Here is a 72,089-nt window from a genome sequence, read left to right as displayed (position 1 = left end):
CTTTTCTGAAAATAGGACATATGGAGTACCCGAATTTGCCGGAACGGAAGTTAATCGACATTCCGGCAAACTCAAGGGTCTCTCGGGGTACCTGCAAAATCATTACCCCACCCCCGCCCAGCTGCAACCCCACAACACCCCACAATATCATCACGACACGATGGTCGGAGACAAAACCCCCCAATATCATCAAAATACTCCAGTTATGAAGTAAAACTCCTGAAGTGTTCCAGGAGTAGAACCTGAAGTGTAATCAGTGGCTTCACCTATGCCACAGCATACATAGTACATAGAGTTGACATCTCAGCATCGACCACACCACATGCCACAGCATACATAGTACATAGATGATCCAACAGACTACATAGCAGGATAGTTTAAGCGTGAACCGCATCATACAAAATAGAAGAACTTCACTACACAACTGAAACTCAATTAAGCTAGTTAAATGGAGTTCATCTACTCACTAGCAGTACTACTAACTGGCAGTACTTAAACAAGTTAAGCTACTCACTACAGTATTGGCTACTCACTTAAGCTAGAAGCTACAAGTTAAACACATTTTACCAAAGGTATCTTCTTTAGAATGAATGCTTTTACGTAGAGACATAGTTCTGTTAGAATGCATGATTATACTTCATGTAGTGGTAGAGATACCTTTTTAGTTTAATGTATGTACATAAAAGCTGAAACTCTAAAAAGAATGCCATTTTATAAAAAAATATCAGAAAGCCCCAATTCATTGGATGCAGAAGTCTGACAAGTGACAAAGTGAAGTCCACGTAGTCATATTCAATATATCAGCTGGATTGGTAAGTCTGGCTGTTACTATGTTAACAAAAGAAGTTGTAAATATAAACATCTAAACAGAAGGTGCTAATTTTAGGTTGCACTGGGCATGAGCCTGTGTTGGTCTTTCTTATTTATTTCATGAGGCAGCAAGACAATGCCTCGCAATGTGACTGTGAGAGTAATACAGGTTGATGTGACATGCAGAAAAGGAAAATTCACATATCGCATATGAACTATGTTATTGTGTCTAACATTTAAAAAAAATACCAAGCGAAGTAGAAAAGGTGAAAACCCCAACAATATATTCCATGCCATCCAATTTGAAGTTGTCTATATAGCTACAGAGTGAAGCTGCCTTCCACTCTAAAGTTACTAGAAGATACCTTCTGTCCAGCTGTCAATCTAAAGGGCTGCAACTTGGGCTTTGAAATGAAGATAAGTGGCCAGTTATTGCCAATTCTTTCAAAACCCATTGAGTGAAGGAACATGTGAAACTGACCAGAATCACACAGGATGACAACGATATGCCAAGTTGCACTACTGTTCCCAATTTTACCTAGGTTTCACAGTTTTCATTTGAGCTGGCACAAAACTTCAAGAATATTGTGTAAAAATGTGAAAAGAAGTCCATGGTCGGATTGTCCCTTACCATAGGTTATTCTGTCAATCTTTGTTAAGCGGAACTATCTACAGTCCATGTGTTGAAAATGCAGTGACATTCAGATCACTGTTGTGCGAAAATTCAGTTAACACACTGTCAAAAAAATTCAGTTACAAACATACATTTAGTTTGAATTAATCTCTCATATTCCCTTCACATTGCTAACCATATGGCCAAAATATTGTCCCTAGACATCTCCTGGTCCTACCCAAGATAAACCCTAGTTACAAAAATGCAGTGCGAAAATTCAGTTAACACACTGTCAATACATTCAGTTTGAATTATTTCTCATGGCGATCCTCAACGAAATCTTATGACAGAACTACCAACTTTATAAACCCAAGATAAACCCTAGGAAGAATTAGAGAGGGAGAGGTCAAGGAGGGAGGAGCAGAGAGGGAGAGGTGGGAAATGGAGGCGGGGGTGATTTGGATGGGGTACCTGCGGGCGTAGAAGACGGGGGCGTCGTCGGGGACGAAGACGTCGACGCTGTGGATGTTGGTGGTGGTGCGACGAGGTCCGGGAGGCGACGAGGTCCGGGTGGTGGTGGTGCTCCGAGGAGACGAGGAGAGCGGCGCCGAGGAGACGAGGACGACGGGGCGGCGGGGCGGCGGCGTCGGGAGAGGAGAGGGCGGCGTCGCGGCGTCGGGGCGTCGGGGCGGAGACGAGGACGACGGGGCGGCGTCGAGGCGGCGGGGCAGCGGCGTCGGGAGAGGAGAGGGGAAGGGGATCGAGGGCGAGGGCGAGGGAGAGAGAGGGGATAGGTTTGGGCCGGGGATAGGAGAGGGGAAGGGGATCGAGGGCGAGGGCACAATACTAATGGCGCACCACCCCTCGGTGCGCCATAAGTACATCCATACTAATGGCGCACCTCACCCTGGTGCGCCATTAGTATTTTTTTTGATTTCTGCTCGAGCCAACAGGTTATCTTCCACCTGACCTGATCCACACCAAGTTCCCTCTACTAGCTCGACTGGTCAGCAGCCAGTTCTCACACCAGGAGGTCCTGGGTTCGATTCCCAGGCTCCACAATTTTTTTATGCATTTAAAATGCTGTTTGATATTTATTTGTGTTTAAATATGTTCAAACTTGTTTAAATCATAACAGTAATATTTTTTTATAAGACAGTAATAATTTTTTTAAAAATATCATCAAACAGTAATGCCGGTGGAGCGGGGGAGGGTGCGCGGGGTGCGGGGGGCCGGTGGACCGGGGGGTGCTCGGCGGCGAGGGGGACCGGATCTGGCGAGGTGGGATAGCGATCGAGATGGAGGGGGATCGAGATCGAGTGTCCATGAAATTTAAAAATATTCATGATAGTTCAAAAAGTGCCCATGAAATACAATCGAGAAATGAAGGCTACGATTTAAATACAATCGATCTTAGCTAGCTATCTGTTCACAATCTTCTTGCCCTTCTTTTTCGCAAATGGAGTTCTTCTGTGGAACGGACGTCCTTTAGGTAGGGTGGTCCTGCTTCTTCTTGTGGTGTATGCTGCTACTTCATCATCGTCGTCATGTTCGATTCTCGGGTCGCCGTACTTGTCGAAGTCTTGCTCATTGGCTACTCCATCCATTCCGATGATCTTCCTTTTGCCTCTCCTCACGACAACACGACTGGGCTTTGACGGGTCGGTAATGAAGAAGCATTGGTCCACTTGGGAAGCCAGTACCCATGGCTCATTTTTCGCGGTGACGTTTGCGCCTGCGGTCTTGGATTTGGCTTCGGGTATAACCATGGTGGTGAAATACCGGTCTTCTTTTAGGACGCTCTTGGCCCATCTGACACGGAACATCGGGACCTTCTCTCCAGCGTAGCTCAGCTCCCAGATCTCCTCGATCCTTCCGTAGTATCTGTCCTTGTCGTTACCGGTGTAGGATTCCATCGTTACCCCGGAGTTCTGATAACCATCGCTCTTCATGTCCTTGGCCTCGGTGTAGAATGTGTAGCCGTTGATATCGTACGCCTCATAGGTCATCAGGTTGTGCTCGGCGCCCTGTGACAAGGCGAATATGAGTTGTTCTTCCGCGGAAGAATCCTCATGTAAAGGGTACGACAGAAGCTTCTGCTTGAACCAACGCGTGAAACATGAGTTGTGCTCTTTGAGTATATCTCCGTCCGTCCTCTGTTGGCCTCGGTCATTGTACGTCTTCTTAATAAAGGTTTTGTGCTCTACCACCCAAGGATCGACCACGTCTATGTGTTGTAGCGCGACTAGGTTTGCTCTTTCAAAGTCGGCGAGTCGACCCTCGAAGTCGACATGCATTTCGCGGCGACCCTCACGGTGACCCCATCCAGCGAGCCTGCCGAGGTGCCTGTTGACGGGCAGACCAACGGGGTTCTCGATGCCTAGATAATTCGTGCAGTAGGAGATGCACTCTTCGGTCAGAAAGCCCCTGGCTATGCTTCCCTCTGGACGTGACATGTTGCGAACGTATCCTTTGATGACACCATTCATCCTTTCGAACGGCATCATGCTGTGCAGGAACGTCGGCCCGAGTTGGATGATATCGTCCACGATATGGACCAGCAGATGCACCATAACGTCGAAGAATGCGGGCGGGAAGTACATCTCAAGCTCGCATAGTATCACCACGATCTCTTCCTGTAGCCTTCTGAGTTGCCTCACGCCAACAGACTTCCGAGAGATGACGTCGAAAAAGTTGCATAGGCCAAATAGCGTTTCACGGACGTGCGCGTCCATGATCCCACGGATTGCAACTGGAAGTATCTGCGTCATCAGCACGTGACAGTCGTGAGACTTCATCCCGCTGAACTTCAGCTTCGCTAGGTCTAGGTATCTGCTTATCTTCCCCGCGTAACCGTAAGGAAGTTTTACTCCTACGAGGCAGGTGAAAAACTGCTCGATCTCCTCCTGACTTAGAGTGAAGCACGCGGGAGGGTAGTCATTTCCGGTCTTCTTGGCCTTTTTGCCTTTGCGACGACTTTCCGTGTCCTGCTTCGCCTCATCATCATCATCATCATCATCATATATAGCGTGAAGCTCCTGCCTGATGCCCATTGATTTCAAGTCTGCCCTTGCTTTCGGCCCATCTTTGGTCCTCTCTGGCATGTTGAGCAGGGTACCAAGCAGACTCTCGCACACGTTCTTCGTGATATGCATGACATCAAGGCTGTGAGGCACACGGTGGATCTTCCAGTACGGCAAGTCCCAGAAAACAGACCTCGTTTTCCATACCTTCAGCAGCGGCTCTGGCGCCTTTCGCTTCTTTCCCGGCTCTGGCGCCTTTTGCTTCTTTCCCGGCAGTGGGCAGTCTTTCCAATTTTTCAACAGCTCGTCTATTTCCTCGCCGCTCCTCGTACGCGGGCGTCCTCGGGGTTCGGTTTCACCATCGAATAGATCCTTGCGTTTTCTCCACGGGTCATCGTCGCGAAGCCACCTTCGATGTCCCATGAACACGGTTTTCGAAGACCCGGGATCTCTATCTAGCTGGCGATACGTTGTGTCATCCATGCACCTGACGCATCCAGAAAATCCGTGGACCACCTGCCCCGCGACATATCCGTAACCGAGATAGTCGTGCACCGTCGTGAGCAGCGCGGCTCTCATAGGGAAATATTCTTTCTCTGCGGCGTCCCACGTATTGGCTGGCGTTTTCCACAGCGTGTCAAGCTCCTCTTTCAGCAGCCCCAGATACAGATTGATGTCGTTCCCTGGTTGTTTCGGTCCTTCAATTAGCATACTCATGTGAATGTACTTCCTCTTCATGCACAACCAGGGGGAAGGTTGTACATCCACACAAACACAGGCCAGGTGCTATGTGTGCTTCTCTGGCTGCCAAACGGATTGACTCCATCGGTGCTCGCGCCCAGCACGATGTTCCTTGGATCGTTCCCAAATTCTAGGTCTTCGAAGTTCAACGCTTGCCACTGGCTCGCATCCTTAGGGTGACTCAGCATCTTGTCTTTTTTATCTATCTCCGGATCATTTGCGTCATCTTCTCGCTTCTTCTCCTCCCTATCCGCGTGCCAACGCAGGAGCTTTGCTACCTTAGGGTCCGCGAAATACCGCTGCAGACGAGGAGTGATCGGAAAGTACCACACCACTTTTCGAGGAGCTTTCTTCCTCTTCTTGTATCGAGTGACGCCGCACACCGGACATATGGTAGACTCCGCGTGCTCGTCCCGATAAATGATGCAATTGTTCATGCACACATGGTATTTCACGTGCGGTAAATCCAGAGGACACACGATTTTCTTCGCCTCCTCCAAACTGGTCGGGCACTTGTTCCCCTTGGGAAGACGTTCGTGCCAGAATGACATGTTCTCGTCGAAGCATGCGTCGGTCATTTTGTGTTTTACCTTCATCTCCAGAGCCATGAGCGTTACTTTCAGGCGGGTATCCTCGGGCCTGCATCCTTCATACAATGGAGTAACCGCGTCTAACTCAAGTTGATCCATCTTGGCTTTCTCTCGGGCGGCAGCTCTTGCGTTATCCGTCTGCTTGAGAAGCAGCTCTTGAATATGAGGGTCCTGCACCCAGCCCATCGATGGTCCAGCGTCGTCTGCTCCGCCGGCATCATCATCTTCATGATCATGCCCGTCGTCTGCTCCGGCATCTTCCTCATCATCATGTCCTGCATCTTCTACATGATGACTGTGTACAGCATCACCGTCGTGATCATCTCCTGGGGATTCTTCGTCTTCTCGCCCGCCCGAGCCGCGGTGGTTGTCTTGCTGCCCTTCCTCATTTCTTGCCCGGCCCCCATGGACGACTTCGTAGTCATCTTCATCACCTTGCCACCGATAGCCATCCATGAAACCACGCAAGAGCAGGTGGTCCCGCACCTGCCCGGATTCCGGGTCCGCAATAAGGCTCTTCAGCTTGCATCTTCGACACGGACATCTTATCTCCGTCTCGTTCTTTTGAAGCATCTCGGCCTTCGCGGACCTCAAAAACCTATTCACGATGCCTTCGGTCATCATGCGGACCATGGTCGCCTGCGGGGTAGAGCAAAACGATATTTTAGAACCAAGAAAAATTTGGCATGACTTTCCCTAAAAATAGGACCAAAAAGAATGCTTAATGCCAAAATTCTCGCCGAAACGGAAATGAATCAACATTCCGGCAAAATATTGGCAACTATCGCATTTCAAATACCGGTACACCTCCAAACACAAACACATATGCAACACCACAAACATATGCAACACCACGAACATACATAGATCTAGCTAGGCCATAAAAAGTGCATGTGCACATTGTTGTAGGGAGAACAACATAAATATAGCTTCCCCCCTTACTTACCTATCAAAACAAGGTAATTTAACCACTTAAATTGAATGAATCTATGGTGGAAATGAGGTGAAAAAGAGGAGGCACCCGAGACAAGGAGGAGGTGGAGAGAATGAAGTGGGGAGAAAGTGAGTGTGGGTAGGAGAGGCTGTCCAAAATATCTTGTTGCTGCCCACTTACTAATGGCGCACCAACTCTAAATGCGCCATTAGTAATCCAGGTTACTAATGGCGCACCTTCTGGTGGTGCGCCATTAGTAGTTTTGCAAAAAAAACATACTAATGGCGCACACAGTGCGCCATTACTAGTTTAAACTAGTAATGGCGCACGGTGGAAAAGTGCGCCATTAGTAGTTTTGCAAAAAAGGGAATAAAAAATATAATAGAAAAAACAACATTAGTGGCGCACTTTCCGGCAGGTGCGCCATTACTAGTTACAACTAGTAATGGCGCACTGTGTCTGGATGCGCCATTAGTATGTTTGGACAGGCGATTTGATACTAATGGCGCACCCTGGGCCAGGTGCGCCATTAGTAGTTTCAACTCTAATGGCGTATCAGAAGGTGGTGCGCCATTAGTATATACTAATGGCGCACCGCTTGTCTGGTGCGCCATTAGTGTCAATCCCATCTATAGCCCTTTTTCTAGTAGTGACGATTGGGCTGGTGCCACTGCTGTGGGATGATACAACGTCCATGGGGACCTCGCTCTTTGATCTTGGGCTAACCTGTTTTGCCATTAAAGTTCCGATTGGATTCAGAAAAGTTGAAGTTAGCAAAACATCTCAACTGGGAGTTATAACAGCAAACCAGTTAAACAAACAAGGAATTAAAGAGTTTCAATTCAATGCTGAAAAGTAGTTATTAACATCATTGTAACCCGTTGTTGCAGCAACAAAGCAGTTAAACAAACAAGTAGCTATTTAAGTTCAGGCAAACAGGTAATTCTTAACAGTAAGTATCAAACACATAGATAGGCGTAGTCTATAATAGGATTAACAGGCTGTGGCATTATGTAATCAGTAGCAAACTAAATTAAGCCAAGCAACATAATTGAACAATTTTGCAGTAAGTGGTTAACTAAAATTCCAAGAAGCAGGTAACTGAACTTACGCTAGTTCTTTGTACAGGCACACTGCAACTTCTTTTTCGCTTACAAGGTTGTACAAAGGAGTCCATGGCATCAATTGCTTGGATACGCAGTCCCAATACTTCTTTCTTCCCACAATGCATTGGTAAGTCGAATGGTTAATCTAGTAAGATGGTGCGTCCTTGATATGTTATATGAGGACGTGTAGTCAGACTAGTTGTAGCCACACACATCACACTGGCTTTTACTGTATATTTCATGCGATTACTTTTGGCATATCAAGATCTAAACAATCTACAATAGGATGAAAAGACTGGCATCCTTCACATTATTGGCGAACTCAGTTCATAGAAACAAGCAATTCAACCATTCTGTGGGTAAATCAAAAGCGCCACTGGAATATTTTTCACTACCCCTATCATACACGCAAAAAGGGCGACGCCACCATAGGGGCTGGTATGGGCGGCCGCCTTGGGTGGCTCAAAAGTGTGCACCTAGTTTGAGTCGTCCAGGTTGGCCCAGGCTAGTTTTGTTCGTCCCAACGCACGAGCAGGCAATGTAAAAAATGAAGAAAAATGTTTCAATTTGGATAGGCCAATAACATAAGTGCAAGGCAGGCCCTATAGCAGGATCGCGGCCCAAACGAGCGCCTCCCATATCGATAGACAGCAGGAAAAATCCCAATTCATCCGCTCCAGCCTCTAGTCTGGTTCGCTCCTAACCTAGCCGCCGCTGGACAGACCGACACAGCACTCCCTCGCGCCCTCGTTGGAGGGCGGTCACCGGGCTTCAAGTGAACGGAAGGACAAGAAGATGAAGATCCAACCCTGGGTGTAGCCTGCGTGGGAGGCAGCGGCGGCAGCACGGGCATGGCATCGAGCTTGCGCAAACGGACAGTCGCAGCTTGCAAGAGTAGCATGCGCAACGAGCAGGTACATCACATCCCTGATTATATCTAATTCAACTCTTCAATTTATGGCCAATAGTTAAACCTGACGGTGTTGTAAAACTGCTTGTATGTAGGGAATCTATGAGAAAATGAAACCAATTTCTACTTATTTTATAACTCCCCCAATCAATACTGAATCTGATGAATCTATTCAAGTTTCCGGTGCAAACATCTAAGCTCATGTTGTTCTTGAGCCTGAAGTGTCTAATGAACAGACTGGTAATGAAGGATTTGATGCAAACATTTTACATGCTCCTGGTGATGAACATATAGTGTCTAATGAGGCATCTAATGCAAGCATTTTGCAAGCTCCCATTGAAGGATTTAGTGTCTAATGATGATGTGCCATGTTGAGAGAGACATAGAGATTTGCAGGCATTGATGACAAGAAAATTATAGTGCATTTTCATGGCTTGAGGAAACGTCGAGGCCATCTACCAGAAAGTCCCCGTATCATGACAACGTAGCATAAATACTTTTCTAATCTGGTGTTTGAAACTATTGCCATACTTGTGCAGGATAGATATATTGATATGCAGTTTGCGCACTGGTTATAGGTGCAATTACACTTTGATATATTCAGCCAGAGAACGAATAATTCAGGCAGGTACAGACCATGTTTGTAGTCCTTGTACACCATGTTGCATTTTGTGTTTTTTGGTGCTTGCATCATTTAGTGTTTATAATCTGAACTAATTTGGATCTTAGCTGGTTTTCAAAGTGCATGTAGCTTCACATTTCTCAAGTTATGTTGATTTCTGGAGTGCAAGTGCCTTCGTATTTTTTAAGTTAAATGTTCGCCCCTGGTAACTTGAATTCGTGGATCCGCCACTGCACACAAATCATACACGAATGCCAGTACGAATTAAATGAAATGCAGGGACTTACGCTAGCTCGTTGTACAGGCTCACTGCAGCTCTGCTTGCGCTTGGGATGTTCCATGTACAAGTCCATGTTACCACTTGCTTGGATGTGCAGGCCTTGTGCTCCTTGCATCCCCCTCTGCATTTTTGACATGGTGAATGGCTGATCAAATAAGAGGAATTGACCTTGCTGTTGTACCGGAGGACAGATACTTACAAGGTTATATGGGTGTGCAGGATGTGTACCAGATCCCGTAGCGCCATGCTTCGCTGAAAAATGGATTTGCTTGTTTCAGATGATATCTCCAGAAGAAATAAGAGTTAAAGTCAGAGTTGGATAGGCGTGTAAGCTAAGAGTGCAGTGAAAGGATATCCAAACATCGTCGGAACAGTGCACAAGGGAGTGATGTGTGGATACCTAGTTCGGGCCGGCGTTTGGGCATGCTCGCCTAGCTAGAGTGCGGGTCACTTCAGAGCTGTTGAGGGTGATGCGCTAGCGTTGGCTGGCCGCGCACGGATGCAGATCTTGAGTGGCAGCGGAGCGCTACGATGCGGTGGACAAGACCGTTGGTGAAGCCCCAGCGGCCTCGGGGGGCGGAGGCGCGACGATGTGCTCGGTGAAGTAGCCCCGGTGAGCTGGGAGACAGCGTCGGTGAAGTGCACCTGATGCGGTGGAAGTCGGTGTCTGTGAGGCACGTCGGTTGCGGTGGCCGACGTTGTTGGTGGACCACCCGGTGCGGTGGACGAGGGCGTAGATGAGGTAGCTCCGATGCGGTGGTGAAGAGCGACCGTCGTCTTCGTCGTCGTCAGGCACAGAGGTGGGGAAAGAGACGAGACGAGGGGCGATTCGAACTCTGCTTGGGTTGGCAGCGAATTAGGGATTTGAGCAATCTGGGCGCGGAAGGGGATGGTGGAGAAGGGAGATTTTGCAGGGCTAGAATTAGGGCCGCCAGATATTTCAATCCGAAACATGGAAGCGCGAACTTATTTTGTGGTCGTCCTTTTTTTTGGGGGGGAGGGGGAGGGAGGGAGGGGGTTGGGTGGCTGGGTGGCTGGGTGCTAAGCGTCCATCCGACACACGCGACCACCATGACACGACCCTGGTCTGCCTGGTGCGCCTACATTTGAGAATGCAAACGAATCTTCTTTCATTTGCAAACGAATCTGTATGTATTACCATGCCCGTGTTTTCCTTGCAATAATTAGTCATTCGAAACGAGATACTATAAATTAATTAATGAGGAGTTATTTGAAAAAAAAATCGAAACGGTATCCACGCTAACGTGGATTAGAGTGTGTGTCACATAATTAGTTATTTGAATTAGAGTGTGTGTCACATAGCAATCTCCAATTCTAACGTGGATTTCGCATTTCACTATATCCATGCTACTTTTTTAATACAAATTCATATGTATATGATGAACACCATGGTAGTGAGAAAACTTTTGGATGGATTCAAACATACGACCTACAAAATAGCACAACAAATCGAGTCAATGTCAACTTTTCGAAACCTAGTATGGCACGAATTCGAAATAATTACCCATATGCATGGTCCTCAGTTCAAATCTTACAATGTACACCAAATTGAAACATCGATATTAAGTCTCGTACTATCTACATTCAAATGTTGTTTTTAGCCCCCCCCCCCCCCGCACACACGCTACATACTTCCTGTATCGGTCAATCTTCCTCTCCTAACCACCTTAGGAAGCTATCGGTTTCCAACACACATCCATTCTTTCTCTCCATGTTTCGATCTCTAACTCTCTCAACTACACAACCCCCTTTTTCCACTCTATTACGAAATGTATTTACCTCACACACCCGCCATTGCACCCCATGCCGAGCTCTCTCTCTCTCTCTGTCCCTCTCCCTCTCACCCTCTCGCGCTAAATACATGCATTGCATATCTAGCCCCCCAACCTCTCGTGCGCACGCACGCACGTTGTCTATCTAGGTCACTCCCTCGAGACTGTCTCACTCTTTCTTCCGCACGGCGGGCCACACTCGCTCAATCTCGCTCTCTTTATCTGAGTCTCGTTTAACCTCGTTTTCTTTCACACACAAATGATATATCTCCCTATTCGGGCCTCGATCGACACACTCTATACTCTCTCACGCAGATTATCTATCTAGGTCAGTCCATCGAAGCCGCCCCCACTCTTTCGACCTCATGGCGGGCCACGCTCGCACTCTCTCTCTCTCTCTCTCCCTCTCTCTCTCTCTTTGTATGTCTTGATTGACCTCGCTCTTTCTCGGACAAAAATGATATATCACCATGTTTGAGTCCAATTCGACTTATTCACATTGTATACTCTCTCACGCACATTGTCTATCTAGGTCACTCTCTCCAACCCGTCTCACTCTTTCGATCGCACGATGACCCTATGTGATCGATTGACCTTGCTTCCTCCCACGCACAAAATATATCTACACGTCTGTGACTGGATCATCTCTCAAGCTCTATCTTACAGCCCTCACCCTTTCCAAAAGCTCAATCGGACAATATCTCTCCAGAGCATATATATTTGTTCAATGAATGTCGGACCACACTCACTTTGTCTCTCTATCTATATGTCTCTCGATTGACGTTGCTTTCTCACGCCGTATCTTCCACACATTGAAGCTACCTCTCCATCCCTCGCAAAGCCGGAGCTATTTACATTGCGAGGGGCACTCCAACCTTGGATTAATTTGTGTAGGCATTTATTCCGGTCGGTTTAGATTATATTTTCATAGCATTCGGCCCACAACTACGCGAAACACCGTTGCAACCCCTGCAACTCCCCTAGTTGATTTCCCTCTGGCTCGGTCATCGCTCTCTCGCATGTCCTTTCTCGCCTTCAACGTCGCACCATGGTATTATTGCAAAAAACTCTATTGTTCTCTTTAATTATTATAAATAAGCTACAAAACTACACACCGATAGTCCACTTGGAATGGAACAAATTTCGACCCACAAATTAAAGTGCTACAAACTACACACCGAGGGGCCCACATGTCATGAAACAAATTTGGACCCATATACAAATTAAAAATAAAGGACGAGGATCGAACATGCGACCAGGGCCTTCAAGCCGCACGTCAATAGGCAATATACGTAGAACATCAATGTTTGTTGTACCTCCCTTTGTTCACATAATGTTTTTATATTACCATAGCCTATTTAATTGATAACATGTAATATTATTTTTAGTACTATTCTCCTTCACTTACTGGTGGGTTCCATGTGTGCTCTCTCTCTCCTCCCCTTCTGCATTTAGACGCACGAGCAAACACGAAGAACTCGCGGGCGATGTTGCCGTTGACCATATCTGGACGCTGATACGTCTCCGTCGTATCTACTTTTCCAAACACTTTTGCCCTTGTTTTGGACTCTAACTTGCATGATTTGAATGGAACTAACCTGGACTGACGCTGTTTTTAGCAGAATTCCCATGGTGTTATTTGTGTGCAGAAACAAAAGTTCTCGGAATGACCTGAAACTCCACGGAGATTATTTTGGAAATAATAAAAAATACTGGCGAAAGAATTAAGGCCAGAGGGCCCACACCTTTGCCACGAGGGTGGGGGTGCGCCCCCTGCCTCGTGGGCCCCCTGGAGCTCCACCGACCTCAACTCCAACTCTATATATTCGTGTTCGGGGAGAAAAAAATCAAAGAGAAAGATTCATCACGTTTTACGATACAGAGCCGCCGCCAAGCCCTAAACTCTCTTGGGAGGGCTGATCTGGAGTCCGTTCGGGGCTCCGGAGAGGGGAATCCGTCGCCATCGTCATCATCAACCATCCTCCAGCACCAATTTCATGATGCTCACCGACGTGCGTGAGTAATTCCGTCGTAGGCTTGCTGGACGGTGATGGGTTGGATGAGATTTATCATGTAATTGAGTTAGTTTTGTTAGGGTTTGATCCCTAGTATCCACTATGTTCTGAGATTGATGTTGCTATGACTTTGCTATGCTTAATGCTTGTCACTAGGGCCCGAGTGCCATGATTTCAGATCTGAACCTATTATGTTTTCATGAATATATGTGAGTTCTTGATCCTATCTTGCAAGTCTATAGTCACCTACTATGTGTTATGATCCGGCAACCCCGAAGTGATAATAATCGGGACCACTCCCGGTGATGACCATAGTTTGAGGAGTTCATGTATTCACTATGTGTTAATGCTTTGGTCCGGTACTCTATTAAAAGGAGGCGTTAATATCCCTTAGTTTCCGTTAGGACCCCGCTTCCACGGGATGGTAGGACAAAAGATGTCATGCAAGTTCTTTTCCGTAAGCATGTATGACTATATTTGGAATACATGCCTACATTACATTGATGAATTGGGGCTAGTTCTGTGTCACCCTATGTTATGACTGTTACATGATGAACCGCATCCGGCATAATTATCCATCACCGATCCAATGCCTACGAGCTTTTCACACATTGTTCTCCGCTTATTTACTTTTCCGTTGCTACTGTTACAATCACTACAAAACCCAAAAATATTACTTTTGCTACCGTTACCGTTACTTCCATACTACTTTGCTACTAAACACTTTGCTGCAGATACTAAGTTATCCAGGTGTGGTTGAATTGACAACTCAACTGCTAATACTTGAGAATATTATTTGGCTCCCCTTGTGTCGAATCAATAAATCTGGGTTGAATACTCTACCCTCGAAAACTGTTACGATCCCCTATACTTGTGGGTTATCAAGACTATTTTCTGGCGCCATTGCCGGGGAGCATAGCTCTACTCTTTGAGTCACTTGGGATTTATATCTGCTGGTCACTATGAAGAACTTGAAAGACGCAAAAACAAAAATTTATCCCTCAACTACGAGGGGAGGTAAGGAACTGCCATCTAGCTCTGCACTTGATTCACCTTCTGTTTTTAGTAAGCTTGCGACACCTAAACCTGCTTCTGCTATTAATTCTAATATGTCGCATGTTATTGATGATGCCACTTCTGCTATGCATGATACTTATGATGAAACTACTTCTATGCTTGATACCACTGTGCCACTTGGTGAATTTCTTGATGAACAACTTCCTAGGGCTAGAGAGAATGAGATTATTGAAACTAATAATATTGATGAAAGTGATGATGAAGACTCTCCCCCTAAATATGAATTGCCTGTTGTGCCTGAGGGCTATGTTATGGATGAAGAAACTGCTGGAGACTTTCTTGCTTGCAATGATAGAAGTGATCTTAAGAAATTATTAGCTAAGCTTAAACAAAAAACTCTGAATGCTAGAATGAAATATGATCCTGCTTATGCTACTTCACCTATCTTTGTTATTGATAAGGATTTTGAATTCTCCGTTGATCCTGATATAATTACTTTGCTTGAATCCGATCCTTTTTATGGCTATGAATCTGAAACTGTTGTGGCACATCTTACTAAATTAAATGATATAGCCACCATGTTTCCTAATGATGAGAAAACTTGCTACTATTATATCATTAAAATATTTCCGTTCTCATTAAAGGGTGATGCTAAGATATGGTTTAATTCTCTTGATCCTGGTTGTGTGCGTAGTCCACAGGATATGATTTATTACTTCTCTGCTAAATATTTCCCTGCTCATAAGAAACAAGCTGCTTTAAGGGATATATATAATTTTGTGCAAATTGAAGAAGAGAGTCTCCCACAAGCTTGGGGGAGGCTTCTCCAATTACTTAATGCTTTGCCTGATCATCCTCTCAAGAAAAATGAAATACTTGATATCTTTTATAATAGACTAACCGATGCTTCCAGAGACCACCTGGATAGTTGTGCTGGTTCTGTTTTCAGGGAAAGAACACCAGATGAAGCTGAAATTCTATTGAATAATATGTTGACTAATGAAAATAGTTGGACACTTCCTGAACCAAGTCCTGAGCCTATTCTCAAACCAACTCCGAAGAAAAGGGGTGTTCTATTTCTCAGTCCTGAAGATATGCAAGAGGCAAAGAAATCTATGAAAGAAAAAGGTATAAAAGCTGAACATGTTAAGAATTTACCTCCTATTGAAGAAATACATGGTCTTAATTTACCGCCTGTTTAAGAAATACATGATCTCAATCCAATACATATTAAAGAAACTCATGGTCTTGATAACCCGACACAGGTAGTGAAGGTAAATTCTCTCTATAGATTTGATGAAGGTGATATTCCTCACTATAAGTCTACTAGACAATGCTTAGATGAGTTTGACAATTTTATTGTCAAACAAGAAAACTTCAATGCTTATGTTGGTAGACAATTAAAACACAATGCTTATATGATTTGAACACTTGGGTGATTATATGTCTAGAGTTAAAGGTGAACTTAAACTCATTAGCGAACATGCTTCCATGGTTACCACTCAAGTAGAACAAGTACTTAAAGCTCAGAATGATTTGCTCAATGAATTGAATAGTAAGAATAATGATTTTGCTGTTAGAGTGGCTACTAGAACTAGTAAAATGACTAAGGAACCTTTGTATCCTGAAGGCCACCCTAAGAGAATTGAGCAGGATTCTCTGAGAAATAATGTAGATCCACCTAGTCCTTCTAAAAAGAAGAAAAAGAAAAATGATAGGACTTTGCATGCTTCTAGTGAACCTATTACTGACACACCTGAGAATCCTAATGATATTTCTATTTCTGATGCTGAAACACAATCTGGTAATGAACATGAACCTAGTGATAATGTTAATGATGATATTCATGTTGATGCTCAACCAAGCAATGATAATGATGTAGAAATTGAACCTGCTGTTGATCTTGATAACCCACAATCAAAGAATCAACGTTATGATAAGAGAGACTTTGTTGCTAGGAAACATGGTAAGGAAAGAGAGCCATGGGTTTAGAAACCCATGCCTTTTCCTCCTAAACCATCCAAGAAAAAGGATGATGAGGATTTTGAGCGCTTTGTTGAAATGATTAGACCTATCTTTTTGCGTATGCGATTGACTGACATGCTCAAAATGAATCCCTATGCTAAGTATATGAAAGAAATTGTTACGAATAAGAGAAAGATACCGGAAGCTGAAATTTCCACCATGCTTGCTAATTATACTTTTAAGGGTGGAATACCAAAGAAACTAGGAGATCCAGGAGTACCCACTATACCATGCTCCATTAAAAGAAACTATGTTAAAACTGCTTTATGTGATCTTGGAGCCGGTGTTAATGTTATGCCTCTTTCTTTATATCGTAGACTTGATTTGAATAAGTTGACACCTACTGAAATATCTTTGCAAATTGCTGATAAATCAACTGCTATACCTGTCGGCATTTGTGAGGATGTGCCTGTTGTGGTTGCAAACGTTACTATTTTAACAGACTTTGTTATTCTTGATATTCCCGAGGACGATAGTATGTCTATTATTCTTGGAAGACCCTTTTTTGAATACTGCAGGGGCTGTTATTGATTGCAACAAAGACAATGTCACTTTTCATGTTAATGGTAATGAGCATACGGTACACTTTCCGAGGAAACAACCTCAAGTTCATAGTATCAACTCTGAAAGTCGGCGGGGACCTCGTGGAATCCCGTGGCATCAAGCTCGACGACAATGTGCGGCTCCCAGCCCATCAATGCCACGGGGATGGGCACTGGCGCAGTCGGGGCGACGGGAGCCGGAACGGGAGTGGGGACAGGCGCGGCGTCTTCCCGCTAGGCCAGTTTAAGCTCGTCCCAAAGCGCCTTATGTTCTTGAGACTCCGGCTGGGTGTCTTCCTCAAGAAACTGGAAGACTAAGGGCAGACCATCGTGATGCGGCATGGCGTACATTTAGGTCAGGCTGGTTGGAGGTAGACGACAGGAGAAACGGAGAGAAAGAGAGAAGATTGTAGCGATATCGGGTAGTGCGGGTTTCATTTTAAACTGCGGCGTTGGTGACATTAAAAGTGGGAGCAGTTGGGACGAAGGTGGGCGGCGGAGCCTGGTCAAAGGGCTCGCCTCCCGGTGAGCCTGCACAGCGGTCTGCTCGCACGCCTCCCTGTCAGTCGGCGCAGCGGTCTGCTCGCACGCCTCCCGTCGACTCACATGCTTGCTCGGACGGCACCTGCCGATGAGAAGCGGGACTCGTGGCGGCACGTAAACGCCCACGGTTTCAATAGTGAAAGCGTTCGCCTTAATGTGACATGTCTTTGTTCCAAAATACCTTGGCTCTTCATTTGTGCAACTTGTCATAAGCAGCTTGTCTCAAATTGAAGAAAAAATTATGAAGTAATATTTGCGCCATATCATGTGACCATGCTCAGTTTCAAGAATTTATGGTCACTTTTGGATTTTCTGAAATTTAAGATCCAGGATTCGAAACAGTATCATAACCTGCATCATGCAATAAATTTTTAAGCCATACATTTGTCCTGTTGTATTTCTTAAGAAAGGATTTGGTCAAACATTTTTCTTAATTAGACTTCAGAAAAGTTATATATGCAGAGCAAAAGGATAATCCCTCTGTACCAGTGCGTTGCCTTATATATTAACTCGAGTACTAGGCACGAACAAACGGGCTCAATTCTGTGCTCATCCTGGTGTAGCAGTAGTAGTACTAGGCAATGCAGTTGACGCGTGACCTTGGCGAGCAGCGACCGAGGGAATTGAACCGTGCTCGGCACGGTAGGTAACGTTGTCTAGTTACTAAAGCATCCCTCCATTGTTCATCGTTAGTCATTATGGACCGGGGACATGAGGGGAATTTCCTAGGGCTGGAATTCTGGCCGCCAGATATTTCGACTCAAAACGCGGAGGCTCGACTGGTTGGGGTTGCCTAATGTGCGTACCACGCACGCCACCAGAAGGACACGAGCCCGGTTTTTTATTTTTTTATTTTTTAGGATCAACACGAGCCAAGGTCTGGCTGGTACGCCGTTGGGTCCTACCATTCGAGAATACGAAAGGAACCTTTTAATTTGCCGAACGAATCTATGTTTATTACAATGCCCGTATTTTCCTTGCAAATACTAATCTCAACGTGGTAATTGATTTATGACGAGTTGTTGAATTAGAGTGAGTTTGTGATATAGTGATCTCAACGTGGATTTCACATTTCATGGTATCCCTGGTAAGTTTTTCAATGCAAATTCAAATTTAAAAGATGAACAATTTGGAGGTGAGAAAACTTTGTATGTATCAAGCATATGACCACACACACACATACACACACACACAGAGACACCCACACACGAACACAACAACAATCCAATAAGTATAGTGCATCTATTTTTCCAAACCATGCATGTATGACACGAATTTAAAAATACTCCTTATGTTCCTAAATATTAGTCTTTTAGAGATTTCAACAAGCGACTACATACGGAGCAAAATGAGTGAATCTACACTCTAAAATATGTCTATATACATCGGTATGTGCCAGTCCACTTGAAATCTCTAGAAAGACTAATATTCAGGAACGAAGGGAGTAAAATGTAAGACATGCATGGTCCTCAGTTCAATATTTAAAATGAACATGAAACTGAAACATGAATATTAAGTCTAGTACTACAGTACATGCAAATGTTGTGTTTAATTAGGCGGAGCTATGATTGTCGGGGGTCACCCCCTCGACCTTAGATAAAATTGTGAAGCTCTGTTTAGGGTTGTTTATATTATATTTGTCCCCACCCTCCCAACCACCGATTGGTTGTGCAACCCCACCCCTCCTCCCCGGGAGAATATCATGTGCCCCCATACCTTAGATATGCTGATACGAGTTGCTTGGAGCTTGTAGATCTGAGATATAGCAGCTCACATGATGTCTAAATATTTTTACAGGAAACCTTGATGAGTTTGAGAATTGCACACAATTTGTACAAAAACTACTCAGATGCCCTTGGATCCCATATCCAACGACCTCGAAGCTCGTATCACCGTAGCATCTAAGATGAAGGAGGACATCATATTCTCCTGTATGTAAGAATATCATGTGCTACCACACCTTAGATGCTTTGGTGATACAAGCTCTTCGGAGCCGTTGGATTTGTGACCCAACACCTCCTCGGTGGTTCGAATGGTTTTTTTGCAGAAATGCCCCCAAAGAGTTCGGCCACTGCTTACAAGCACAAAGACTGCTCAGATGACATTGGATCTCAGATCAAACAACCTCGAAGCTCGTATCACCGTAGCATCCAAGCTACGAGAGCACCTTATGTTTTCTCGCACGGGAGAATATGAGGTGCTCCCGCACCGTAGATTCTATGGTGATACGAGTTCACGGAGATCTAACGGCCCACAATAGGAGGTTTGAATGTTTTTGCAATAGACGGCTGAGAGAGTTTGGGAATTGCGCAGAAAGTACAAGTACTACACATGTGCCATCTGATCACTGATCATACGACCTAGATGCTCATATCACCGTAGCGGGTAAATAAGCTACGGGGAGCACCGAATATGAGCAACGGGAAGCCGTTGGATCCAAGATGCAGCGGCACACACGAGGCCTGAATGTTTTATTTGCAAAAAAACCTTTAGAGAGTTTGGAAATTGCGCATAATTACAAAGACTACTCCCAAGCCATTGATCTCACTTCCAACGGTGTAAAAACTCGTATCACCATAGCATCTAAGCTGTGGGGTGGATGTGATATTCTATGTCGCCGTCATTTTCGTTCGTAAACTTGCAAAATACGTGTAACTTGTGTCGTTACTTGTCTAAACGCGCAAAGTGTTTGTTCAAAAAAACCATCCTACACTGAAATATCGGAACAACACACGGGGGTCCCACTTGTCATTAATCAAATTTGGACCTAAAACTAACAAATCTGAAAGACGAGATTTGAACTGGCAACCTGGACTACAAAGCGTAAGTCGATAGCCTGAAACAACAACGGTTGTTGGCTTTGTGCCATAACTTGATTTTATACAGTATTACGTTGAGTAGAGTAGAGGGAGTGCCTCGTCAACACGTGCATGACAGTTCACTCACTTACTGGTGGGTCCCAGGTCTGCGATCTCTCTCTTCTCTCCATCGTCTAACCTTTGCACGGGCACACACGAAGAGCGGCGCTAGCTTGCCATGGTGTTATTACAACTAAAAAAAGCTTGGAAAATAGAAGGATTGCCTAGAACAAGAGACGTTGTGGCTGGTCGAGACGGAGCTAACCACACCTATCCTTTGGGCCATGTTAGCATGATGAAGCTGTGTGGCTAGTGGGGTGTTTTCGACCGACTAGCTGGGTCCCGAGGTCGAACCTTAGGTACTACGTCTGATACAGTAAATTTTTACACGCACATTTTTCCTCCGTGCCGAGACATGGCACACCCTACCGCGCGGTTTCGGGGTCCTCCCGGGTGGTGCACACATATATTCTTCCTGACGTGGGATGCCCTACCGCGCGTTTTCGCCGAAGCAAGTAAATGAGTCGTCAAATCACGAAAGACCACTTTTCCCGCCGAGTACATCAGTGAAGCACATTGGCTAGCTAGTTGGGCTAGTTCGACCGATTAGCTAGGCCGCCACCACATTTGTTGTTTCACCACTTTTTTATCTACTTGCCGGCAGGTAAATTTAAATATCCACCACGGCGTTGCTCTGGTGTTTGAGTGCGGCAGGATTTTTAATTTCTTGATTGACGGGAGCAGGCGCGGCAGGATTTTTAATTTCTTGATTGACGGGAGCAGGCGCGGTAGCAATTAGTCACGATGACTCCGCCTGTAAAACCCACTGCTCCCTGATGTGAGAAGTCGTCGACTGGTGTTTTACCATGGTGAAAACCAAAAGATTCCCCGCTCCTCGGCTGGCTCCCTCCGCCTTCCCGTAGATTGCATTGCCTTTCAGCCGTTTCGCCCCCTGAATCACCAACGCCGTGCGCCTCGAGAAGCAGAGGGACTTCGGTGGTGTTTAGGCACCCTCTGCATGGGCATGTCCATGTCTCGGTGCAACATGACCGTTGGATCAAACTCAGACGATGCAGATCAGTCACTGTAGCACAAAGCGTGTGGGTGTGTTTGGTTGCATTCTCATCGCAATATACTCCTCTGTCTATGTGTGTAAGTCACCTTACGAAAACCAAATAATCCCAAAACACTTAGGCACGGTACATTAACTCCCTCCCCATTTCTTGTTTTATGACATATCAACCAATAAGAGACGTGGGCCGTGCATGCTTTCAATGACTTGAGACTAATAAACATGACATGCAGTGGTTAGTTCATTGCATGCAATGCTATTAATTAGCAAAAAGACATTAAGTTTTCTCATTTTCCTCTCCGCCTTGGTCGCAGTTGTTTCCTCTTCGCGTATTTGTGTTAACCTACTAGTGTGGACTCATGCACCCTTCATGCACTCTGCCAAACACCCAAAAGTGGGTCGAGAAGGGAACTTTTGCTCCCATCCCGTGCACCCTTCATACACCCTGCCTAACACTATTCGTGCTTCATACGGTTCATGTTTCGTGGAGTACTGTAGCACCGTACTCTCCGTGCGTTGTAGACCTAGTTCTGTTAACATTGATCTCACCGTTCATTCTCGACCGGACAGTCGAGAAAGCGGTACTATGTTACTACATTACTGTTCATATAGTTGACATGCGCACAACATCATTTGTTGTCGTCATATCTTACTACACTAGCAACAAGATTATGTAGTACTGACGTATGAACCACTACACATGCCTAGTAGTAGGAGCACTGTGTATGTTCAAGTGGCTGCCGTGTTTCGCACTCCTCCGTCGTAAGAGTGGAAACACTTGCTGTAATCATTTTTTTCTTCAGAAAAACAGTGGACACGCTCTACCGTGCGGATCCTCCTCCAGCCATGCACTAAATTACTCACTTTCACTGACGTGTGGGACAGCCAGCATCGGGGTCCACCATCCATGCACTAAATTACTCCATAGTAAAGTGACTGTAGACTACCCCGATCGAAGCGCCGCAGTAATGCCCAATGAGTCGTCAAATCACAAAACCCCCCTCCTTTCCAGCAGTAAGTTGGACGGACGAAGCAACCATCATTTCACTCTTCTCTCTCAGCTTCCTCTCTTCCCAACCCTCGCTTCTCCCTCATCTTGTTCCTCATTTCTTCAAGAAAACCCTGACCTGCTTCTGCCATTGTTCTTCTCTCCCAAAGAAGGAAAGATGAGCGCATCAATGGTGTTGATTCTGGCCAAGGCCCGGTCTTGCAACCCCGAGACTGATCCTATAACTCCCTGTCTTTTCTTCTTTTGGGTTTGTGATTATGGTTTCTTTTCTTTTATTTCTATTTGACAGTTTCTTGATGGACGCTGGAGCACCGGCCGAAGTGATGTCTATGGCTCTGGCCAAAACCGTCGAGGCTCATGGTACGAAGAAGTGTAAGCACCCCGCCGAGAGTACCGCAGACATGCTCAAAGCCATCGCCCTGTCCAAGCCACCCTCTCCGGGATCCCTCATTAAGTAAGTCCAGGTAATATCTCTTCTTGATGATCTTTTTCTCGATCTTGATCGTGTTTTTTATCTAGTACTAGTACTAGTAGTACAACTTTCTGGGTGATCTTTCATGTGATTTTTGTGTGCCAAATGACGGTTCCAAATTCCTCTTTTGACCAAAACATTGTAACATCCCAAAATTCTAAATTTTGGAATGTTATGATAAATAGATAGATTTGATTGATTGTTTGATTGATTGTGTGAAATTGAGTGAAATTCGAAACCTTTTGAAAGTTAAATGAGAGGGAACAAAAGGACTTTCCCAAACTTTCATTTTTGCATTTTGATCTCCGTGAATTCAAATTCTTTTCAAATACAAAACCCTTGTAGTGAAGATGATATGGCTTCTTCCATTTAATTAAATGAAAAGGGTATTTGAAAATATTTGAATTTCATTTGGAAACGTTTCAAATTCAGGAACTTTATGCAACTCAATGATTTTCATGAGAGAAGATAAAATGACTTCTTCAAAACATATGAAATATGAGTTGGAAGCTTCAAAGAATTCAAAGTCCCTTCGAAAATTATTTTTAATTTGGAGTTATTTGGGTTTTATTCAAATTATTTTTCTCCAAAAATAAAATATACAGAAATTAGGTTAAAATGATTCCCTACAACATAAAATTGGAGAGAAATGGATTTGAAATCATTTTGGTGTTTTCAAAATGATTTTATTGGATTTTTATTAGAGCAGTAGCATTGTTTGCTTTATTTAAATTTTTGTGGATTTTATTGGGAGCTAGAATAATGTTCATGTCGTAGAAAATCTTTTTTTGAAATTTTGATATATTATATGCCTATATAATATTTTTATTTATTTTGTTTTTTTTGTTTGTTTGGAAAATCATTATTAAAAAAACATCTTTCTCCGCCGACTGGGCCGGCCCCAGGCCCAGCCGACCGCGCCAGCCCACCACTGCGTCGTCCCCGACCGGACGACGGAGTCCGCCTCCCACACGGCGCACCACCGTGGCCGACCTGGCCGCCGTGCGAGACCGAGTCGAGCACGCGTCCTGTTGCCCCTCGCGCAAGCCGCCGCCTCCCCTTTTTATAGCCGACCCCGGGCCCCCTGAGGGAGTCCTGGATTAGGGGGTCCTCGAACAGCCGGACTATATCCTTTTGCCGGACTGTTGGACTATGAAGATATAAGATTGAAGACTTCGTCCCGTGTCCGGATGGGACTCTCCTTGGCGTGGAAGGCAAGCTTGGCAATACGGATATGTAGATCTCCTCCCTTGTAACCGACTCTGTGTAACCCTAGCCCCCTCCGGTGTCTATATAAACCTGAGGGTTTAGTCCATAGGACAACAATAATCATACCACAGGCTAGCTTCTAGGGTTTAGCCTCTACGATCTCGTGGTAGATCAACTCTTGTAATACTCATATCATCAAGATCAATCAAGCAGGAAGTAGGGTATTACCTCCATTGAGAGGGCCCAAACCTGGGTAAACATCGTGTCCCCTGCCTCCTTTTACCATCCGCCTTTGACACACAGTTCGGGACCCCCTACCCGAGATCCGCCAGTTTTGACACCGACATTGGTGCTTTCATTGAGAGTTCCACTGTGTCGTTACCAAAAGGTTTGATGGCTCCTTCAATCATCGCCAACGATGCGATCCAGGGTGAGGTTTTCCTCCTCGGACAGATCTTCGTATTCGGCGACTTCGCACTGCGGGCCAACTCGCTTGGCCATCTGGAGCAGATCTAAAGCTACGCCCCTGGCCATCAAGTCAGGTTTGGAAGCTTGAACTATACTGCCGACATCCGTAGAGACTTGATCTTCGACGGATTCAAGCCCATGTCAGGTGCGCCGCACAATCACGACGAGCATGACCTAGCTCTGTCGTCGGACAGTGTTCAGGAGATCACACCTGCAACTACTCCGGCCCTCAATCCGGAACAAATTGCACCATCTGAGGACGGGTGGATGGACCCCGCCACGGAGGCTGCACACTCAGTGGCGATAGAGCCGAATACTAACTTCACCTCTTATGAGACCCATGTTGTCGGACACTTGGATTTGTCCCCGGCCACAGGCTCCGAACCGCCTGCGTCCATGCCTATCGAATCTGATGGGGCACCGATCATGGAGTTTTCCTCCGCGGATATCTTTCAGCACTCACCACTGGGCGACGTGCTAAACTCATTGAGGTCTCTCTCCCTGTCAGGAGACCCTTGGCCGAACTATGTCCGGCTAGGATGGGATGCGGACGACGAAGAGATTCGTTCCCCACCACCACCCACTTAATAGCCACTGTCGATGATTTAACCGACCTGCTCGATTTCGACTCCGAAGACATCGACGGTATGGACGACGATGCAGGAGAGGAACAGGAACCACCGCCCACAGGGCGCTGGACAGCCACTTCATCACACGATATATATATATATATGGTGGATACACCCAAAGAAAACAATGACAAGGAACGGAAGGATGCAGCGAAGGATAGCTCCCTCGAGAAGCAACCAAAGCGACGGCGTAGGCGCCGTTCCAAATCCCGCATCGGCAAAAACAGCGATAACAGCGCAAGAAAAAATAACACCCCGGTCGAGTCCAGAGGAAACGACGACCACACAGACCCAGCGATAGAGCAGGATGAACCAGCGGGCGGCGAACATAGTACGGAGCCGCTGTCCGATCAAGGCAACGCCGAGGATAAAGCTCATCAACCTCTCTCCGGAGAGGAAAACAGTCCGAACGACGATGCACACATCATCCCGGAAAGGCACTTGGAACAAGAGAACCTCCATAGAAGGCTTATTGCCACCACGAGGAGTCTGATGAAGCAGAATACGCTCAACAGCAGATGGAACAAAGTGCTTGACTCTGAAGAAAAGTATGGTGGCAGTCGCCACACAAAGAGCTATCCAAAGCGCAAGCTGTTGCCTGAATTCGATGATGAGGCATTAGATCCTACACAGCCGAAAAATAAAACGGCCGATGAGGTGCTGGATCATGAATTTCCAGAAGGATTCATACCCGTGAACATAGAGGCGTACGACGGAACGACAGACCCTGGGGTCTGGATTGAGGACTTCATCCTCCATATCCATATGGCCCGCGGAGACGATCTCCACGCCATCAAGTACTTGCCCCTCAAGCTGAAAGGACCAGCTCGGCATTGGCTAAAGAGCCTCCCCGAAAACTCAATTGGAAGTTGGGAAGACCTTGAGGATGCTTTTAGGGCAAATTTTCAAGGGGCCTATGTCCGACCTCCGGATGCAGACGATTTAAGTCATATAATCCAACAACCCGGAGAGTCAGCCCGAAAACTTTGGAACAGATTCCTCACTAAGAAGAATCAAATCGTCGACTGTCCGAACGCCGAAGCCTTAGCAGCTTTCAAACACAGCGTCCGAGACGAATGGCTCGCCAGACACCTCGGCCAAGAAAAGCCGAGAACAATGGCAGCCTTAACAAGCCTTATGAGCCGCTTTTGCGCGGGCGAAGATAGCTGGCTGGCCTGTAGTAGCACCAGCGACCCAGGCACATCTGAAGTCAGGGATGGTAATGGAAAACCACGACGCAATAAAAGCAAGCGTAGAAATAACGAAGACAGCCCTGACAACACGGCGGTAAACGCCGGATTCAGGGGCTCTCGACCCGGTCAGCGGAAAAACCTTTTCAAGGGCAACAGAGATGGACCGTCCAGCCTAAACAGGACCCTAGAAAAATTATGTCAGATTCATGGCACCTCCGACAAACCTGCAAATCACACCCATAGAGAATGTTGGGTCTTCAAGCAGGCCGGTAAGCTAAATGCCGAACACAAGGGGAGGGAGGCACCAAGCGAAGACGAGGATGAGCCTCGTCAGCAAAACGCTGGGGGACAGAAAAAGTTCCCACCAGAGGTCAAAACAGTGAACATGATTCACGTGACGAAGAGGAGAAGCAAACATGCACTCCGAGACACACGCGCCGTAGAGCCCGTCACCCCTAAGTTCAACCCTAAGTTCAACCCTTGGTCGGCCTGCCCGATCACTTTCGATCGGAGGGATCACCCGACAAGTACCCGGCACGGAGGACTGGCTGCCCTCGTGCTAGACCCAATAATCAACGGATACCATCTCACCCGAGTCCTCATGGACGGCGGCAGTAGTCTTAATCTAATATATCAGGACACATTCCGCAAAATGGGGATAGACCCAATGAGAATTAGCCAAAGCAATACTACCTTTAAAGGAGTAGTACCAGGACCAGAGGCCCGCTGTACGGTCTCTCTAGTATTAGAGGTTGTATTCGGTTCTCCCGACAACTTCCGAAGTGAAAAGATAACCTTCGACATCGCTCCATTCCGAAGCGGCTATCAAGCACTACTTGGAAGAACAGCTTTCGCTCATTTTAATGCAGTACCGCACTACGCTTCTCTTAAGCTCAAGATGCCCGGTCCACGTGGCATCATCACAGTTAGCGGAAATGTTGAGCGTTCCTTACGTGCGGAAGAACGTGTGGCGGCTTTCGCTGCCGAACACTAAACGGCCTCTCCAACCAGAACAAATGATCGGTCGCCAAGACCGCGGACACGACTAGACGAGTCCGGCGCATCACTAGCTGTAACAGCGTAGATAAACCTGAGATTGGTTTGATGGATATACCCCCATAGGCGGTACCAGGGGCTTCCCGCATGTAAAAGGACTACAGTTCGGCTCGACCTTACTTATCTTGATTCTTAATGGTTTATTGAGAATAACCAATTTTTCGCACGACAACTTTCACCTAAGTTCTCTCTTTTACAGATGGTAATCGTGCTACACCCTTCCAGGATACGGCACAACGGAGACACAGGCGCAGGCATGCAGCAGGGCCCCGCTCAAAGGTTTCTTTTTAGATTAAGACCCAGCGTAAACCTTTTTTACTGTCTCTTGTTGCTTCACATCCTCCGGATACTCAGCATAACCGAGAGCGATGCTGACGTTATTGGCATTTCGCCACGTCAGAATGATGCACATACCTGGACACTCAGGGTTCATTATCAAGGGCGTTAGTCAGCCCGGTATATGTTGTAAACACCGAATACCTTAGGGAGTGTTCGGCGTCGCGAGTTTGGCCTTATATGCATCAGCTCCGAATCATGTCTTTGGTCAAATGTTGGGTTTGCCCGGCTCCTGTGTTTTGCTACCTTACGTTCCGCTCTATCGGCTAAGGTGGCACCAGGAGAACTGCTGCAATTGTGCCCTGGTTCATCCGGATGAGCACCTCAGCAGAGAAAGCCGAAAACTGACTGTCACGATAAAGCGCGAGACTGGTCAACCACTCGATGACTTAGCGGAATCTTCAGGATTCCTCCGCATTAAAGAAGGGCCATTTCCCGGTCATGTATGTACGCGCCCCGTATTCGGATGAACGCGGAAATACCAGGGGCTATATAGTAGCCCCACCGTCAAACTCCTATGGCTAAGTGAAAGTGTTAAAGCAACATAGTCCGATTGCCTCGTTCGCCGCGCTATCACCTCCTTAATGGACCAAGACGTTGGATCAAGTGTGAATATGCGTTTTTGCGAACACCCCCGCATTATATGCGTGGGGGCTGAAGCGGACGACTGCAAACTTTCAGGTTATATACATATATACATAAACGGCCGCACAGGAGGCATCATAATACTTTCAGGCAAAAGTATAAACATAGCCTTTATAATTCAATAGCATTGTTTTTACAATCGGGATGCATGTCACTCAAACATGATACTCTTCGAGCACTGAGCCTCTATTACACGAGCGCCTTCTAGGACTTCTTCAAAATAGTGCTTGATCGAAACCTGGCTTACGGCCGGAGTCTGGGTTGCAATCGCGGTGGCCTCCATCTCTGCCCAGTATGTCTTCACACGGGCAAGAGCCATCCGTGCACCCTCTATGCATGCCGACCTCTTTACAACGTCGATATGAGGCACATCACCTAGGAATCGTTGCACAAGACTAAAATAACTATTCGGCCTTGGTCCTTCCGGCCAGAGACGATCCACGACAGACCTCATGGCAAGCCCGGACAACCTATGGAGCTCGGCCCACTCAGCCATTCGCTCATTTAACAGCAGCGGACGCGCCAGAGCATTGAACTGCGACCAGAACAACTTTTCCACCTCATGATCTTTTCGATCTTTGAAAAACTTGGTCGCATCAGCAGCACTTCCTGCCAAATCCAGGTATGCGTCCGTAGAACTCCATAATTGATCCAGAAGGGCATACTTAGGATCTCCGAACTTCGTCCGCAGCAAAAAGGGCTTCCCAGCCGCGATATCTCCGGCTTGACGTAGCTCCTCCCTCGCCGCTCTGATTTTAGAGCGGGCTTCCTTGGCTGCTACCGTGGCCTTCTCCAGGTCCGCCGTCTTTGTTTTGCTTTCCTTTTCAAGAAGCTCATAACGGTCGGCGGCATCTTTCAACTCAACAGCCATCTTGGCCATTTTCTCTTTGCTCTGGCACTGAGCAGCCTGTTCGGCTCTTAGCTCTTCGACCGCCTTTATGGCAGCCACATCACTCCTCCTGGCTTGTTCCTTGGCCTGGGCAAGTTCCGCCCGTAGGGTCTCCATGGCAGCAGCTCCATCTGCAGTCACAACACATTACAGATACTAGCATCACGCTCCTCTTAATATGTGTTGATCATAGGAGAATACATACCCTATGCCTCGTCAAGCCGCTTGTTTACAAGCACGATGTCCGCATCTGCCGCATCAAGTTGCCGCTTCAGTTCGGCAAACTCATTAGTCCGGCCTGCAACCGGACCCTTAGCCGCCTGCATATGAATGCAGCATGGTTATTACCTGGGACTATGATCCTCTGTTTGCCGTCTTCGGACAGCAACCAGAGTCTCAGGGGCTACTATCTACATAGGGCACACCTAGCGTGTGCGGTACCGTCAACAATATATTACTTTGCGTACCTCAAAGCCTTTTAGCAGGCTCATAAAAGCTTCATGCAACCCACTTTTGGCGGATGAAATCCTCTCAACCACCGTACCCATTAAAGTACGATGCGCCTCCGAGATAGCCGCTTGCTCCAGAAGACCCATTAGTTCGTCCGATCGCGCACTGGATGATCCCGGACTTTTTCTGTCGCTCCCCTTAGGAGCCTAATGCTCCGGACTTCGGGTGGCCGAAGGGTTACCTTCTGGCCTTGGTGGATCAGGACAAATCCTCCGTGACGACACCTCGGGGTCGCCCGCTTCACGAGGCGGGGAGGCGCGGGGAGGCGTTTCGCTTTCCATCATCTTCGGAAGAAGATCCCACGAAGACGAACTCTGTCGAGAAGGGCTACGATCTGAACTACAAAACATACGTCTCGGTTATTATTCTCAGAAATGAAGCAGGGTATATTTACTATAAAGTACTTTTGTTTACTTACAGCTCGGTTGAGGGCTGATCCCCTAGCGGGCACTGTGCGGTAAGGATGCCCTCCGGGGTAGGGCCCCCTGACAAAGGTTTCTTCCCTCGCTTGGAGACCATTGCTTCCAAGTCTTCAGAGGCGGTCCTCTTCCTTCCCTGGGGAGAGGGAATTTTAGATTCTTCTCCCCGATTATCCTCCTTCGCGGAGGCACTAACTCCCCCGGTTTGGATGAATAATGAGTGAGGCTCGCGTTCAGCCTCTTTGTTCCTCCCTTTATCTTCCCCGGATGGCGCTTGATAAGGCGCAAGCTCAAGCATCCTGGCTAGTACAGGATCCGGTGAGCCTTCGGGAAGGGGGGCCGAACACCTGATCATCTTCGCCTTCTTTATCCAGTCCTGGTCAAAAGGCGACTTTTCATAATGATGTTGTGGTAAATTAAAAGACAAGGTGTTCGGCCGCAGAATTACTTACTTGGGTATCTGGGCGATTGCAGCTCAGACCCGCATCATCGGTGGTGTCCGGACACTTTATTTGTGATCCGAAGAACAATCTGTACATCTCTTCGAGCGTCACGCCGAAGAAGTGTTGAATGGTTCGCGGCCCTTCCGGGTTGAACTCCCACATACAGAGAGGGCGACGTTTGCAAGGCAGGACTCGACGAACTAGCATGACTTGCATTACCTTGACAAGGCTGACATCTCTCTCGAGGAGATCTCAGATGCGACTCTGCAGTATCGGCACATCATTTACTGGCCCCCAGTCTAGCCCCTTGTTGACCCACGACGCCAGTTGTGGCGGGGGGCCCGATCGGAAGGCAGGGGCGGCCACCCACTTAGTACCTCGGGGAGTTGTGATATAAAACCACTCCCGTTGCCATAAATTGGACGTCTCCGGGAAGGAACCGTTTGGCCATGGAGCATCCGCGCCTTTGCTTATTGTGGCACCTCTGCACTCTGCGTGTCGCCCATCAATCATCTTCGGCTTCACATTAAAGGTCTTGAGCCATAAGCCGAAGTGTGGGGTGACGCGGAGGAAGGCCTCACACATGACGATAAACGACGAGATGTGAAGAATGGAATCCGGAGCTAGATCATGGAAATCGAGCCCGTAATAGAACATGAGCCCTCTGACAAAGGGATCTAGACTAAAGCCTAGCCCTCGGAGGAAGTGGGAGACAAATACGACGCTCTCGCCGGGTTCAGGAGTGGGAATGACCTGCCCTCGAGCAGGCAGCCTGTGCGAGATTTCGCCGGTCAGATACCTAGCTTCTCTTAGCTTCTTGATGTCCTCCTCCGTGATGGAGGAAGGCATCCACCGACCTTGAAGGTTGGATCCAGACATGACTGAAGGTCTGAAGCGCCTAGCCTGAACCTTGGGTGTTGGAACTCAAGGTGGGGGAAGGATTCGATTGAGTGCGAGAAGAAAAGGACAGGCCTTGGCCCCTTTATAAAGAGGGTGAATATCAAGCTTCCTCCACGCGGCCGTCTGAAACTTGCCTAAAATCGAGGAGTCATACCAACGGGCACAATTGGGTTACCCACACCTGTATTGATGAGAATCCCGTGAAAAGAGGGACACGATCTCTGCTTCGACAGGACGTGCCAATAAAACCGCCTCGCAACACGTGCAGTGGCAGGCTCGGAAAAACGGTTCATCATGACCAGACCACGGCATTACGTCACGTTATGAAAACTGTCAGCAGATTAGATTTGTGGAAGTATTATTTTCTCTACGGTGGTATGTGGAATTTTTTTTGCAGAGCCGGACACTATCCTTATGTTCAAAATCTTCTATGGAGTATTCGGAGGAGGAACTCGCCTTGCAATGCCGAAGACAATCTGCGCGCCGGACTCATTGTCATTGAAGCCTGGTTCAGGGGCTATTGAGGGAGTCCTGGATTAGGGGGTCCTCGGACAGCCGGACTATATCCTTTGGCCGAACTGTTGGAATATGAAGATATAAGATTGAAGACTTCGTCCCGTGTCCGGATGGGACTCTCCTTGGCGTGGAAGGCAAACTTGGCAATACGGATATGTAGATCTCCTCCCTTGTAACCGACTCTGTGTAACCCTAGCCCCCTCGTGTGTCTATATAAACCGGAGGGTTTAGTCCGTAGGACAACAACAATCATACCATAGGCTAGCTTCTAGGGTTTAGCCTCTACGATCTCGTGGTAGATCAACTCTTGTAATACTCATATCATCAAGATCAATCAAGCAGGAAGTAGGGTATTACCTCCATCGAGAGGGCCCGAACCTGGGTAAATATCGTGTCCCCTGCCTCCTGTTACCATCCGCCTTAGACGCACAGTTCGGGACCCCCTACCCGAGATCCGCCGGTTTTGACACCGACACCCCCTGGACCGCTTCTCGCCACCGCCGCCTCAAGCCCCGCATCTCGCCGCCGCCAGCACCACCGCGCCATCGCTCCTCGCCACGCCGCCGCCGTAGCGATGCTGCCCGCGCTGCTGCCTCGCGCCGCGCCGCCGTCAACCGCGCAGTGCAAGCCGCCGCCATCTCGCCTGCATCGCCGGACGCCACCGCCACCCAACACCCGCGCCGGAGTTCGCCGCTGGCCGGATCCGCTCCGCCGCCCGTTGAAAACCGCCGCCCCTGGTTTTTCGTCGGAAAACCGCCCCGGCCGGTAAAACCGCAAAGACCGATCGGATTTGTTTTTGTTTTTTTTTCAGAAAACCGGTTTTTCTCTTAGTCCAGTTATTTTGCGAACGTTCACTGGTTAGGTCAACACAGCGAACGATTTTCGTTCGTTAGTGTTCTGTAACGAACGTCCGTTCGTTAGGTTTTTCTTTTTATTTTTTTGTCCAGGGACCTATTCGTAGTATTTTCTTTTACAGTCTAGCCCCTGGGTTTCAAACGACCACATCTTTTTACCCGTTTAACCAAATCTAAGGAAACCAACGCCCACTTCTTCATTACGATCCCCTCTATCCATATAATCAACTTAAACATATTTTTGAAATTTTATAAATTTGAATTCAAACAAATTTATATTTGAACTTTGTTTGATCATAACTCGAGTTTTATAACTCCGTTTGAGTTGATTATTTTTGCAAATTAAAACTCTTGACCTAAACCTTCTGATAAGGCCAAATTCACAAAATTTTGGTACTGTTAGAACTTGTTTTCTGCTGCAGGAGTTATTTGCTTGTTTTCGAAGTTTCCCGAGATCTTTTCTTCGATTCTTTTGCTTGATTGCTTATGTGTGGTTACTATTGCTTGCTTACGCTAGATTGACCGGAGTGAGATGAGTAGAACTATCAGGATTTATGAGTGTGAATCATCTTCATCAACAGTACAAGGCAAGTTCACACTTTGATCATATCTCTTTCATACCCAGTTTTTTTATGCATTAGTTTCAACCCTCGAACACTGCATGATTAGGACTTGATAACATGTGATTATTAGGAAGTAGTTGATGAGGTAGGAACCTATTGTCCTGCATTCAAACCTTGGGAGTTACTTCTACGTTATGCTCATACTGTTCTGCTAAGCTCGTAGACGTGGATTGGTTGAGTGATTCATGACAGATGTGAGAGTTATTATTTAATGGTTAACTTAAGGTGGCTACTTTAATACACATCTGGTTGGAATGGTAGGGGCACCCTGGAGCACCCAGTGGTCTGCCTGGGCACCTGGAGAACCCAGTGCTTGCCCAAGGGGATCTCGGAGGACCGGTGTGATCACCCTATGGAATGCCACCCACGCTCAAAGGGATCATAAGATTATTCATGCTAGAAACTTCCGTGTGCAGCCACAAGCTATTATGGGCTCTAGCATAGTTCAGTATGTTGCATGACCTCTTTCAGTGGTGGGCTAGCAGATGCAGGGGAAAGTAGGTGTAACTGTCCACCCAGAGTAAAGAGTTAGTGCTTCTGAAAGACTGTGTCTCGGTCATCCGTTTCTCAAACACCATGCATGTAGTGCGAGAAATCCAACGGAGGAGACCGAGTCTTGTGGGGAAAAGTGCGCAAACCTCTGCAGAGTGTACAAACTAATCATGGTTAGCCGTGTCCCCGGTTATGGACATCTTGAGTATCTGGTTCTTGGATTATCATATTGATCTCATCACTCTAAATTAATTTGTTGGGATGTTAATGATTACTTTAATTGGGATTGAGTTGGAGGAACCTTCTCAATGATGTTTCAACCACCATGATAGTTAAATCAAACATATTCTTTTGTCGTAGGGAAAAATTGGCTTTTCGCAAAAACATTATAACCATAGAGCCTCCACCAGCCAAATATGCATGTAGTGATAGCCTTTATTCATCATTGCTCTACACTGTGAATTTGCTAGTACATTCAATGTACTGACCCTTTGTGGCTGCAACGTCTCATGTTGCAGGATTCTTACGACGAGTAAGTGATACGTTAGGGTTACGATTTCTACACTCAACTTTGCCGTTGGTGTTGATGGGAATCCACAGCCTTGTTGTTACTTCCGCTATTTGGATTGAGGTAATAGTATTTACGTTACTTTATACATGTGATTTACCTCTGTTATAAATCCTCGAGTACTGTGTGTGTCAGCATACCGATTCAGGGATGACACTTAAGCACGGAGACTTGACCGTCTGAGGGCGGGTCGCTACAAACATGCGAGAGGTTGACACTGATTTCTTATAGATTAATTTCAACTACTCCCTCTGTCCCAAATTTCTCGTCTTAGATTTGTTTAGATACGGATGTATCTAATACTAAAATGTGACTTGATACATCTGTATCTAGACAAATCTAAGACAAGAATTTTGGGACGGAGGGAGTACTTTATGAACAGCAATGCTACCTTTCAAGAGGGTATATTTGCCTCAGTAACTTGTGTTATGGATATTGCAAGTAATCCCTCTGCTCTCATGCCTTTGAAGACATGTTCTAGTGTCTTTGTTCACTCATTTCCTTATCAAATACCGATTCAGGGATGACACTTAAGCACAGAGACTTGACCGTCTGAGGTCGAGTCGCTACAAGATGGTATCAGAGCACATGTTGACTGTAGGACGTGACCCCTAGAAACTGGCAAGCCCATAGGAAAGATTTTTCTAAAAACTTCATTTTTCAAAAAGATCTTTTACCTCTTTTCTCTTCTGAGCTTATTCAAATATTCCCTTTTAGTGAGACCATACTCCTTTTCCCTTTTGACCACTCGAAGATTTGACTGATGAGACCACTTCAAGAAGTACAAGATATTGACAACTAAGACCACTTTGGAAAAAAGAGGATTTTACCATGCATTATATTAATGGAAACTACGACGGTTGAAGACTCCAAAGACTAGGAAAATTTGAAGGCTCTGAAGAATCCCCAGACTTGTGTGACCTAGGAAGGTTACCCTTATGGAACTTGGTAGACTATGGAAGTTGTCAATACCCGAGATCAAGGTGTATCGGAGAAAGACCGGAACATGGACCTTTAGAACTCAAAGTTTTTGTCAAGAAAACCCTAAGGCAGGAGATATCAACTATGGAACGATAGCTCGTGGCAAAGACATGGGCATAAACATGGCTAACCATGAGTTTATCGCCCGCTTATGCTATTGTCACCGTGCTGAGTTAAGCATGCATTTCTTCGGAAGGATTGGATGGTAGAAGGCTGATGGTGCACCTATCAGCAAAAGATGAAGTTTTAACCTTAGCTGGTGTATCACCAGGATCTGGAGCAGAAATTAAGATGGACCTGCAGGAAGCCGTATTTGATAAGGAAGCATTTCGTGAAGAACTCAGGACCCAGAAGCTGAAAGTAGCCAAGCTGGAGGAGCAAAACCTCGAGATACCGGAGATTCGTCAGGAAGTGAAGGACAGTAGGACATGGTTCATGCCAAGGATGTTGAAACCCAGAAGTTTGGAATGCAACTGCAAAATATTAAAGGACGTCACGAGGGACTTCGCGTCAACAGAGATGATCTGGCAAAAGAACTTGAGAAGGACAAGCACGACCGGAATCAGCCATAGGAGACATGAACAGGACTTGAAGAGTTTGGTGACTTTAAAGATTTATTGACCTTTAGAAGACCAAACCCCTGTTATATACCTACGTTAGATGCGACGATTGTGAGCTGTCATTTGTTTGATGTTTTTCTGACAGCCACAAAATAAAATCTATCTTTTCAAAACTATTGTTTGTATTGTGTGTATCCCTCTCTATCTCTCTTATCCCACCCCAAAACCCATGGACCCAATAGAGGATGAATGGACATGAACTCACGTTTCCGGGACCGATAAGTCAATTGGAGATGGACCAATGGATTCAGAACATGGAAGATCACATGAAGAATAACACTATAGCCGGAAAGGATATGGCTCTGCATGCTCTTCAGTGCCTTGAAAGAGGTGCTACTACTTGGTGGAAGATGTACCAAAACATCAATGGATGGCAAAGAGTAACCACTTGGGAAGAATTTAAGTTGACTCTGCAAAGATCTCGTCTTGTGTCCCCGAATTTGAAGCCTTATGGAAATGATATGAAGAAACCTTGTGCATGCAAGCTCTGTGGAGAAATAGAACACAACCATAAAGAACACAAGGATGAATGCCCTAATTGTGTAGAAAGTCACCCAGCTAAAGAATGCCCAACTAGGCAGATCACTTGTTTCTTATGTGAAGGGACTACCCACTACCCTGCTCAGTGTCACATTTACCCCATGGTACAATGAACTATCCAACAGAAGAAAGAAGCAATGAAAGGAGCCCTCATGGAAATTTTAGAAGAACCCATGATGGAGGAAGAGGTGGAGTACACACCTAAAGAAGAACCAATTAGACCTTGCACCAAGTCTTGCTATTCATGTGGGGAAGAAGGACACCTCTCCCAGAATTGTTTGAATGGGGATCTAGTAGAATTCCCGACAGAGGAAGTAGAGTATGACCCACAGGAAATAGAAGCCCTGATTGGAACGGAAAAGTCCAAGAAGAGAAATAGATTGGGTTCCAGGAAGGACCTGAGTCATGAAGGAAATATTCCCTAGAGGCAATAATAAAGTATTATTTATTTCCTTATATCATGATAAATGTTTATTATTCATGCTAGAATAGTATTAATCGGAAACATAATACATGTGTGAATACATAGACAAACAGAGTGTCACTAGTATGCCTCTACTGGACTAGCTCGTTAATCAAAGATGGTTATGTTTCCTAGCCATAGACATGAGTTGTAATTTGATTAACGGGATCACCTCATTAGGAGAATGACGTGATTGACTTGACCCATTCCGTTAGCTTAGCACTCGATCGTTTAGTATGTTGCTATTGCTTTCTTCATGACTTATACATGTTCCTATGACTATGAGATTATGCAACTCCCGTTTACCGGAGGAACACTTTGTGTGCTACCAAACGTCACAACGTAACTGGGTGATTATAAAGGTGCTCTACAGGTGTCTCCAAAGGTACTTGTTGGGTTGGCGTATTTCGAGATTAGGATTTGTCACTCCGATTGTCGGAGAGGTATCTCTGGGCCCACTCGGTAATGCACATCACTATAAGCCTTGCAAGCATTGTAACTAATGAGTTAGTTGCGGGATGATGTATTACGGAACGAGTAAAGAGACTTGCCGGTAACGAGACTGAACTAGGTATCGAGATACCGACGATCGAATCTCGGGCAAGTAACATACCGATGACAAAGGGAACAACGTATGTTGTTATGCGATCTGACCGATAAAGATCTTCGTAGAATATGTCGGAGCCAATATGAGCATCCAGGTTCTGCTATTGGTTATTGACCGGAGAGGTGTCTCAGTCATGTCTACATAGTTCTCGAACCCGTAGGGTCCGCACGCTTAACGTTACGATGACGGTTATATTATGAGTTTATGTGTTTTGGATGTACCGAAGGAGTTCGGAGTCCCGGATGAGATTGGGGACATGACGAGGAGTCTCGAAATGGCCGAGACGTAAAGATCGATATATTGGACGACTATATTCGGACTTCGGAAAGGTTCCGAGTGATTCGGGTATTTTTCGTAGTACCGGAGAGTTACGGGAATTCGTATTGGGCCTTAATGGGCCATACGGGAAAGGAGAGAAAGGCCCCAAAGGGTGGCCGCACCCCTCCCCATGGACTAGTCCGAATTGGACTAGGGAAGGGGGGCGCCCCCTTCCTTCTTTCTCCTTCTCCCTTCCCTTTTCCTACTCCAACAAGGAAAGGAGGAGTCCTACTCCCAGCGGGAGTAGGACTCCCCCCTTGGCGCGCCCTCCTCCTTGGCCGGCGGCCTCCCCCTTGCTCCTTTATATACGGGGGCAGGGGGGCACCCCATAGACACACAATTGATCATTGATCTCTTAGCCGTGTGCGGTGCCCCCTTCCACCATATTACACCTCGATAATATCATAGCGGTGCTTAGGCGAAGCCCTGCGTCGGTAGAACATCAACATTGTCACCACGTCGTCGTGCTGACGAAACTCTACCTCAACACTCGGCTGGATCGGAGTTCGAGGGACGTCATCGAGCTGAACGTGTGCTAAACTCGGAGGTGCCCTGCGTTCGGTACTTGATCGGTCGGATCGTGAAGACGTACGACTACATCAACCGTGTTGTGTTAACGCTTCCGCTTTCGGTCTACGAGGGTACGTGGACAACACTCTCCCCTCTCGTTGCTATGCATCACCATGATCTTGCGTGTGCGTAGGAATTTTTTTGAAATTACTACGTTCCCCAATAGTGGCATCCGAGCCTGGTTTTATGCGTTGATGCTATGCACGAGTAGAACACAAGTGAGTTGTGGCCGATATAAGTCATACTACTTACCAGCATGTCATACTTTGGTTCGGCGGTATTGTGAGATGAAGTGGCCTGGACCGACATTACGCGTACGCTTACGCGAGACTGGTTTCACCGTTGCGAGCACTCGTTGCTTAAAGGTGACTGGCGGGTGTCTGTCTCTCTCACTTTAGTTGAACCGAGTGTGGCTACGCCCGGTCCTTGCGAAGGTTAAAACAGCACCAACTTGACAAACTATCGTTGTGGTTTTGATGCGTAGGTAAGAACGGTTCTTGCTAAGCCCGTAGCAGCCACGTAAAACTTGCAACAACAAAGTAGAGGACGTCTAACTTGTTTTTGCAGGGCATGTTGTGATGTGATATGGTCAAGACATGATGCTATATTTTATTGTATGAGATGATCATGTTTTGTAACCGAGTTATCGGCAACTGGCAGGAGCCATATGGTTGTCGCTTTATTGTATGCAATGCAATCGCCATGTAATTGGTTTACTTTATCACTAAGCGGTAGTGATAGTCGTAAAAACAATAAGTTGGCGAGACGACAACGATACTACGATGGAGATCAAGGTGTCGCGCCGGTGACGATGGTGATCATGATGGTGCTTCGGAGATGGAGATCACAAGCACAAGATGATGATGGCCATATCATATCACTTATATTGATTGCATGTGATGTTAATCTTTTATGCATCTTATCTTGCTTTGATCGACGGTAGCATTATAAGATGATCTCTCACTAAAATTTCAAGATAAAAGTGTTCTCCCTGAGTATGCACCGTTGCGAAAGTTCTTCGTGCTGAGACACCACGTGATGATCGGGTGTGATAGGCTCTACGTTCAAATACAACGGGTGCAAAACAGTTGCACACGCGGAATACTCAGGTTAAACTTGACGAGCCTAGCATATGCAGATATGGCCTCGGAACACGGAGACCGAAAGGTCGAGCGTGAATCATATAGTAGATATGATCAACATAGTGATGTTCACCATTGAAACTACTCCATCTCACGTGATGATCGGACATGGTTTAGTTGATTTGGATCACGTAATCACTTAAGGATTAGAGGGATGTCTATCTAAGTGGGAGTTCTTAAGTAATATGATTAATTGAACTTAAATTTATCATGAACTTAGTACCTGATAGTATCTTGCTTGTCTATGTTAACTGTAGATAAATGGCCCGTGTTGTTGTTCCGTTGAATTTTAATGCGTTCCTTGAGAAAGCAAAGTTGAAAGATGATGGTAGCAATTACACGGACTGGGTCCGTAACTTGAGGATTATCCTCATTGCTGCACAGAAGAATTATGTCCTGGAAGCACCGCTAGGTGCTAGGCCATCTGCAAGAGCAACACCAGAAGTTATGAACGTCTGGCAGAGCAAAGCTGATGACTCCTCGATAGTTCAGTGTGCCATGCTTTACGGCTTAGAACCGGGTCTTCAACGACGTTTTGAACGTCATGGAGCATATGAGATGTTCCAGGAGTTGAAGTTAATATTTCAACCAAATGCCCAGATTGAGAGATATGAAGTCTCCAATAAGTTCTACAGCTGCAAGATGGAAGAGAATAGTTCTGTCATTGAGCATATACTCAAAATGTCTGGGTATAATAATCACTTGATTCAACTGGGAGTTAATCTTCCGGATGATAGCGTCATTGACAGAATTCTTCAATCACTGCCACCAAGCTACAAGAGCTTCGTGATGAACTATAACATGTAAGGGATGAATAAGACAATTCCCGAGCTCTACGCAATGCTAAAGGCAGCGGAGGTAGAAATCAAAAAGGAGCATCAAGTGTTGATGGTCAGTAAGACCACTAGTTTCAAGAAAAAGGGCAAAGGGAAGAAGAAGGGGAACTTCAAGAAGAACAGCAAGCAAGTTGCTGTTCAGGAGAAGAAACCGAAGTCTGGACCTAAGCCTGAAACTGAGTGCTTCTACTGCAAGCAGACTGGTCACTGGAAGCGGAACTGCCCCAAGTATTTGGTGGATAAGAAGGATGGCAAGGTTAACAAAGGTATATGTGATATACATGTTATTGATGTGTACCTTACTAATGCTCGCAGTAGCACCTGGGTATTTGATACTGGTTCTGTTGCTAATATTTGCAACTCGAAACAGGGGCTACGGATTAAGCGAAGACTGGCTAAGGACGAGGTGACGATGCGCGTGGGAAATGGTTCCAAAGTCGATGTGATCGCGGTCGGCACGCTACCTCTACATCTACCTTCGGGATTAGTTTTAGACCTAAATAATTGTTATTTGTGCCAGCGTTGAGCATGAACATTATCTGGATCTTGTTTAATGCGAGACGGTTATTCATTTAAATCAGAGAATAATGGTTGTTCTATTTATATGAATAATATCTTTTATGGTCATGCACCCTTGAAGAGTGGTCTATTTTTAATGAATCTCGATAGTAGTGACACACATATTCATAATGTCGAAGCCAAAAGATGCAGAGTTGATAATGACAGTGCAACTTATTTGTGGCACTGCCGTTTAGGTCATATCGGTGTAAAGCGCATGAAGAAACTCCATACTGATGGACTTTTGGAATCACTTGATTATGAATCACTTGGTACTTGCGAACCGTGCCTCATGGGCAAGATGACTAAAACACCGTTCTCTGGAACTATGGAGAGAGCAACAGATTTATTGGAAATCATACATACAGATGTATGTGGTCCGATGAAAATTGAGGCTCGTGGCGGATATCGTTATTTTCTCACCTTCACAGATGATTTGAGCAGATATGGGTATATCTACTTAATGAAACATAAGTCTGAAACATTTGAAAAGTTCAAAGAAGTTCATAGTGAAGTTGAAAATCATCGTAACAAGAAAATAAAGTTTCTACGATCTGATCGTGGAGGAGAATATTTGAGTTACGAGTTTGGCCTACATTTGAAACAATGCGGAATAGTTTCGCAACTCACGCCACCCGGAACACCACAGCGTAATGGTGCGTCCGAACGTCGTAATCGTACTTTACTAGATATGGTGCGATCTATGATGTCTCTTACTGATTTACCGCTATCGTTTTGGGGTTATGCTTTAGAGACGGTTGCATTCATAAATAGGGCACCATCAAAATCCGTTGAAACGACACCTTATGAACTATGGTTTGGCAAGAAACCAAAGTTGTCGTATCTTAAAGTTTGGGGTTGCGATGCTTATGTGAAGAAACTTCAACCTGACAAGCTCGAACCTAAATCGGAGAAATGTGTCTTCATAGGATACCCAAAGGAGACTGTTGGGTACACCTTCTATCACAGATCTGAAGGCAAGACATTCGTTGCTAAGAATGGATCCTTTCTAGAGAAGGAGTTTCTCTCGAAAGAAGTGAGTGGGAGGAAAGTAGAACTTGATGAGGTAACTGTACCTGCTCCCTTATTGGAAAGTAGATCATCACAGAAACCAGTTTCTGCGACATCTACACCAATTAGTGAGGAAGTTAATGATAATGATCATGAAACTTCAGATCAAGTTATTACTGAACCTCGTAGGTCAACCAGATTAAGATCCGCACCAGAGTGGTACGGTAATCCTATTCTGGAGGTTATGTTACTAGACCATGACAAACCTACGAACTATGAAGAAGCGATGGTGAGCCCAGATTCGGCAAAATGGCTTGAGGCCATGCAATCCGAGATGGCATCCATGTATGAGAACAAAGTATGGACTTTGGTTGACTTGCCCGATGGTCGGCTAGCCATTGAAAATAAATGGATCTTCAAGAAGAAGACTGACGCTGACGGTAATGTTACTGTCTATAAAGCTTGACTTGTTGCGAAAGGTTTTCGACAAGTTCAAGGGATTTACTACGATGAGACCTTCTCACCCGTAGCGATGCTTAAGTCTGTCCGAATCATGTTAGCAATTGCCGCATTTTATGATTATGAAATTTGGCAAATGGATGTCAAAACTGCATTCCTGAATGGATTTCTGGAAAAAGAGTTGTATATGATGCAACCGGAAGGTTTTGTCGATCCAAAGGGAGCTAACAAAGTGTGCAAGCTCCAGCGATCCATTTATGGACTGGTGCAAGCCTCTCGGAGTTGGAATAAACGCTTTGATAGTGTGATCAAAGCATTTGGTTTTATACAGACTTTTGGAGAAGCCTGTATATACAAGAAAGTGAGTGGGAGCTCAATAGCATTTCTGATATTATATGTGGATGACATATTGCTGATTGGAAATGATATAGAATTTCTGGATAGCATAAAGGGATACTTGAATAAGAGTTTTTCAATGAAAGACCTCGGTGAAGCTGCATATATATTAGGCATTAAGATCTATAGAGATAGATCAAGACGCTTAATTGGACTTTCACAAAGCACATAACTTGACAAAGTTTTGAAGAAGTTCAAAATGGATCAAGCAAAGAAAGGGTTCTTGCATGTACTACAAGGTGTGAGATTGAGTAAGACTCAATGCCCGACCACTGCAGAAGATAGAGAGAAGATGAAAGATGTTCCCTATGCTTCAGCCATAGGCTCTATCATGTATGCAATGCTGTGTACCAGACCTGATGTGTGCCTTGCTATAAGTTTAGCAGGGAGGTACCAAAGTAATCCAAGAGTGGATCACTGGACAGCGGTCAAGAACATCCTGAAATACCTGAAAAGGACTAAGGATATGTTTCTCATTTATGGAGGTGACAAAGAGCTCATCATAAGTGGTTACGTTGATGCAAGCTTTGACACTGATCCGGACGATTCTAAATCGCAAACCGGATACGTATTTACATTGAACGCTGGAGCTGTCAATTGGTGCAGTTCTAAGCAAAGTGTCGTGGCGGGATCTACGTGTGAAGAGTAGTACATAGCTGCTTCGGAAGCAGCAAATGAAGGAGTCTGGATGAAGGAGTTCATATCCGATCTAGGTGTCATACCTAGTGCATCGGGACCAATGAAAATCTTTTGTGACAATACTGGTGCAATTGCCTTAGCAAAGGAATCCAGATTTCACAAGAGAACCAAGCACATCAAAAGACGCTTCAATTCCATCCGGGATTTAGTCCAGGTGGGAGACATAGAAATTTGCAAGATACATACGGATCTGAATGTTGCAGACCCGTTGACTAAGCCTCTTCCACGAGCAAAACATGATCAACACCAAGACTCCATGGGTGTAAGAATCATTACTGTGTAATCTAGATTATTTACTCTAGTGCAAGTGGGAGACTGAAGGAAATATGCCCTAGAGGCAATAATAAAGTATTATTTATTTCCTTATATCATGATAAATGTTTATTATTCATGCTAGAATAGTATTAATCGGAAACATAATACATGTGTGAATAGATAGACAAATAGAGTGTCACTAGTATGCCTCTACTGGACTAGCTCGTTAATCAAAGATGGTTATGTTTCCTAGCCATAGACATGAGTTGTCATTTGATTAATGAGATCACCTCATTAGGAGAATGACGTGATTGACTTGACCCATTCCGTTAGCTTAGCACTCGATCGTTTAGTATGTTGCTATTGCTTTCTTCATGACTTATACATGTTCCTATGACTATGAGATTATGCAACTCCCGTTTACCGGAGGAACACTTTGTGTGCTACCAAACGTCACAACATAACTGGGTGATTATAAAGGTGCTCTACAGGTGTCTCCAAAGGTACTTGTTGGGTTGGCGTATTTCGAGATTAGGATTTGTCACTCCGATTGTCGGAGAGGTATCTCTGGGCCCACTCGGTAATGCACATCACTATAAGCCTTGCAAGCATTGTAACTAATGAGTTAGTTGCGGGATGATGTATTACGGAACGAGTAAAGAGACTTGCCGGTAACGAGACTGAACTAGGTATCGAGATACCGACGATCGAATCTCGGGCAAGTAACATACCGATGACAAAGGGAACAACGTATGTTGTTATGCGGTCTGACCGATAAAGATCTTCGTAGAATATGTGGGAGCCAATATGAGCATCCAGGTTCCGCTATTGGTTATTGACCGGAGAGGTGTCTCAGTCATGTCTACATAGTTCTCGAACCCGTAGGGTCCGCACGCTTAACGTTACGATGACGGTTATATTACGAGTTTATGTGTTTTGGATGTACCGAAGGAGTTCGGAGTCCCGAATGAGATCAGGGACATGACGAGGAGTCTCGAAATGGCCGAGACGTAAAGATCGATATATTGGACGACTATATTCAGACTTCGGAAAGGTTCCGAGTGATTCGGGTATTTTTCGGAGTACCGGAGAGTTACGGGAATTCGTATTGGGCCTTAATGGGCCATACGGGAAAGGAGAGAAAGGCCCCAAAGGGTGGCCGCACCCCTCCCCATGGACCAGTCCGAATTGGACTAGGGAAGGGGGGCGCCCCCTTCCTTCTTTCTCCTTCTCCCTTCCCTTTTCCTACTCCAACAAGGAAAGGAGGAGTCCTACTCCCAGTGGGAGTAGGACTCCCCCCTTGGCGCGCCCTCCTCCTTGGCCGGCGGCCTCCCCCTTGCTCCTTTATATACGGGGGCAGGGGCACCCCATAGACACACAATTGATCATTGATCTCTTAGCCATGTGCGGTGCCCCCCTCCACCATATTACACCTCGATAATATCGTAGTGGTGCTTAGGCGAAGCCCTGCGCCGGTAGAACATCAACATTGTCACCACGCCGTCGTGCTGACGAAACTCTCCCTCAACACTCAGCTAGATCGGAGTTCGAGGGACGTCATCGAGCTGAACGTGTGCTGAACTCGGAGGTGTCGTGCGTTCGGTACTTGATCGGTCGGATCGTGAAGACGTACGACTACATCAACCGCGTTGTGTTAACGCTTCCGCTTTCGGTCTACGAGGGTACGTGGACAACACTCTCCCCTCTCGTTGCTATGCATCACCATGATCTTGCGTGTGCGTAGGAAATTTTTTGAAATTACTACGTTCCCCAACAAGTCATATCACCTGTTTCAGGTGCAAGGAGTCAGGGCACTACTTCAGCAGTTGCCCAAAAAGGAAGCCAAGGACCCAAGGAGGCTATGTAATCATGAGGAAACCTCGAGACTTATCGGAAGTAAAAATGTTTCCATTGTAATGAAGCAGGGCACTTTGCCAGAGATTGTCCCAGGGAGAAGGAGACTTTTGATAAATAGTTGAGTTTGCAACAAAAGAAATGTAGTAGTAGCGGTGGGAACAATTCTTTTATTATTGAGGTGTTGAGTTGAGGCATGTAATGGAAATGCAGGAGATGGTAATCATTTGAGAATCAATAAAGTTAGCATCGTTGGTACTGATTTGGATTTTATGAGTAGTGACTCTATGAAGGAAGATTTTGACCATTTTCGAGGACATGAGAAATATGGTCTACGGAAGATTGGAGCATTTTAAGGGTGGTAGTACCCTGTGAGGGCACTTGACCCTTGGTAAAGATAATGATATTCCACGAAGTGGACTTCCGACAAAATAAGAAGTAGTTTTGTCTCGATATGTGGGGTATCCCCAAGAGTATGAAAGGATGAAGTACTATTGGATATAAAGGAGGTAGAATGTTGGCTATGGAGCAATGGTAACTCCATGATGAGTCGGAGTAATCACGTCTTAGTTTGGTGCCAATAGAAGGAAGAAGGACAATATAATTGGATGGATTTAAGAATGCTAGGAAGTTGGATGTTGGATTAATGATCAGTTGCCCTGATGATGAGTTCAAGGTTTACAAGTGATGATATGGGCCATAACCCACAGGCCCCAGGACCTGCCAAGAAGCAAGCACACTCTTGCTGAAGGAAAAACCCTGGAAGAAGTTACGATTTTATCAACAGATGATTTTATAGGAGTAACGCAAACCTGAGAGTTGTGATGGAACGAAAGATGTTTGTTTGGCTTGCAGAATCAATGGATTTATTCAAACTCAGTTCGTCGACAAGAGAAATTCTGCAATGCTTGTGAGGATGACCGAGTGTTAGAATGCGAGATTCGCTAAACCATATACAAGGTAATGATTTGGGTGCGGGATGGATTGATCACCATACCGACTTACTCTTATTATTCGCCTTGCTATATGGGATGGTAAATCTGAGTGACTTACCTACAGTAGAGACGGTGATATTAAACCTTGTATGGACCTTAGAATGGTATAGCAATTTTCCCTTGTACAAGGCAGCTTTTGCCAACAATAGGTTATACGGTGAGGACCAACCAGGCCCATTTCCTGCCGGAGAAACCATAAATGGCTGACCACCATGAGATGTCGATAGTTGTTTCGTATTGGCCCCAGACCCATCAACTCAGAAGATCTAGTCTCGGAACAATCCTACCAAGATGAAAGGACAGAAGTATTGAGGAAAAGGTTATGCCACTACTGGAAGAGCCCAGAGAAGGAATTATCCTGAAGATCTGAGAAGATCAACACTGTCAACGATAAGGATGGAGTATATGAGTTTTGGTGGAACCGTAACCATGCTTCTAAGGGTGGTAGCACCCGAGACCCCGGAGACGATCGATAGATTTTGAGAAGACCCCCAAACCTAACCTATTTCTTTCTAGCCTCTCCGAATCTCGAGGACGAGATTCATTTTAAGGGTGGTAGGTTTGTAACATCCCAAAATTCTAAATTTTGGAATGTTATGATAAATAGATAGATTTGATTGATTGTTTGATTGATTGATTGTGTGAATTTTTTTTTTCACAGAAAGACTGTAAGGGAACCCCCTACAGTATAATGGGTGCAACAAACCCAAATTGCAAGTACCATGCCTTGAACCTGGGTGGGTGGGAAGGCATCAACCCCTTCCCACCACTAGGCTATGCCTTAGTCTGCTTGATTGTGTAAAATTGAGTGAAATTCGAAACCTTTTGAAAGTTAAATGAGAGGGAATAAAGGGACTTTCCCAAACTTTCATTTTTGCATTTTGATCTCCGTGAATTCAAATTTTTTTCAAATACAAAACCCTTGAGTGAAGATGATATGACTTCTTCCATTTAATTAAATGAAAAGGGTATTTGAAAATATTTGAATTTCATTTGGAAACGTTTCAAATTCAGAAACTTTATGCAACTCAATGATTTTCATGAGAGAAGATAAAATCACTTCTTCAAAACATATGAAATATGAGTTGGAAGTTTCAAAGAATTCAAAGTCCCTTTGAAAATTATTTTTAATTTGGAGTTATTTGGGTTTTATTCAAATTATTTTTCTCCAAAAATAAAATATACAGAAATTAGGGTAAAATGATTCCCTACAACATAAAATTGGAGAGAAATGAATTTGAAATCATTTTGGTGTTTTTAAAATGATTTTTATTGGATTTTTATTAGAGCAGTAGCACTGTTTGCTTTATTTAAATTTTTGTGGATTTTATTGGGAGCTAGAATAATGTTCATGTCGTAGAAAATCTTTTTCTGAAAATTTTGATATATTATATGCCTATAAAATATTTTTATTTATTTTGTTTTTTTGTTTGTCTGGAAAATCTTTATTAAAAAACATCTTTCTCCGCCGACTGGGCCGGCCCCAGGCCCAGCCGACCGCGCCAGCCCACCACTGCGTCGTCCCCGACCGGACGACGAAGTCCGCCTCCCGCACGGCGCACCGCCGTGGCCGACCCGGCCGCCGCCCGAGACCGAGTCGAGCACGCCTCCCATTGCACCTCGCGCAAGCCGCCGCCTCCCCTTTTTATAGCCAACCCCGGGCCCCCTGGACCGCTTCTCGTCGCCGCCGCCTCGAGCCCCGCATCTCGCCGCCGCCCGCACCACCGCGCCACCGCTCCTCGCCACGCCGCCGCTGCAGCGCTGCCGCCCGCGCTGCTGCCTCGCGCCGGGCCGCCATCTCGCCCCGCATCGCCGGACGCCGCCGCCGCCCCGACGCCCGCGCCGGAGTTCGCCGCCGGCCGGATCCGCTCCGCCGCCCGTCGAAAACCGCCGCCCCTGGTTTTTCATCGGAAAACCGCCCCGACCGGTAAAACCGCAAAGACCGATCGGATTTGTTTTTGTTTTTTTCTTCAGAAAACCGGTTTTTCTTTTAGTCTAGTTATTTTTGGAACGTTCACTGGTTAGGTCAACACAGCGAACGATTTTCCTTCGTTAGCGTTCTGTAACGAACGTTCGTTCCATAGGTTTTTCTTTTTATTTTTTTGTCCAGGGACCAATTCGTGGTATTTTCTTTTACAGTCTAGCCCCTGGGTTTTAAACGACCACATCTTTTTACCCATTTATCCAAATCTAACGAAATGAACGCGCACCTATTCATTACGATCCCCTCTATCCAGATAATCAACTTAAATATATTTTTGAAAGTTTTAAAATTTGAATTCAAATAGATTTATATTTGAACTTCGTTTGATCATAACTAGAGTTTTATAACTCCGTTTGAGTTGATTCTTTTTGCAAATTAAAGCTCTTGACCTAAACCTTCTGATACGGCCAAATTCACATAATTTTGGTACTGTTAGAACTTGTTTTCTGCTGCAAGAGTTATTTGCTTGTTTTCGAAGTTTTCCGAGATCTTTTCTTCGATTCTTTTGCTTGATTGCTTATGTGTGGTTACTATTGCTTGCTTACGCTAGATTGACCCGAGTGAGACGAGTAGAACTTTCAGGAGTTATGAGTGCAAATCATCTTCATCAACAGTACAAGGCAAGTTCACACTTTGATCATATCTCTTTCATACCCAGTTTTTTTATGCATTAGTTTCAACCCTCGAACACTGCATGGTTAGGACTTGATAACATGTGGTTATTGGTTAGTAGTTGATGAGGTAGGAACCTATTGCCCTATATTCAAACCTTGGGAGTTACTTCTACGGTATGCTCATACTGTTCTGCTAAGCTCATAGACGTGGATTGGTTGAGTGATTCATGACAAATGTGAGAGTTAATATTTAATGGTTAACTTAAGGTGGCTACTTTAATAAACATCTAGGTGGAATGGTAGGGGCACCCTGGAGCACCCAGTGGTCTTCCCGGACACCTGGAGAACCCAGTGCTTGCCCAAGGGGATCCCGGAGGACCCGTGTGATCACCCTATGGAATGCCATCCAGGCTCAAAGGGATCATAAGATTACATGCTAGAAACTTCCGTGTGCAGCCACAAGCTATTATGGGCTCTAGCATAGTTGAGTATGTTGCATGACCTCTTTCAGTGGTGGGCTAGCAGATGTAGGGGAAAGTAGGTGTAACTGTCCACCCAGAGTAAAGAGTTAGTGCTTCTGAAAGACTGTGTCTCGGTCATCCGTTTCTCAAACACCATGCATGTAGTGCGAGAAATCCAACGGAGGAGACCGAGTCTTGTGGGGAAAAGTGCGCAAACCTCTGCAGAGTGTACAAACTAATCATGGTTAGCCGTGTCCCCGGTTATGGACATCTTGAGTATCTGGTTCTTGGATTATCATATTGATCTCATCACTCTAAATTAATTTGTTGGGATGTTAATGATTACTTTAATTGGGATTGAGTTGGAGGAACCTTATCAATGATGTTTCAACCACCATGATAGTTAAATAAAACATATTCTTTTGTTGTAGGGAAAAATTGGCTTTTCGCAAAAACATTATAACCACAGAGCCTCCACCAGCCAAATATGCATGTAGTGATAGCCTTTATTCATCATTGCTCTACAGTGTGAATTTGCCAGTACATTCAATGTACTGACCCTTTGTGGCTGCAACGTCTCATGTTGTAGGATTCTTACGACGAGTAAGTGATACGTTAGGGTTACGATTTCTACACTCAACTTTGCCGTTGGTGTTGATGGGAATCCACAACCTTGTTGTTACTTCCGCTATTTGGATTGAGGTAATAGTATTTACGTTACTTTATACATGTGATTTACCTCTGTTATAAATCCTCGAGTACTGTGTGTGTCAGCATACCGATTCAGGGATGACACTTAAGCACGGAGACTTGACCGTCTGAGGGCGGGTCGCTACAAACATGCGAGAGGTTGACACTGATTTCTTATAGATTACATTCAACTACTCCCTCTGTCCCAAATTTCTTGTCTTAGATTTGTCTAGATACGGATGTATCTAATACTAAAATGTGACTTGATACATCTGTATCTAGACAAATCTAAGACAAGAATTTTGGGACAGAGGGAGTACTTTATGAACAACAATGCTACCTTTGAAGAGGGTATATTTGCCTCAGTAACTTGTGTTATGGATATTGCAAGTGATCCCTCTGCTCTCATGCCTTTGAAGACATGTTCTAGTGTCTTTGTTCACTCATTTCTGTACGTATATGTAGTCATATATGGAGTATAATATCGAAAATAATCTTATATTTCTAAACGGAGGTAGTAATAAAAGATGGTTTCTGTTTGAATTAGAACCAGGTGCGCGGTGGAGATGAAGTTCTCAAAGTCATGCCATGTGAACTGGAAGACCTGAGGATGAGTTCTACTGCTAAACTATCCAGCTGTTATGTCCTTTTCGCCATGTGTCCTGAACTAGTGATTCCCTGTAGCATTGTTGTCAGGCGTGTTCTCGAGGTTGTACTTGACCACAACAATTTCTTGGCTAGGTCCCCACGTTGGAAAGAAAGGAACAACAAGCATTTTAGAGCTGTGGTCCCCACATTGCAATCCTGGCTAGCTAGGTTTATTACTGATTTTTCTTTGCTCCAGCACAGAGTTAAGGAGGCGTGTAGGCCTCTAGTGCTAGACTTCGTAGCTTCTCTTACTTAGCTCCTTTTGTTTTATCTCCTCCCCCCCCTACACCAAAAGGTTAGGGCTTCTCTCCCCCCCAATCTGTTGTAAATATACTATGTACAGTGGTGATATCTCTTAATACAATACAGTAGGAGCCTTTCCTACTATTTCCTGCTCAAAAAAACGATTTCCTGGCTGTGCCTTCGATTACGAAGGGTGTGGTTCTTGTAAATCTTCCCAACAAATCTGATGCGGCATGTCTTCATGATCATGTTTATGAGTGGAAAGACCACTCTGTTAGGTTCTCCAAGGTTGACGAGATGGTGATGGTGCATGTAGACATCTCTCACGAAGTCCGTGGCCTAGTCAGTTATGCGGGGTTCATCCTGTAGGTCGGTGGCAAGAAATAGTCTGTAGAGTTTAATTAGTGCAACTTTGCTTGTCTGTAGTAAGCACTATTGTTCAGTACTTGATTTGTGTTTGTGAACCCTGTATTGTTTATTAGTACTGCCTCTTTTGGTGTGAGGTCAGTCCTGAGAACGGACTATGTTAATGTCTTTCCACTCAATTCAGTCTGTATATTTTGAAGTATCCAGATCATCTTTTTTGTGAGGACTGTTTATCAATTATGGTTACACTCCAATATCTGTATGCATTGCAGGGTTTATCGCACCCACCAGGATTTCCAGTCCCATGGATGTTCGGTCCATACGATTTGTCACGACCTTTGGACTGTCCTGCTTGTGGGAGTAGGCGAGGGCCCTGCATGCCACCCGTAGTTGGACGATCAATCTTCTGTTTAGTACTTCAACATAGTGATTTCCTAGTAAGGATTCACTCATGTCACATCAAGTAAATCTTATTGATTTACTGTCTAAATATTATTGATTTAATGTCATGTTTTCTTTCTTTTCCTGCACTTTTACGATGCAGGTTTTGCCATGTGACATGCATCACAGAATAAACCGTTTGGTTTGCTCTACGATGGCTATTTTTGCAGGTTTCACTTCTTATGTCGTGTCAGTAACGAAGGCACTGTCCATCACTTATATTACTGGAAAAATTGGATCAGTCTATTGTCTGAGTACAAGCTGAATCCCTACGATGAACTGCAGTTTGGTTTAACAAAAACACCACAATTAGTCCTTCTCGCGTTTAAAAGAAATGAAGAAAAAAATGGATCACGGTCACGAAGCCTAGTCAAGTTAAAAAGCTTATCATAGCAGACCAAACACGATCGCGGCTGTCTCGCACATCGGTACCACCTTCAGCAACGGATCGAGCACCGGCAGTTGCTCTAGCACTGACAGGGGCAGAAGCTCAGTCTGATCCAGCTGAGGATTAGGCACCGACCGCGTCAGCGGATCAGGCTGATCTACTGGAGGATCGGGCATCGACACCGGCACCTGCTCTGACACCGGCACCAGCTCTACAAGGAGCACCATCTCCGGCAGCAGCAGCGGCTTCGGCACCTGCACCAACACTTGCACTTGCATCTGCTCCGGCCTGTGCAGCGGCAACCGAATGAGCAGTTGCACCGGCAACAGACTGGACTGCAGTTCGCTCTTCATATACCAAAGTCCTTACAAAAACCGACATGTCCACCTTCTTGGTAAGTGTTGGTGCAGGTGATGGTGCAGCCTTGGTAACTGTTTGGATATTGGATCATTGGCCGCCCAAGTGTTTTGTTCTTTTTTCTTTCCATGTTGTTTCGCATGATTCACTGTGTTGATCTAACTGTTTGGGTGTGTCTTCTTGTTTGCAAATAGAGAATTCCTAGAGCAACGAGGGAGTCGTTCAAAAATCCGGGCGACAGCGGCCAAGTTTCTCTTACCATGCGCAGCCTTGGTGTGAATGAACCTGCTCAATATACCGTAAGTACAAAGGATGGTCGCATGATGATTGATGCTAAAGGATGGTCAAGGTTCAAATCTAAATCATATCTTGCGGTAGGGGATGATCTCAAAATCGAACTTTCTCGGCAAGGAGAGCTGGTCCGAATCAACTTTGAAATTCTTCAGTAGCAGCACGCAACTGCCGAACGGATCTATCCTACGAGAGATTTTGATGTAATAATCTGGCATGGTGAAACAAGTGTGTTGTGTGTATAAGTAATACGAGAGTATTACTTATCACATGGTATATCGTTGATAGAATTGCAACTCTCATTGCTGGTTAGGAACTGTCATTCGATTTCATTCCAACAGCTGTCGTGCTTTATTCAATTTTGTGTACTCGCCTTGCGATGGCATCTAAAACCAGCGTCGTACCGGTCGCTTGCAATATGAAAAGCGCTGAGGTAGAACACATGGTCCGCCAAACATGCAGGGTGGGCCTGCGGCCCAAAGTCTAGAACCGTGACCCTGTCTGAGTATTATATTCTCAGCTGAACCCCCATAATGCCCGTGCGTTGCACGTAACATCAAGATGCATTTGTATGAGTATTTTATCTTGTGAGAGAAAAGGATGAACGAGTGAAGGCCTTATTTGCAAATGTGGAGAGGTGTGTGGGTACCTTTTTGCAAAATTGCCATAGTTTCCTTCCTATCCGTCAGATATAAATTGGACGGCCTATATTGCAGGATGGCTGGCACACCATCAGCACCAACTCGTCTATACTGTGTTAAAAACAACTCTATTTTTTATAATTATATATGTTATATATATTCCCCTTGATTTTTCTTATGTATAAAGTTGTGATATAAAAGATTTGTATATTTCTTTACTGAGGGAGTATCTCTCTGTCAAAAATATATTTTTGTGTAACTAGTTACTCTTGTCTTTCTACTTCCTTTCGCTGATATGTGGGGCATCCGGCAACGGGGTCCACGTGCCATATGCACAAATTAGAGTGCACAACTGCACGGTAGACACACCCCGGTCGTAGCGCCGCAGTAATGCCCAATGAGCCGTCAAATCACAACCCCCCCCTTTCCAGCTTTAGCAGTAAGCTGGACGGACGAAGCGGCAATATTTCACTGGGCCTGAATCCCCTTCTCCCTCGTCTGCTTGTTCAGAGAAAACCCCCTCTCGGCGATTGCATAGGGTTTTCTCATGGAGAACCAGGTACGAATTCTTCATCCATCCCCGATAAATCCAAGTCCCTTGGTCGCGGGTAATCCTAGGATGGCAGCCGCCGCCGTTGATGCATTTTTCTTCCTACTGAATCTAGTGTGTTTCATTTGCAGTGCCCAAAGTGCGAGGACCCTACAGGTTTCTGCGCCCTCGGCGAGACGCCACACTTGTTCCTTCTCATCCTAACACAGGATTTTAAAACGCGCACAGTATGTTCCTAGAATCCTCTTTTCTATCCGGGAGGGTGGGGTTTTTTTGAACATGCTGTCGACTAATTTGGAAATTTGGATTGCTATATTTGGATAAAAGGTACTACCAGTACGATGGTCAACACTGACGTGAAGGAGGAAGTTATTTCTAGATTTGGATAGGGAATACATTGTGTTCTCATATTATTTTTCCTGCAGTGCATTATTTGCTCTGCCAGAACACATGTACTCAAGATGCTCGGCCTTGCCATAACTGAATACACCAGTTTAATGGTCACAGTGAAGACAAGCCATGGATATAAGTTCCGAGTTGGGTTCATGAACCAAGAAGATCGCTGCTTTTTTATGGCCGAACTTGGATAAACTTTCTCAAGTGTTACGGACTGAAAGTTGGCGCACGAATGTTGATGGAAATAGCAGAACCTGGTCTCATCTTCACTGCGATCTTCCACCCCGACGTCGTTCCAATTGTTCATCCATGTTAGTTTTGTATCTGGTTCTTGCTTGTTGCCTCGATTACTTCTTAATCCACCTATTCTGTCTAACTAATCACAATTTAACTTTAGAAGTAGCAACGAATCTCTCACGAAGATGCTACTTCTAACTAATATTTTCTTATAATTGGTGGCACGTGTAGGTTTTTTCAGAGTTAAGCAGGCTGCTCGTTTGTTATTCTGTAACAACTCGGCTGTTACTGATGGCACTGAAGTTGACTGGGACGACATCCACAAGTTCCTACACTTTATTGATCGTCTTGAGGTCCTTGTGGGGCGTTTCAATGGTGGAAGGCCACGTGGGATATGTGTGCCACTGCTGCACTCGTTGAACAGGTCCAACTGTGTCGAGAAACTTATGGTACGAGCTGTTTTCTGTTATATATGTTGTTCATAAACTATTGCTTATACACAGTTTTACAGCTGTGATCTTCTTGAAACAGAAACTGCCCAGTTCTATTGTTCCTATACAGATGCCTGACCATGGTCGGGTCAGACTTGCGCTTGGTCACAACATGATGTTTATGTCGACCTACTCCATTCCCCTTGGAGGTGAAAAGATACTTATTCATGGGTGGTCTCAAATAATGAAGGCCCGTCCATCTTGGAGAATAGGACAGAAGATTATGTTCCTGCTTTTCCATGGCTCTAAAGCGAATATCCTGTTTATTGACCACATTGCGAGATGAAGCCGCTTTCAGAAGGTTGTGGATGCGCGGGGTGGCGCCTGGGGCTTGGCGGCCTCACCCTTGGTTAACTGTAGGCAAATTAGCACTGTTCGAGGCGTGCTTTGTACGGTTGAACCTGTATAAGTACTCATACTGCTTTCAGCTATGGTTGTTAAGTGCCCCTGCTGGTTTCAGTTAAGGTTGTTAATTACTCCTGCTGTTTTTACAGTCTGTCGTGTTTCTTCAGTCCTGTCTTCCTCCAGCCGCCAAAACCAAACCAGCGCCGGCAAGGCCGCCTGCTTTCGCCTCCCACGGCTAGCTGCGCCTCAGCGCACGCATCGCCGCCCCACCATCTCCTAAATCGTTAACGCTGATGTCCGAGGCCTCGCCGTCGTCCTCCGCGCGCTTTGGTGCGCTCGCCGTGGCGCCGCCCTCTCGTGTTGTCAACATGGTCAACAAACAACAGGAATCAGTAGAAGTACGTGGAGAGGATGACAGTATGGGCCCACCATGTCAGCGTATGGAAAAATAAAATGCTTCCTCCTAGTGTTTTCCTGACATCTGGGACCCACAACATTGTAAGTGTATATAGTCAATAGACAAGAGAACAACACAAGATCGGCTGACACCTAGGACGTAGCTGCTCGAGCAGTATTTTTTTTTGTTATTGTTGAGACGGAGCAGGGTTTGAACTGGGTTGTGGCCCGTCTAGCCCAGGCTTATATTTTATGTTCACCATGTGACCAGCCCAGCTATTTTTTCTTTGTGAAAATGAGACCAGTTTAATTTTTCTAAAGAATACCCAATCCATGCCTATTTATTTTTCTACACCTGATGGGCTGCAACTCTTTCAAGACGCCTGCAAATCTTGAAAGTAATATGAAATTGGTTGTAAATATAAAAACAGATGACAAATTGGCAATTACTTTATAATTTCTGAATTTTTTCACATTTTCAGATTCCTATTTCACTGGGCATTAACCTAATTTAAATATATCTTCAAAGTACTTTAAATCTGGCTCGACATTTCAATATTAAAAATAGTTTGGAACCCACAGAAATATGCGAAATTGGCCCTGGCCAACCAAAAAAAATGGACTGCAATAAATTGCATAAGAAGTAGCAATGAGCTATATATAAATTATTTTAAAAAGAGGGAATGGTCTGACTTATGGGCCTATTAAGTTGACGCGTATGCAAGATTTTTTTAGTTATTATATACATCAACAAACGATTCTAGCAGACGTAACCGTTGGATGATAATCCAACGGCCATCGTGTTTCTTCAATCTCTGATCTTCTTGCTCCAGCCGCCAAATCCAGCGCCGGCGGGACCGCCTGCTCCCGCCTCCCGTGCAGGCCTCACCGCCCCCTACTACTCCCACCGCTGGCCAAGGAATCCCTCTACTCACCCACACCCCCTGTTATTTTGCGGCGATGGCAGCCTCACACCGTAGCGCCAGTGAACCCTCGTACTCCTCTCCGCATGGGCATCCACTGCCGTGTCTTCCCCGGCTCCGCGTCATCCCCTTCCTAGGCCTCGCCGTCGTCCACCGCCCTGGTGCTCTTGGCGCGGCATGATCAACATGGTCAAGGAACGACTTCCATCGGAAGACTACTGTCGTGGAGAGGCTGACAGCTGGGTCCACGGCAGCTGCAAGGAAGTGCCTCCTTATTACGCGGAAAATAATTATTCCTCCACCTGACAGCAGGGACCCACCGGACGGGCCACCGTATTTGGCGAAAAAAATGTTTCCCCCCTGACTGCTGGGACCCACCGGACGGGCCACCGTATTTCGCAAAAAAACGTTCCCCCCGCTGTCAGCTCGGACCCACCGGAAGTGCCTCCTTATTACGCACAAAAAATGAATACTCCCCCTGCTAGCTGGGATCCAGTATAGTGGGAGGCTGACTTGTGGGCCTACTAAGTTGACGGGGACGGAGGGCTTTGTCAACTTAGTCAATATGCACGATTCTAGCTCCATTGACCGTACGATGTCCATCCAACGGCCGTAGTGCTTCTTCAACCTCTGGTCTTCTTGCTCCAGCCGCCCAAACCAGCACCGGTCGTGCCTTGTGCTCCTGCCTCCAGTGGCCGGCTGCGATGCTGCGGAGGCCTCACGGCCCCCTACTACTCCCACCGCTAGCCAGGCCATCCCTCTACTCACCCACACCCCCTGTTATTCTGCGGCGACCGCAGCCTCACACCGCAGCCGAACCAGTGAACCCTCGTACTCCTCTCCGCGTGGGCATCCACTGCCGCGTCTTCCCTGGCCCCGCGTCGTCCCCTTCCTAGGCCTCGCCGTCCTCCACCGCCTTGGTGCTCTTGGCGCGGCGTGGTCAATGTGGTCAACGAACGACTTCCATCGGAAGAGTACTGTACGTGGAGAGGCTGACAACTGGGTCCACGGCCGCAGCAAGGAAGTGCCTCCTTATTACGCGCAGAATAATTATTCCTCCACCTGACAGCGGGGACCCACCGTACGGGCCACCGTATTTCGCGCAAAAAATGTTTCCCCCTGACTACTGGGACCCACCAGCTACATCTTCGCACGCAACAAAATGCCTCCGGGCAAAAAAACGATTCGCCCCCTGACTGCTGGGACCCACCAGCTACATATTCGCACGCAAGGAAGTGCCTGACAGTCGGGACCCACCTGGTCGAAGCGTACGTAGCATTGTCATTCTGGTCGCGAACGTGTACGTACATACTAGTCGATGTAGAGGCGCGCACGTGTCGTAGTAGAGGCGCGCACGTAGCATGTACACGTACGTACAGCGGCAAGTGTGCAAGAAAGAAAATACGGCCACATACGTACATACGGGAAGGGTCTCGAACGCCTACTCGCGCATACATACGGCCAGGGCTCGTGTACATGGCTGGGTCGGAACGGAGAAACTGCGTCGTCGTGTTCATGGGGAGCCAACCGGCTGGGTCGGAACGAAATGCGTCGTCGTCTTCATCGGGAGGGCTTGGACGGAACAGCCGATGGAAACGAGGCCTGGCGTATCGCAGAACGAAGGAAACGGCCTTGTCTTCGACCAGCCACGTTCGAAACGGGATCCTGTTCATCGGGAGGGGTCTGGCGTATCGCAAAACGGAGGAAACGGACCTCCTACGGTCGAAACGGGGGCCCTGTTGATCGGGAGGGGTGTGGCGTACTGCAAAACGGAGGAAACGGACTTGTGTTGGAGCGCTACGGTCGAAACAGGGGTCCTGTTCATCGGGAGGGGTGTGGCATACCGCAAAACGGGACTCCACGGGATACTGTTCATCTCCACGGTCGACCCCCTCCAGCCTCCACGGGCTACTGTTCATCCACCGTCGACCTCCTCCAGCCTCCACCTGCGACTGTTCATCCACCGTCGACGTCCTCCAGCCTCCACCTGCGACTGTTCATCCACGGGCTCCTGTTCATCCAGCCTCCACTGCGCGCTACTCCACCGGCTACTGTTCAACCAGCCCTCTCCACGGGCTCCTGTTCAACCACCCCTCCACGGGCTACTGTTCATCCAGCCCTCCACCATCTACTGTTCATCCTGCCCTCCACGGGGTCCTGTTCATCCAGCCCCAACCAGCTCGATCGATCGGGGTCCTGTTCATCCAGAGGCAACACCATGGGGTCATGTTCATCCACCCACACCGGGAACTGTTCATCCAAACCCCCCAGCAACGCTCACTGTTCATCCAAAGGCAGCATCGATCAGCTTCAGTTAGCAGCAGTAGCGAAGGAATCGCTCGATCGGGTTCAGTTAACAGCCATCGATCCATCGCTCGGGTTCAGTAACGCGTAACCTGCAGTGCAATCGCTCGGGTTCAGTTAGAGCCCCACGCCTCGCACACACGCGCGTGCGTGTACGAGAGAAATGCGCATCGCTCGGCCCCGACCACCCATCGTAACCGGGAACATCCCGATATTTTCCTCGCCCTCGCTTCTACCATGGTTTTTTCCGTCATGGACGGCCCAAAGAATGTCATGCAGCTGCGTCTCCGGCCCGCCCAGGACGAAAAGCCCATTTTCTGTCATGAATTTTTTTCATAGAAGTAGGACCCCTCCACATCTATGATGATACCGGGTTTTGTCACAATTATCGTCATAGAAGTGTCATAAGTATGACAGAAAAAAATTCGTTCGGCCCAAAATGTCACGGATGTGTCTTTTTTTTGTAGTGAAATCATTTGTGATAGCGTTTCCATTGCACACGCTATTAACAATTTTATCGTTTGCGTTATTGAATGCATCACACACGGTGCCTAGAAGAAACTGTGTGTCAAGGGCTGTCCATCACACACAGTTTTTATGTGGTAAACGTTTGCGTAAGGTGGCCTAACGCAAACCGTTTTCAAGGGGATGTCGTGTGTGATTGTTCATTAATCTAACACGGATTATTCCTAGAAACTATGTGCTTTATTGAATGCATCGCACATGGTGTTTTATCAATAATTGTTTGCAATAGAAAAAACCCAGTTAGCAGGCTAATTATCTGATTATTAATAATCCATTTATTAATCTAATTGAAATTTCATATTAAGCACACAATATATTTCATTTTCATAATTGAAATACATTAGAGTACAATATCATATAGCTTCAGCACTCAGCTACCCCATGACACAACTACACCAGCACCAAGTTTCACATGCAACATCTATAACCTTTCGAAATTAGCATCATAGACGGTACATAGACAGATGTATCTCATCTGGAAAACTGCTGAAGCAGAAGGCGAATATTGAGCCTTCATTGATGTTGAAGGTCTTTGTAACTTTAGGCCAGTTCCTATGGATGATTGACCGTCCATCCTTCATCCTCTTCAAGAACACTTCAATATTGAACCGTGGGTGTTGTATGAATACTTTCCTCGCCTCCTGACCATACAGGTGGTTTGAGAGGTAATCATCAGTGAACTGCTTTGGAAAGGCCTGAAAACAAGGATGTGCATAAATATCTTCTCTATATTGGAAATGGGGCAAAGGAATAAAAAAGGCAAGGTATAATAGTTAGTACCATCATGTAGTGAACTAATGTCTTCTTCATTGTGCAGACAAAGATCTTGTTGCTTTTTGTTGCTAATTTCCTTGTCCTAACAATCTTTCTGAGTTTCTTGACTTGACTGATATTCATGGACAACTCATTTCCCCATATGCAAAAAGGGTCGAATAGTGGGTCAAAACCTCTAACAGCAGGACCTACATGTGCAAGACCAAATTGTTAAAAACCTAAATATTAGAATGGTTCCTGCAATTGCACAATAATGTGCTATTAGACAACGGACCATGCACATGCTAACCTCGATTGTAAACCTCAGTGCTTCCCATTGTTTCCCTGCAACACATATAAGGTAGTTAGTCATCAGGTTAAGTAAGGGTTCGCATGCTATCAGTAAAATATGTTGATGAAAAATAAGCACATTGCAGATTCATTAGATTAATTCAAGCCACATGGAAAACCCATTTATCCAAACCAAGCATGATTAAGAACTAGGAAATATAGCACTTGTATATGTTTCTCATGTATTAAGTGCAGCCATATTCGATTTATTCCTCACATGCACAACAATACAAAATTCTACCCATGATAATTGGACATCGTATTGCAGAACTGAACCAAGCAGTTAGCTAAACACCACAACAAATGAACCAAACATTAACTGAGCACCACATTGCACAATATAACATACTCCTAATAGAATATCAGACAGTTAACCAAACCAAGCATGCTTAACAACTTGGAAATATAGCAATTGTATTTGTTTCTCATGTATTTACTACAACCAAATTCAATTTATTCCTCACATGGTATACAATAACAGAATGCACCCACAACTATTGAACATCGCACTGCAGAATTGAACCAAACAAAACGGTTAACTAAACACCACAAAAAATGAACCAAACGTTAACTGAGCACCACATTGCACAATATAACATACTCCTAATAGAAGATCAGACAATTAACCACACCAAGCATGCTTAACAACTTGGAAATATAGCAATTTTATTTTTTTCTCATGTATTTAGTACAGCCAAATTTGATTTATTTATCACATGGTATACAATAACAGAATGCACCCACAACAATTGAGCATAGCATTGCAAAATTGAACCAAATAGCTAACCGGGTCGCGTCGTCGGCGCGCGAGGCGTCGACGGTGGCCTCGACGGCGAGGTGCTCCTCCAAGATCTGGGGGTCGACATGAATGGCAGCCATCGTGACCTCATCCGCGCGTGCGGCTGTGATAACCCACAAGTATAGGGGATCGCAACAGTTTTCGAGGATAGAGTATTCAACCCAAATTTATTGATTCGACACAAGGGGAGCCAAAGAATATTCTCAAGTATTAGCAGTTGAGTTGTCAATTCAACCACACCTGAAAGACTTAATATCTGCAGCAAAGTATTTAGTAGCAAAGTAGTATGGAAGTAACGGTAACGGTGGTAAAAGTAACAATAGCAGTTTTGTAGTAATTGTAACAGTGGCAGCGGAAAAGTAACTAAGCAAAGATCAATATGTGAAAAGCTCGTAGGCAATGGATCAATGATGGATAATTATGTTGGATGCGATTCCTCATGCAACAGTTATAACATAGGGTGACACGGAACTAGCTCCAGTTCATCAATTAATGTAGGCATGTATTCCGAATATAGTCATGCGTGCTTATGGAAAAGAACTTGCATGACATCTTTTGTCCTACCCTCCCGTGGCAGCGGGGTCCTATTGGAAACTAAGGGATATTAAGGCCTCCTTTTAATAGAGTACCGGACCAAAGCATTAACACTTAGTGAATACATGAACTCCTCAAACTACGGTCATCATCGGGAGTGGTCCCGATTATTATCACTTCGGGGTTGCCGGATCATAACACATAGTAGGTGACTATTGACTTGCAAGATAGGATCAAGAACTCACATATATTCATGAAAACATAATAGGTTCAGATCTGAAATCTTGGCACTCGGGCCCTAGTGACAAGCATTAAGCATAGCAAAGTCATAGCAACATCAATCTTAGAACATAATGGATACTAGGGATCAAACCCAAACAAAACTAACTTGATTACATGGTAAATCTCATCCAACCCATCACCGTCCAGCAAGCCTACGATGGGATTACTCACGCACGGCGGTGAGCCTCATGAAATTGGTGATGGAGGATGGTTGATGATGACTATGGCGACGGATTCCCCTCTCTCGAGCCCCGAATGGACTCCAGATCAGCCCTTCCGAGAGAGATTAGGGCTTGGTGGCGGCTCCGTATCGTAAAACGCGATGAATCCTTCTCTATGATTTTTTTCTCCCCGTACGTGAATATATGGAGTTGGAGTTGAGGTCGGTGGAGTCTCAGGGGGCCCATGAGGCAGGGGGCGCGCCCCAGGGGGTGGGCGCGCCCTGCACCCTCGTGGACAGGGTGTGGCCCCCTGATGCTGATTCTTTCACCAGTATTTTTATTATTATTTCCAAAACGTGTCTCCGTGGATTTTCAGGTCACTCCGAGAACTTTTATTTCTGCACAAAAATAACACCAAGGCAATTATGCTGAAAACAGCGTCAGTCCGGGTTATTTCCATTCAAATCATGCAAGTTAGAGTCCAAAACAAGGGCAAAAGTGTTTGGAAAAGTAGATACGTTGGAGACGTATCAGGCCGCGATTTGCTTCTCCGCTGCCAAATGGTCCTTGGGATCCTGGCTATACTGCGCGCGCCATGGCTTAGGGCGGCCCTTATTTGGTGGAGGAGTCGGTGATTTGGGTGGAAGATGTCGCGCCGGCGGTCGGGGCATGTGGGATGTGGAAGGAGAAGGAAGATGGGGGTCGGGTGTGGATTACCTGCCTGGATAGGCGAGGTCGAGCAGTGTGCAGGAGGGTCGCCGGCGAGGAGGTGGCGTTGCAAAGAAGGAGTGAAGGTTTCAACTTGGAAAGGAAGGCGGAAACAGGGGAAATATGGCTTTTGGTAAGGGGGAGGGGCGGGGAGGTAGATATTTCCGCGGAAGCCGAAAATTTGGAATCGCTTCAGCGAAAAAACTGGCGCGCAAAGTGTCATCATACACGGTCCCTTATTCAGAACTGTGTACGATATGTGAACATCACAAACGATTCAGATAGCTTAACCCGTGTGTGTTGAGTTTGAACGTCAAAAATTTGGTTCGAATTTCCCTGGTTACATTGGTCATCCAGGTCATTGCATTATTTGGGTACACAAAGGAGACTACATCACACCCACACCTCTTAATCGAGCAAGTTCAACAATTAAATAGAGCTAGCTGACCTAAACATTACTCTAACAAATTAAAGACCGGCGCTCTTAATCAAACAAAACAAAGAGTACTACTACGGCTGGTGCTCGTCGATCTCCGTCGCTGCCTCCATGTCCAGCTCGCGCCCGGCGGTCTCCTAGGGAAGGGGCTCCATGGCATCAATTGCACCATACTCGGCAAGCATCTTGCCATCCGCGTCCGCCATATCTTTGGAATAGGCCACCACGAGCTGGGCGTGGGCGGCCGCGATTTGGGCTCTGGCAGGCTCCGTCGTGGCAAGGTATGCCACGCAGGAACGGCTGCTCGAACTCTCTCGGCGATTGCCAACTCTTCGGCCATGGGTTGCCGACCGTTGTCGGAGAAGCTTCGTTCGATTTGTGCGGTGACCGCCATGAGCTGGGCGTGGACGGCCTCGACATGGTAGTGGGCAGCCTCCATCAGGGCTAAGCCGCCGCTGCGGAACGGACAGCTACTGTGCCGCTCTCACCAGTTGCTATACCTGAGGCAGATGCTGCTGCCGCCGCCTGAGAAGCAACAGCGGCCGTTTGGGCTGCCTTGGCCGCCCGGACACAGACTATGGTCGCCCTCATGAAGCTTGTTAGCATGCGCCTGGCGGCTGCGACCGCGCTCTCGCATGAGTGGGCCGCCGAAGTTGCCCTCACGACGTGGGTCCACATCCCCATATTTCATCGGTGAGGAATGAACAGTGAAATGATATTTGGGGAGTTAGCTAATGTGCTTGACACGCCGGCTGTGGACTGTAGCCGACGCACCTTCTCGCGTAAGCCATAGGCGTACTATACACCAACGGTGCTCCAAGATATTTTGTGCTGCATCTCACACGGTTGGTGATTATAAACTGTGTGCGATCTACTTGATTTATCGTCTTCATTTGAATTACGTAATGGGGTCACAGCTACAAAGGATGGTGTTTGAATTGCTAGAACTTTTATCTGCAGTGAACATGCAACTATAGGTGTGTCATCAAAAAAATTGGAATTATTCAGGGTTCGTTTGGACGTTTTTATATATTAACTTTGTTTTGTAGGCATTTTAGGTGCATAATTCAAATTTGAACTACATGCACATGCTCCAGTGCATATAAATTGGTTGAAAAATCAAATATGTGTCCTTGGTTGCATGCTTAGGTCCCATGCAAGAAATGGGAATGAATGTCACACACCCTGCCACCGTCACTCGGCCGCAAGCATTGAGATACCTGGTTTTTAAATTCTAGTAAATCCAGAACTCGTCTGAAATTCATGAAACTTGGCATGCTATCATGGAGCAGCATCAACATGCCGTGGTAAAAAAAATTGTCCCATTTGGGGCAGGTTTGGGTATAAGCTTCTCACAAACTAGAGCTTCTCACAACAAGCGTGATAGTTTCGGTAGGGAACGTGCCACCTTTGGGGATGAAACGATATACGTTGCCTCTTATTGCTTTCAAAAAATTTCTAGTGTCAACATAGAACAACAGGAGTGTTGTGTTTAATTTTGGAATTTTGCGGGGTTCGTTTGGAAATTTTTATACATTAACTGAGATTTCCAGGCATTTTTTGTGCAAAATTCAAATTTGAACTACATGCACAAGCTCCAGTGCGTATAAACTAGTTGAAAAAACAAATATGTGTCCTTGGTTGCATGCTTAGGTCCCATGCAAGAAATGGGAATGAATTTCAAACACCCTGCCACCGTCACTCGACCGCAAACATTGAGATACCTGGTTTTTAAATTCTAGTAAATCCAAAACTCGTCTGAAATTCATGAAACATGGCATGCTATCATGGAGCGGCATCAACATGCCGTGGTAAAAAATTTGTCCCATTTGGGGCAGGTTTGGGTATATGCTTCTCACAACAAGCGTGATGGTTTCGGTAGGGAACGTGCCACCTTTGGGGACGAAACGATATCCGTTGCCTCTTATTGCTTTCAAAATTTTCTAGTGTCAACATAGAACAACAGGAGTGTTGTATTTAATTTTGGAATTTTTCGGGGTTCGTTTGGACATTTTTTTACATTAACTGGGTTTTCTAGGCATTTTATGTGCATAATTCAAATTTGAACTACATGCACAAGCTCCAGTGCATATAAATTGGTTGAAAAATCAAATCTGTGTCCTTCGGGGCATGCTTAGGTCCCATGCAAGAAATGGGAATGAATTTCAAACACCAGGGCCCTGTTGATTGCCCGCAAAACATTAAGATACTTTATTATTAAATTCTAGTAAATCAAAAACTCGTCTGAAATTCATGAAACTTGGCATGCTATAATGGAATGGCACCCGACATGCTGTGGTATTTTCCATGTCCATTTTGAGAGAAGGCGCACTCGAATAACAGCCAACAAAGGCATTTTGAAACAAATAGCTGCCACTGTAACATCTCAAACATATTGTATAATTTAAATTGTGTGCGTTTTGTTAACCATTCACGTGACGCCACGCCTCACTCTTTTAATGGCTACGAGGTGTTGTGCGGACAGGTGCTTGAGTGCTTGACTAAACGGAAGGCGTGCAAGTTGTACTCCAATGCGGAGGCTCACCGGGAAGCGTGCGAGCTGTACGCCGCGCAGGCTCACCGGGAAGCAAGCCCTTTGACTTCCATGGCCGCCCGCCTTTCTCGCATCCTCTACATTAATGGCGCCCAAGCCGCAATTTAATACGGTTTTTAAATATAAAACACTCATCACAAACGTTTTAGTTAGAACACCCGTATGCAAAACCGACAATTTCCCCAGGAAGCCAAGGGAAAATGTGCCTAGCAGGATTTGTGCAGCTCTTGATCGCAAACGTTTTAGTTAGAACACCCGTATGCAAACTGACAGCTTCCCCAGGAAGCCAAGAGAAAATGTGCCGAGCGGGATTTCTGCAGCTCTTGATCGCAAACGTTGTAGATAGAACACCCGTAGGCAAAGTAAGAGCTATGGTCTTCCCCCTTAATTCGAGCGAAAAACTGCAGCGCAGGATTTGTGCATCCCTTCAACGCAAACGGTTGTTTTGGATGACCCGTGTGCAACCACGTACAAACAATTTGGTAAGATTTGCATCTGTCATATTGGGTATGTATTTATCAAATTGGAAAGATTGACATTTGTTGATCTAGTAACATTGCCATTTGTCAATCCTTGTAAGACTGTGATTTGTCAAAATATGCAGCTAGAAATCACTAGCACTATCTAACTTTTGCAACTAAAATTCAGCAATTAAGCATAGATTTTCATTCATAGATTAAGCAGTCGTTCTTAATTTATACAAACAGTTCAACTCGACAGCTGAACCGACCAAACTTTTCCCCAATTGTTGCCAACCACGTACTGAAATAGCTAGTTCAACTATATATACTAGCTAATTTTAAGTACGTTGTATAGTTCGACCACACATCTATAGTCAGAAGAACTGAACAAAATAGCCCCTAAATACTACTACTACCACGGATGGGCTTTGTGCTACTTCTGGTAACCTCTCCTCTGTCAAGCGCGCTCAGTAAGAGGCAGAGGAGGAGGAGCCTACCAACGAGATGGACAAATGCAATACGGTGCCTGCCGCTGGTGCATGTTCAGCGACGCTCGCCAGCTCAAACGCCCACTGCCGCTCCAGACGGTCCCTCTCGAAGTAGGAGATGGCCCTGGCTTTCGACGGTGGTGTTGCGGCAACGACGGCCGGCAACAGCAGCCGGCAGGCAGCGGCGGCGGAGCGTGTGGTCGGTGTTCCGCACACACCCAACAGGGACGCCATGCGCACTACACTACGCCGGGGACTGCGCAGCTGCCGCGGTGTAGCCTCCCAGCTGGAGCTGTCCTCTGATGACGGCGGAGTGGCTGAGCGACGACGACGGACCGGTGCCATTGGCGATTGTGGGAGAAGCAGACGAGATAAGCTACAGGGAGGAAGGGGAAAATGGGACGCAGGATTCGCCGGCCGTGAGGGTTTTTATAGCAGGCCGGTAAGTATTGGGATTTAGGGGGATTTCACCGAGTCGGGCGGGAAGCTTGCGCGGGAACCTGCGAGGTTGCGCGGGAACAGGCTCACCGACGATTCATTGGCTCCACTTCGAGCCACCGTTTGGCCAAAAGAACGCCCCCGCGCGTTGCGCAAGCTTGCGCTGTAAGCTGTCTGCGGCAACTGGGTGACAAGACATGCGAGAGGAGGACAAAAGGACATGTACACATACGGTTAATACAAGAAAAACGTTTGTGATTTAATTACCTACTATACCCCCATCCTGGTTTATAAGTAGGATTTAACTAATAAAATACGAATGCATGTCGCCAAAGAGTATATTGTTGGAGTCGTATTTGAACATGGTTTCCAGCTATACAATTTTTGTAACATGCATTAACACTTTTTTGGTTAAATTTAAGGTTATATACCAGCAAGCGTTTGCCCGCAACACACACGGCTTATTCCATCACAAACAGCTCGGATGGATCAACTGTATGCCACGTTTTGCACACGCAACTCTAATCTGATTCGTGCTTGATGTCTCCGACATCGCTCGTACAGTTCGTCTTATTTGCCACGTATCACTGTGCCGGCCTCTCCTCGCGTCCCTCGGCAAGCTCTACTCACCGTTAGGCGCCGCGGCATGCTCTGCTCGCGTCCGTCGGTGCGCTCGGCTTGTGGACAGTTTTTCCTTGCGTGTCCAACTGCTATATGCATATATATATATGGTTGCACGTTGTTGAGGTGACCGCGGAGCGCTCTGCTCGAGTCCCTCCGCGCGCGCTCTGCCAGCGGTTGGGCGTGTGCACCATCACGTCGGGGCCCCATATGCATGCGGTTGCGCCGCGCGTGTTGCCACGCGATGCAGTTACGTGCGGCACGATGGAGTTACGCGCTGCAAATTAGAACTGCCATTAGGGACTGCCGATATTCCTGACCGTCCGGCCTCCCCTTTAATTCCTGCGGCCATTATAACCTTAGTCTCTTCAACCTTTCGATCGCTCCCCACAACACAACAAGCACACCCACGACGACACATAGAGAGGGGATGTCTAGCAGCACTCCAATGGAGTTCGGCGAGCATAGAGTGGAGACCCACGCGAGGGAGACGGATCTCTCGGTGGTGTACACCATCGACCCGGCCGTGGTGGACGACTACATCAACAGCGTTGAGCAGTTGCTTGCTCGAGACAAGTACAAGGTGGTCGGCATCGACCTCCAGTACACCGTGGGTCGGCCTACCATAGATCAGAAGGTTGCCGTCGCCCAGTTGTGCGTGCGCCATCATGTCCTCATCTACCACTACTGCATGGCCACAGAGCCTTGCGACCATTTCAACAGGTTTGTCAACAGCACCGACTACAAGTTTGCCACGATGGAAACCACCACTGATGTAAAAGCGCTCAGTGTTACGGGCTTGGCCTACAAGAAACTTGTCGAAATCCGTGACCACTATAGGGTCTGGGGCAGCATGATGAAGGACTCCCTAGTCGAACACGCCTCGGCCATCATCGACCCCTACTACGAAAAGATGAACCAGGATGCCCAGAGAACAAGTCTCGTATCCTGGCACGGGGCCTGGATGCGGCAACTGGATGAACCTCACCTCAGGTTCACGGCCAAGAGCGTGTACACATGCTACAAGATGCACAAGCGGATCGTTGACATGAGGAGGTGCCTCGTTACCCAAATCGATGAGCCCGGATCAAGCCACAAGCAGAGCAAGCGTCACAAGAAGTAGATGATGATCAGATGATCGTTTATGCTAGTTAATCATGCATGTAGTATATAGTTTACTTCATTGGTGTGTGGAAATGTCATGTGTGTAGTAGCCACCTATGTAATTATGCATGTAATAGTTTACTTTGGTGTGTACAAATGCCATGGTTGTAGTAGCCACTTATGTAAGTGGATGTTTAATTTGGTTATGCAACCATGTCCTTATAAGTGTGTGTGTGTGTATATATATATATATATATATATTGTAGTTCTATATGCAATCCCATCGCACAACACACACGTCTTATTAGCAGCAACCTTCTATGTTATTATCGGTCTTCGCACACATTTCTGATTACAGGCCTATTTGCCGCGTATCACACACATCTTGTTATATTGAACCGTTTCTGTTCTCTTGTCTCAATACAAGCAGTTCATCCGAGTGAACCGCATGTCGTATATCGCACACACCTTGATCTGGCTGACCATTTCTTTTGTGTTGCCTAATCACAAACAGTTCATCCGAGTGAACCGTATGTTGTATATCGCACACACCTCCATATGGTTGCCTGTTTCTTTTGTACCTCCTCATCGCAAACAGTTAATGGAACTGAACTGTATGCCCTGCATCGCACACGCAACTAAAATCTGAACCGTGTTTGATGCATCCTCCATCGCAAACGTTTTGCACATTTTTTGACGGTTTTTTACACCACCGTTTGCGATTATTGCATCGCACACAGTTTCGTCGAAGGGTCTCTGATCGTAGTGTCGCATTAGCAGCATCCTGCAGTAGTGCATCACCCTTGAGGTGAATATGTTGGGAGGCGAAACTTTAAGCTCCTATCTTTCTATGTGTCCGGTTGAAATGTTTTGCTCATGTGTACGCAGTGAGTGTTAGCAATCATAGAAGACTATATGATGGTTGAGTATGTGGACTTGCCTAAAGGCTCCGATACATGATCCTTCCCGAAAAGATGATGAATTATAGTTGGAAAGTTGACTGAAAACATAGTTTGTTGGTTTCTAATAGAGTTTTTTCTTTATACTTCGATTGTGTGATGAACTATTACTTATTCATGAGAAGTATATGATAAAGGTTCTATGATAAAAGTCCTATGTTTAATTTTGTTGTTGTTATAATAATCAACATGATGCTTCTATGTCCGTATTTTGTTTTTATCGACACCTCTCTCTCAAAGCATGTGGACATGTGATACGTCTCCAACATATCTATAATTTATGAAGTATTCATGCCATGTTTACAATAGTTTTATATGATTTTGGTATGATTTGATTAGAACTAACCCGGACTGACACTGTTTTCAGCAGAACTACCGTGGTGTTGTTTTTGTGCAGAAATAGAAGTTCTCGGAATGCGATGAAAATCAACGGGGAATTTTTCTGGAAAATATGAAAAATACTGGAACAAAAATCTACCGGAGGGAGTCCCGGGGGGCCCACGAGGGTGGGGGGCACGCCCACCCCCCTGGGCGCGCCCCTGTGCCTCGTGGACTCCTCGAGGGGCCCCTGATGTGAAATCAACGCCAACTTCTCCTATAAATATAGAAACCTTCGAGAATTAACCTAGATTGGAAGTTCCGCCGCCGCAAGCCTCTGTAGCCATGAGAAATCAATCTAGGCCCTCTCTGGCACCCTGGCGGAGGGGGCCATCATCACCGGAGGCCATGGAGGAGGATCCCGGAGGGGCCATCATCGCCATGAAGGCCAAGAACCAGAGGGAGAACCTCTCCCCATCTAGGGGGAGGCCATGGAGGAGGAAGCACAAGGGGGAGAACCTCTCCTCCTCTCTCTCGGTGGCGCCTGAGTGCCGTCGGGAGAGGAATCGTCGCTGCGGTGATCGTCTTCATCAACATCACCATCATCATCTCTTTTACGCGGTCCACTCTCCCGCACCTCGCTGTAATCCCTACTTGAACATGGTGCTTTATGCCACATATTATGATCCAATGATGTGTTGCCATCCTATAATGTTTTGAGTAGATATCCTTTGTCTTTGGGTCGATTGATGATCTAGATTGGTATGAGTTGTATGTTTTATTATTCATGCTGTCCTATGGT

The sequence above is a fragment of the Triticum aestivum genome, chromosome 4D (assembly GCF_018294505.1).
Source record: "Triticum aestivum cultivar Chinese Spring chromosome 4D, IWGSC CS RefSeq v2.1, whole genome shotgun sequence".
NCBI lineage: Eukaryota > Viridiplantae > Streptophyta > Magnoliopsida > Poales > Poaceae > Triticum > Triticum aestivum.
This window is presented reverse-complemented; position numbering follows the sequence as displayed.